The sequence below is a fragment of the Phalangium opilio genome, unplaced genomic scaffold (genome assembly GCF_054372755.1).
Source record: "Phalangium opilio isolate 3A_F unplaced genomic scaffold, DU_Popi_V2 ptg000063l_1, whole genome shotgun sequence".
Taxonomy (NCBI): Eukaryota; Metazoa; Arthropoda; class Arachnida; order Opiliones; family Phalangiidae; genus Phalangium; species Phalangium opilio.
Genome location: NW_028324180.1, coordinates 5,269,411 through 5,339,702, shown reverse-complemented (window position 1 = coordinate 5,339,702; position 70,292 = coordinate 5,269,411). Strand labels below are relative to the sequence as shown.

General features: G+C 37.2%; 7 protein-coding genes and 2 non-coding genes across 12 annotated transcripts; 7 read left to right on the top strand and 2 right to left on the bottom strand.

The window, feature by feature from the left end:
- Nucleotides 1-4,065: 4,065 nt before the first annotated feature.
- Nucleotides 4,066-4,138, top strand: TRNAT-CGU (transfer RNA threonine (anticodon CGU)). Its single transcript has one exon. It is a non-coding gene; the product is annotated as a tRNA-Thr (tRNA).
- Nucleotides 4,139-4,304: 166 nt separating this feature from the next.
- TRNAT-CGU (transfer RNA threonine (anticodon CGU)) lies at nt 4,305-4,377 on the top strand. The gene has a single exon. It is a non-coding gene; the product is annotated as a tRNA-Thr (tRNA).
- A 9,737-nt stretch (nt 4,378-14,114) lies between these two features.
- Nucleotides 14,115-15,884, top strand: LOC149662811 (uncharacterized). Its single transcript, XM_089842328.1, has 4 exons — nt 14,115-14,135; nt 14,291-14,737; nt 14,815-15,153; nt 15,216-15,884. The coding sequence occupies exons 1-4, from the start codon at nt 14,115-14,117 to the stop codon at nt 15,882-15,884; spliced, it is 1,476 nt and encodes a 491-aa protein (XP_089698454.1).
- A 4,169-nt stretch (nt 15,885-20,053) lies between these two features.
- LOC149662810 (uncharacterized) lies at nt 20,054-25,585 on the bottom strand. Its single transcript, XM_089842327.1, has one exon. It carries the CDS (start codon nt 25,583-25,585, stop codon nt 20,054-20,056), a length of 5,532 nt encoding a protein of 1,843 aa, XP_089698453.1.
- A 16,287-nt stretch (nt 25,586-41,872) lies between these two features.
- LOC149662809 (uncharacterized) lies at nt 41,873-43,478 on the top strand. Its single transcript, XM_089842366.1, has 4 exons — nt 41,873-42,255; nt 42,319-42,507; nt 42,630-42,921; nt 42,977-43,478. Exons 1-4 carry the CDS (start codon nt 42,055-42,057, stop codon nt 43,276-43,278), a joined length of 984 nt encoding a protein of 327 aa, XP_089698492.1. The 5' UTR covers nt 41,873-42,054; the 3' UTR covers nt 43,279-43,478.
- An 8,796-nt stretch (nt 43,479-52,274) lies between these two features.
- LOC149662808 (uncharacterized) lies at nt 52,275-54,257 on the top strand. 3 transcript variants are annotated; one of them, XM_089842364.1, is made up of 5 exons: nt 52,275-52,510; nt 52,647-52,876; nt 52,942-53,225; nt 53,290-53,517; nt 53,584-54,257. In XM_089842364.1, the coding sequence occupies exons 1-5, from the start codon at nt 52,428-52,430 to the stop codon at nt 54,043-54,045; spliced, it is 1,287 nt and encodes a 428-aa protein (XP_089698490.1). In that variant the 5' UTR covers nt 52,275-52,427; the 3' UTR covers nt 54,046-54,257. The 3 variants fall into 3 exon arrangements, with proteins under 3 accessions (XP_089698490.1, XP_089698491.1, XP_089698489.1); XM_089842365.1 differs by having other exon boundaries at nt 53,290-53,361; nt 53,420-53,605; XM_089842363.1 differs by having other exon boundaries at nt 53,290-54,257.
- A 153-nt stretch (nt 54,258-54,410) lies between these two features.
- On the bottom strand, nt 54,411-57,935 carry LOC149662807 (uncharacterized). Of its 2 annotated transcripts, none has more exons than XM_089842251.1 (6): nt 57,843-57,935; nt 57,411-57,750; nt 57,202-57,345; nt 54,995-57,136; nt 54,798-54,933; nt 54,411-54,727 (listed from the first exon to the last, which is right to left on the bottom strand). In XM_089842251.1, the coding sequence occupies exons 2-6, from the start codon at nt 57,705-57,707 to the stop codon at nt 54,486-54,488; spliced, it is 2,961 nt and encodes a 986-aa protein (XP_089698377.1). In that variant the 5' UTR covers nt 57,708-57,750; nt 57,843-57,935; the 3' UTR covers nt 54,411-54,485. The 2 variants fall into 2 exon arrangements, with proteins under 2 accessions (XP_089698377.1, XP_089698378.1); XM_089842252.1 differs by having other exon boundaries at nt 54,995-55,575; nt 55,645-57,136; nt 57,411-57,909.
- Nucleotides 57,936-59,974: 2,039 nt separating this feature from the next.
- Nucleotides 59,975-61,294, top strand: LOC149662806 (uncharacterized). Its single transcript, XM_089842326.1, has one exon. The coding sequence runs from the start codon at nt 59,975-59,977 to the stop codon at nt 61,292-61,294; it is 1,320 nt and encodes a 439-aa protein (XP_089698452.1).
- A 2,249-nt stretch (nt 61,295-63,543) lies between these two features.
- Nucleotides 63,544-64,733, top strand: LOC149662805 (uncharacterized). The gene is made up of 4 exons (XM_089842325.1): nt 63,544-63,687; nt 63,775-63,955; nt 64,019-64,095; nt 64,178-64,733. Exons 1-4 carry the CDS (start codon nt 63,544-63,546, stop codon nt 64,451-64,453), a joined length of 678 nt encoding a protein of 225 aa, XP_089698451.1. The 3' UTR covers nt 64,454-64,733.
- The last annotated feature ends 5,559 nt before the right edge of the window (nt 64,734-70,292 follow it).

Below are 70,292 nucleotides of genomic sequence, written 5' to 3'. Positions count from 1 at the left end.
GAGATGCACGATCGGATTCGCCTGGTTTCTCTGCTAAATACGGCACTTACGTTTTTTATGAAAGTCAATTAAAGAAAGTCATACATCTGGTTCTTGTTCAAGTATGACTTATGGTTAATTATGACTAGCAATTACGAGAACTAATATAATTCTTTTCTAATTGTAGAGCACGGAAGTCAAAAATAGTGTGGCGATGGAACTAGAGGGTTTGACAAGGGGACTGAAGTATATAGCTGAATTTGGTCTCAAAATAGCTTCCATCGTTACAGATAGACACGTGCAAGTGCGCTCATTTCTAAAAACGTTCTATCCAAAAATTAAACATTTGTTTGACTGTTGGCATATGGTTAAATGTAAGGACATTAGCAAAGCATAATTAAAGTCTAGATAAACACTCATTTTTCCTCATAGCTTTGAAGAAAAAAATCCATGCTGCTGCGACCAAAGAATACGCAGTATTAAATGAATGGAACAAGAGTATCCAGAACCATCTTTATTGGAGTGCTACATCGAGTATGGGGAACGCAAAACTAATAAAAGGCAAATTTCTGTCAGTTCTTCGCCATGTTGCAAACATCCATAAAGGCCTTGGAAAACCTTTTTCAAGTGTACTCATGGTGATCTGACCTTAGACCAAAAGAAAAGGGAATGGCCAACCCCAGGTATTATTCGCAAGGGAGGACCTCATATCTAGTTTTAGATTGTTATACAATTGACATTCATTTATAGGAACTCCGCCTTTCGAGAAATTAAAAAAAGATAATGTGGTTTTGAGAAAGATATAATCCAAATATCTCCAGAAACTCAAACGTCTAGTGTAGAAACTAACAATTCTGTGCTGATTCATTTTGCCCCTAAAAATACTCTTTACTCTTACCATGGAATGGAAGCTAGGTGCGCTAGCTCTTAAAATAGAAAATAAATATTAATTACATATATATCAATATGAATTCCTCTTTAGGATGCTTATTGCAGCTCTACATTTTAATGAAAACTCAAATAAGATTGAAGCAAAAAACTAAACATGGTAAGCCAAGGTGGAATGTCTACTTTCCCAAAGCCAAGAAAGGAGAATATTCAGTCAAACCAAATGTGGATGAGAGGAAAAGTATGACAATGACCATAGAGCCTGTGTTAAAAAACGCGGACATCAAAGTTTCGCCAATCACTATTTAGTTTACTAGTGACTGATGGACTTGCAAACTCGCGAATGAAAGTAGTTCAGACATTTATGCTCCTTGGTTTAACCATAGCCCACTTGATCACGCGCATCACGACGCAAGCTCTTCGCACTATAGCTAAATTACTGAGATTTGTTTTAAACGTATCTAGTTTTATGGGCTCTTCTATTGCTTCGATAACATTACTTAAATCCATATTATACCTTCAAATACCTTTTAAAACATTACCAGCTACTCTGTTCTGGCTACAAACACAAATCCAGGAAGTTCTAGCATACACAATAGCAGACGACGGTAACATCGTAACCGCGAATTAACACAAGATCTATTTTAAGGGAGTGAACAGGCCCAGTATAGCTACGCCAATAAAACGGTCAACCACTGCGATACTCTGATGACTCGCGACTTTTGGCCATTTTCATACTTTTCCTCTCATCCACTTTTGGTCAAACCCATCATGCAAGCTACAACATTCGGTACATTACACCACGAATCTGTATAACCATGAATCTGCGAAAGGAGACATCAGTCAGGTGTTAGGAGCGGGAGAAGGGAGGGGGTGTCAGGGGTATGAATTCGAAACGTCACTTCCTTTTGTCTTGTGATTGGCTACTAGAGCAACGCAAAACGCGTCAAAGGCTGGGAGGGTAACGCCCAAAGCAAATCGACATGATAGAGCTTTATATTCATAGTTATTTAGATTCATGTTTACACTCATTTAAGAAAATTCATATATTCTTAAATAAATTTTTTTTGGATTATGCAAATTTGCTAAGAGAAAAACTACTTGCAAAATGCGAAAAATGTTACGACGAAGGCTCTCTTGACAGTGAAAGTTCTAGAACTCCTACACCCAGACCTCTATCATCACTCTTTGAGCATCCTGATAAGGAAGACGCAGGGGCAAAATATAAAACGAAGAGATTTACTCATTAAAACGATCAACATATTGCTACTTTTAAAAAAAGTATTGCATATTCTTCATTAAAATACTTTTGACAATATATTGTTGGTTTTCTTATTTACTGCATTATTATATATCCTATCAGACTCTGATTTAACGGAGGAGGAGTTTACATTCTGAAAAATATTTTATTACTAATAAATTTTGTGAAGAATTAAGTTTTGGTTTTGAATTTGAAGAGGAATTAGATCATCATGTAGGTTTCTTCATGACTTTAAAGGGTTTGTAGTTCCGTACGGAACCTGGATAAGTCTGGGATTGAAAACCGTGGAAATAAGTCAGGGTTTTTTTTCGGCCTGTCAAGTGGCGCCCTTGTGTCGAAATATCAATATCTGTCTGTTGGAGCGATCCCGTGAAGCAATAAAAATTGTAAAACCCAAAATCCTCAAAAACAGTCTTTGCCAATGCTAAAAAACAATACCTCCCCTTCTTATTGCTCCATGGGAGCGCTCTAGGAGAATAAATGGTACGTATTGTGCTTAAAATATGTAAAAATGGTCAGCGGCAACCTGGAAAAGTTAGGGATTTTCAATCCGAAAATTTTGTAAGAACCCTGCTTTTGATTATCTCATTACAATTTATCGCGTGCCTGGCTCCATGTATCCTGTATAGTCATTCGACGGATACTCTCTCCTTACCCGATTTACAACACAACTAGGAATTGGCCGCCTGTATCTTCTTCCCAATACTCTATGAATCCACCGAGTATACAGTCTACAGATTAGATACCTGTACACGCTATGTCATCCCATTATTAAAAGCATAAACCACTAATTACAAAAGAAGGTCAAACATATGGATTAATTTCATCCTCTTGAGGAACAAAATTATTTTCTCTGAACTCTTTAAATAAAATATCTAAAATATAGCGTCGTATGATATCATTGAAAGTTTCTGTTTCAATGACGCAATTCAAAGGACCAAGTTTTTCAATTAGGTTCTGATTTAGCCTATCAGTATCACCAGGGGTAAATAACGAAAGGAGTTAGAGACGCTAGCTTCCGTAGTGTAGAATACAGTGGGACTTTCAAACGTAGACACAGAAAAGAGAAAATGCCTCGGTCGCGCCGCCTATAATTCAAAATAAATATGATATTTTCCAACCAATAGCGTGGCAGCAAAGATTCGAAAGGCATGCTGGGATATCGATTTTCTCCTGTCTGCTAGTATTCGTCTGCTAGTGTTCGTCTGCTTACGACTGAGTGACAATTAGGCTTAGAGTAAAGTTTATTCATTAAGGTGCGCTTGAATTAGAAACATGGAACTTTAAAGTTGGTAAATTCCTTATTCGATAACGAAATGGAATTAAATGTCGTTTTTGCATCCTTCAATACAGTTTTAGTTGTTTTAATACAGTTTTAGTTGTTTTAATTTCTTTAGTCACAGATACAATCGATGATCCTGATCCCACAGTTCCCACTAAGCCTTGGCTCACTGGGCCGACTCTGTAACCGCGCACTTACGGCAAAACAAGTTTGATCACATTTTGAGGATTTCCCCGGCTTCAAATTGCAAATTGTTGACTTATCTTTCTTCTTTAAATCGCTATTTACTCGCGATTGAATATAATAATTATATTGGGTTGATTTATGAGACGACTTCACAACATCGACACCCGCCATTTTACTTTACCCAGAATACCTTGCGGCGCAAGATTTTAAGGCAAATTTTTTAAGGTTCTGGTCTTATTTACAATACAGTTCCAAAGATGGCACTACGTTAGTTGCAAATTCTATGACGTTTCAAGGTCCCACTGTATTCTACACTACGGAAGCTAGCGTCTCTAACTCCTTTCGTTATTTACCCCTGGTATCACGACAACAGAAACTTTCTTCGGCAATATGCATAATAAAGTAATAATATCTAAAATATTGCGTAAAATTACTGAAATATTCAGCATTAATCTCGCTTCGGAACAAGGGCTCCGTGGCTTAGTGGTTTAAGCGCCTGTCTCGTAAACAGGAGATCATGAGTTCGATTCTCGTCGGACCCTCGTTGTTATGATACTTGAACTAGTTTTCGTAACTATTAAATTTTGAAAAACAAAATATAATAGTTGCTTGAGATATGCATTAATGCAAACAATAGGGTAAAACTGCGAAGGAGTTAATTTACTAAAATTACTGAAATATTCAGCATTAATCTCGCTTCGGAACCAGGGCTCCGTGGCTTAGTGGTTAAAGCGCCTGTCTCGTAAACAGGAGATCATGAGTTCGGTTCTCGTCGGAGCCAAGCTGTTATGTTACTAGAACTAGTTTTCGTAGCTATTAAATTTTGAGAAACTAAAAATAATAGTTGCTTGAGATATGCATATATGCGAACAATAGGGTAAAACTGCGAAGGAGTTAATTTAGTAAAACTACTGAAATATTCAGCATTAATCTCGCTTCGTAACCAGGGCTCCGTTTCTTAGTTGTTAAAGCGCCTGTCTCGTAAACAGGAGATCATAAGTTCGATTCTCGTCGGAGCCTCGTTGTTATGATACTTGAAGTAGTTTTCGTAGCTATTAAATTTTGAAAAACTAAAAATAATAGTTGCTTGAGATACGCATATATTTAAACAATATACTCTAAAAATTCACCAGTCGAAATTGAATGTTTCAGCGTTCAATGTCGTGCAACTCCTGTGGTACGCTTTAGCATTGAAATATGAACGCTAATTGAGGCGTTTAAAAATGAACGCTACTATTAGCGTTCAAATATGAATCTACCCATGCAATTCCGCATGCTCTATAGTTCAAAAATGATTAGCTGTATGATCGCTTTACCATGCGTTATTGCTCGCCATCATTCAATATTAAACGTTTTACCGTTCAAATCTACGTGGTTATGCGATTATATTTACGTGGCTGGGAGTTCAAATTGGACTCCGAAGGCGTTCAAATGTGGCTGTAAAGGTGTTCAATTTAGTCAGGGTAGGCGATCAAATTGGACCGTAAAGGCGATCAAAATGGGCTGTAAAAACAATCAAATTGGACTGTAAAGGCGTTGAAGTATGGCTGTGGTGATGTTCAAATTTAGCTGCCAAGGAGTTCAAATTGGAATGTAAAGGCGATCATATTGGACCGCAAACGAATTGAAATTGGACTTAAAGGCGTTTAATTTGGACTCCAGAGGCGTTCAAATTGGACTGTAAAGGCGTTCAAATTGGACCGCAAACTAATTTAAATTGTACTCCAAAGGCGTTCAAAAGTGGTTGTATAGACGTGCAAATGAATTGAAATTGGACTGCAAAGGCGGATAAATTGGACTCCAAAGGCGTTCAAATAAGGCGTTCAAATGTGGCTGTAAAGGCGTTCCAATTGGGCTGTTAAGGCGTTCCAATTGGGCTGTTAAGGCGTTCCAATTGGGCTGTTAAGGCGTTCAAATTGGACTGTAAAGGCGTTCAAATTGGACTGTAAAGGCGTTCAAATTGGACTGTAAAGGCGTTCAAATTGGACTGTAAAGGCGTTCAAATTGGACTGTAAAGGCGTTCAAATTGGACTGTAAAGGCGTTCAAATTGGACTGTAAAGGCGTTCAAATTGGACTGCAAAGGCGTTCTAATTGGACTGCAAAGGCGTTCTAATTGGACTGCAAAGGCGTTCTAATTGGACGGCAAAGGCGTTCTAATTGGACTGCAAAGGCGTTGTAATTGGACTGCAAAGGCGTTGTAATTGGACTGCAAAGGCGTTGTAATAGGAATTCGCTGGCTTTTACAATTATCGCCTTTAGACGTGAAAATAATCGATTGAAGTATTTAATAAAAAAATTCTTTGCTAAAAACAGATACGATGGGAAATTTTGATTTAACAAATCTGTTTAAAAATTTATTCTTAAGAAAGTTTGTTAATGGCCGTTACAATGGGGGCAGAATACTTCGTAACGTCAATTTTAAAAATTATCTTTTGAAAATACTCCAAAGTCTTTGATATTTCCTTAGGGTATACCATTTGAAATGCATAATATCCCGCAAATAGGGACGCTATGGCCATTACTATGGAATCCACCTCAAATTTTACACTTTCAATGTGGAGTTGAAATGTTGAAGAAAATAGGTCTTCATTATCAAAAACCACAGTTGGCGTACTTGTCTCTGCTTCCTAAACCAAAACGGATTAAAATGGGTTCACCAATAAAAATTCGAAGATTAGTTTTTCATTCTATTACGAAATATAATACACATATAGGTACTTACTCCAACGGCAAACCAGTATTTGAAATCATCGTTAAATATTGAGGGCATGAGAAGAAGACTTGCCATAATTTCTCTCTCTGAAAGAAGTGAATAGTCAGCTTTTACATCTACATAATAAAAAGCCAGTCGTCGTCGTCGTCGTCGTCTCATCGCGCCTTTCAGAACGCGTTTTCACACCTTCTTTTCACAGCGTTAGGATCGCGTGACAGTTTCGAAAATTATTCTCCGGAAAGAATGCCTTTCCGTCTCAATCGCGCATTTCGATTTACACCCGTACCTCAATTAACCTTTTAATTAACATTAAATGAAAACCCTTTACAGACGCGTTTTTTCACGTTTTTCCTTTCTGAACGCGTTTTAACACCTTCTTTTCACAGCGTTACGATCGAGGGACGGTTTCGAACATTTTCGTCCGGAAAGAACACCTTTCCCTGTGAATCGCTGATTTCGATTTACACCCGTAACTCCATTAACTTTTTAATTAACTTTAAATGAAAACCCTTTACAGACGCGTTTTTCTCCCTCGCGATTTTATTCGTTTTCTCTCTGACTCTCCACGTTGAGGCTTTTGGGGGCAAGATATTGGGGGTCGTTTTCTCTCTTCCTCTCCGCGCGCCCTCCACGTTGAGCCTTCGGGGGCAAGATATTGGGGGTCGTTTTCTCTCTTCCTCTCCGCGCGCCCTCCACGTTGAGTTTACACCCACCCAAAACTTCTAAAATTTTCCTACAGAAAGGAAACCTTTGTCCTCTCATCGCGCTTTCTGAACGCGTTTTCACACCTTTCTTTCATATTAAACTTCAACACGGTTATCAGTGTGGTGAGAGAGGGCAAGTTTAAGCATTATGAAAGAAACAAGAGGGGCCATAATCATGCTTTTGAGAAATTTGAACACTAAGAAAGGTCTATGCAACGGAACCAGGCTAATTGTTACCGATATGAAAACGCATATAATTGTCGCTGAAATTATAACGGGTCCTTCCAAAGGAGAAGTAATTTTTATTCCAAGAATAGATCTAGCACCATCCGATTCGAACATGCCCTTTATTTTAAAGAGGAGGCAGTTCCCGGTTCGAGTTGCGTATGCAATAACTATTAACAAAGCCCAAGGCCAAACACTAGACCACGTTGGTGTATATCTACCAGAACCTGTTTTTTCCCATGGACAACTATATGTAGCGTTTTCTCGCGTTACTTCTAATAAAAACATTAAGGTTAAAGTTCAAAATTCGGATTACCAAGGTGCTCTTCTTAAAAGCAAATGTAATATTTTTACCAAGAACGTGGTTTATAAAGAAATATTGTGATTGCTTTACAACTGTTAACTATTGTTTGAAAATATCAAATACTCGCCAAGTCGAGTATTTTCTTTATACATGTTTTCCGATAAAAGCATTCATTGTTAATTAGTTTCACTTTTTAGTAGCAACTAGCTGAGGCAGCCCGCCCGTAGGGCGGGCAACTCAGCTAGTTAAATTCATATAAGCTTTAAAAACCTGGCTATATTTTATATTATCATAAATAAACAAAACATTTCCCTTTATGATTACCTTCAAGGGCGATGCTGCTTAAAACGTCTTCACTATTTTTTAGTAAAGCATGAACTTTTTGATTGCATGCGTTTTTAGATTTTCTGGCTAATGTGATAACGCGTTTTGAAATCTTCTTGAAATGATGCAATAGAATCTTCTCAGCAGATGGCCTTAAATTTTTTAAACGGATTAACTCCTTTATGAGCTGCAATAGAAAAAAGTTTGAAGTGGACAGCATTTAACTCTGACAACTAAACTTTATCAAGTCGTCTGCTTCATTCTTCCTTTAAAGGGAATTTTTTACCTGATTGTTTTCAATCAAGATGGGAAACTTTTCAATCAAAGTATTAACTTTAAAGGCAAAGGAAAGGTTTGGACGATATACTGCAGTTCGAAACATCTTTTCCTCTACTACACTTTCGTCTCTGCATGCCATAGTTTTTTGCAATTCCTTATTGAGAGCCTTAATATGGCATTGTATCGACTCTTCGTCTTCTGCCACTTCCGAAATCATCTTTAAAAGCAAAATAAATTATATAAGGAACTTATGCATAAAAATCGTTTAAAAATATGACCTACCAGACAGGTTGGCCTTTTTGCTTTAACCTTCTTAGCTGGGTTATTGGCAGACTCTGGAATATTTTCTGGAGCCTCGGGTAAAGGCCTCTTTCGGGCAAAACATCCCTTCATTGCTTTTATTTCTGGTACATTTGGATTATTTAGACGCTCATGTCGAAACTTATTCTGTGGAGCTGTAATCCAACTACCCTTTTAAAATAATGGTAATTAATTTGAGATCTTTAACACTTTAAAAAATATATCAATATCCACCCATAAATATTCAATTGCTAATTTGGTATGGCGCTTGGGTGGTGGGGTATAAATTAGGGATGCACCGATATATCGGTTACTAATATATCGGCCGATTTATCGGCCTATCTTTTTCATATCGGTATCGGCCAATATCGGCTTCGTGTAAACCGATATTTCCAGGAAAAATTTGACAAGAAATAAAGTACTCAATGAATACTAATTGAAACACATCAAACAAATTTATGCCCACAATTTAACATTTGCCTTTAAAAATGCAAGGTTTTCCACAATCTCAGTTTTATGCCGTTGTTAACGACTATGAGAAAGTAATTTCCCTAGTTTCCCAAACCTCCCGCAGACAATCGAAGTCGACAATGACGCTCTCTAATGTGTTTGGTGTCACTAATTTACATTTTGAACTTTTAACTTGTGGTCCATAAGTCTGCTTATAACGCTACTTCATGTTGAACATACAAGGAAAGAAGCTGCATTTTTACTAAAAACCAAGCAAGGATTTAACTTAGACCACACCATTTTAAGGACGGGGGTTAAGGCTAAAATATGTATCGGTACCACATTAAACGAAAAAGATGTCACACGTGTCTCTAATAAAACAAAGTAAAAACGTAAATGGTCCTAAATAATGCTGATTCTAATCTTGGAAACGATATTCATGGGGACATATTATTTTTTTATGGGCCGATATATCGGCTACGAATTTCCGATATATCGGCCGGCCGATATATCGGCTGTACCCATATCGGTGCATCCCTAGTATAAATCAAGCTCATACGCTTATTCATCTCTATCTGTCCAACAATACACCCTCCCTGTTGCCATGCCGGCTCAAATTTATTGGTGGATATTGATAGACTCGTGATTTTATGTACATAGCCGCTAGTGCCAGTCAGCCTGTCTCTCAAAAATGGATATTTCTCAATCAAAGCTTCTCCTATGTTCTGGTAATCACGCCCAGTAGGGTACCTAGAATATATAAAAATTTATAGGGTATTTGTACTTAAGAATGAGTTCAAAATAGCGAGTAAACTGAACGTATAATATTGTGACGGCCAATTTCGCTAGGCATTGGTGAAACTAGTCATTAAGATATATTTTCAATTTAATAAAAATCTTACCAAGTATATTTGTTAACATCCTCGAACAAGGTTTTTACCACTTGAGTTGAAAATTTTCGCTGGAATATTTTCGAATCCTTGTTTTTAATGAGGTCCATCACAACTCTGCTTAAACTTGGAACAACATATATCCTTGGCAGTTTTGATAACATCGGGCAGTGTCTAGTATCATCGGATGGCAGTCCAGCTCCTCCGTTCCCACTTTCGATTCCTCCGTTCCCACTTTCGATTCCTCCATTCCCACTTTCGATTCCTCCGTTCCCACTTTCGACTCCTTCGTTAACACTTCCGACTCCCGATGGTCCGGCTTCAGAGAGCCTATGATTCAAACGTACATTAGTATACCTTAAATTAAACTAAATTGATACTTTCTAACAATATCTTTTAAACTGATGATTTGTTTGGGAAATTGAAACTTTGTTTTGTCTGCAGAGGACTAAAATACAACACATTACGATTTCTAAAATCATTTTCAAATAAAACATAAAAGAAACTTACTCATTATGCAAAACAGCCGTTTCTTTTTTCTTCTCCAATGTTAAGTTTAGTCTGGAGGAGGTTGGGGGGAGACCTTCAACTTCCAGATCGTGGTCCACCCACTCTTTGAAAATATCATTTTCAAATACTTGGACGATTTTAATCGAATCTAAATTAAATAAATCTTGCAGCTTCTTTTGAAATTCTTCTTTTGTGGACAGTTCGTTGCATTGAAATTTTTTTTTACTTTCTTCACATGTCACATGGTACAGAAGTAGAGTCATTCTATAACAATTCAGTCTTGGTTAATTAGTTTATGGTTTAGACACACAACATTTTTTTGACCCAGCCTATATATTTGCAAAGGCCAGCTGTCAATTTCGTCACCAGGATTCATATTGTGCCATTTTTTTCTTCGTTTACAGTGTATGCATTATAGTGTTCTAAATATTTTCTACAGTGAACAATTCTACCACACATATGCCATAATTCGTTAATTTTAACCATGTAATATATCCTTAGGAAAACGCACTCGTCTTTACAATTTAAAGGGTATAAATAGCATACTTTGTAACATACGGAATTGTAACATACTTCCAAGGAAATCAGTTCAACATTGGATTCAAAGTTTATAAATTTCTTAAGTATAATTTTTAGTCTCTGTGGTAGTTGATCAAATTTCAAGTTGGAAGGTTACATAATCGCCAGTTTCTAAACCGTTTGCACTACTTTGCTCCCAGCATTGGAGAAACTGGTGGCGTTTACCAAGTGTGGAACTAATGTTTCTAAAATTTCTAGACATGCTTGCGATATATTTAAAGTATTGGTGTTTAGCCTCAAATCGCATAAACCATAGACGGATTAGAGGTCCATACATTCTAATTAATCTCGGGTAGTGAATAAGATAATGCATTTTGGGTGTAAAGGTTGCATCAGGAATTTCTTTATACATCTGCATAAATTCAATTATTCGATCATACAAGTACGGTAGCCAGTTCAAATTTACTACAGGAGCTGTTATTATTTCTGAAATTGTTGATAGGGTTAAAAGCATGGGCCAAAATATATCATCATACGGAACTGAAGAACCAAAAATTAAAGGAATAAAATGAATGAGGGTTTTTTTTTAGCTGCGGTACCAATTAAAGATCCTTTTCCTTTGAGAACGTGTTGGGATATGGGTACACTTTTGTAGAGATGGGCCGATACCAGTTTAAACCGATACCGATATGATCCGATACTTGGGAAACCGATACGTACCGATACCGATATTTTACCCGATCCTTCGATTAAACCGATATCAAACCGATACCGATATGGTATCGTATCGGCCCATCTCTATAGATGATTCTCGATCCAATTTCGGTACTTGAGACTATAAAACTGGCTTATCATACGAAAAACCCATTTTAGACACTAGTTACGTTATCCAAAAATAGATGAAAAACTGTGCTGTCTCAGAGTTTAGGTCTTAAGTATTTATTTTCTTCAAAAAATATCGGTTCATTTTTAACCGATACCGATATATCGGTTAAAGCCAAATATCGGTACCGATACCGATATGGTATCGGTATCGGCCCATCTCTACACTTTTGTTTTTAAAATGCAAACTATCATAGGGAAAATTTTGTATTTTCTCATTAACTCCATCTAAGTCTAAAAAACCTGATTTGATAATGTGGCATATAAGAACTTTCATTACTTTTGGCGCTACTCCTTCGAAAAAGTCATGCATGAGGTCAGGAGGAAGTGATTCCGTAACTTTAAAATGTGGAAGAATAGCAAATGGAGAGGGACCTTTAACTCCGTAGATAGAACAGTTGTCAGGGTTATCTAGAATTGCATCTTAGTGATAGACGTGTACAACTTCATTTCTTACAATCATGTTTTTCTCTTCGAAACAATGAGAAATGTTTTCTTTTTTCGTCATACAGTATCTACAAATACGGCCGGTAGAGAAAGATTGCATAAAACCTCCGATACTGTGACTTGAAAGGTTATCATCCGAAATAGAAGCTAATCCACCTTTAATCATCATTCCCTTAAAATCAAAGCCACATGTCTGTAAAATTTCTAAGAGTGGCTTTAAAATCTTACTACAACCGTATTTTTTATTAACGGGTACCTAACAACCAAAGCCAATTTAATGCAGCTCAGTTTACTGCAATACAAAGGATTCAAGTTTTCAAACATAAAATAAATAAAGGTAACCTTATGTTTCCCTCGTTTAGCTCCCAATGGATTGTTTTACTCAACTTCATCCAAATAGAAATGAAGCCTCAAGTAGCGGGGATTGTTAGAAAATAGGCTGTGGCTTTCACAAATTTCACCATCATCAAAATCAGTGATTAAATGCGAATTATTCTCCTTTTTCTCTATTGTGATTTCCCTCCAAACATCATAATGAGAAAATAAATGTCTAAGGACTGATGTTATAGGTACATAGCTAAATCCATTTTTATATGTCTTTCCACCAATTCTATCGGTTCCCAGAATAAACTCCACGGGCTCAACTAAATTTAAATTTTGTCTACAATATTTTTCAAGAAGAAAGTTGCTTTTAACAACCCCTAAAACAGTTCGCGATATTTTAGAGGCATATATTTCACTAATAGTTTCATTATCCTTATTTGACGCTGTAAATTTCATACAGGCCTCAATGCAATTTTCCAGTAATCCAGCAAAACTATTGGAAATACTAGTAGATACATTGAGAGGCAATTTGTGATGTTCGCGGAGCTCAAGTATCATTAAAGCAGCCTCTTTCTGTAAATTGTTTAGAGCGTTCTCATATTCAACCTTTTTGGTTTGAAAATTTGCTTCGTTGTCTATAACCTCATTATTATCATTGATACAGTCATAGGGCTCGGACTCCGTTATACATTATCTGAAATTATAGATATTGAGATGTATATATTATTTATAAATATAGCGGAACGAATAATGCTAATGAATACGTTATCTACAATCAATAACATATGTATATATAAGACCTTAGTGGATAATCAATTGACATTGTTAGTATACAACATTAGCGCTAGATATTTATATTCCCGTATAATATTGGCAACTGATAAAGATAACATATTTGTTCATATTGACTCTTTTCCATAACCATTCATACAAGCTTTATTTCTGAAAGTAGTCTCTCACAGACAATATATAGCAACGTTACCGTTACTAACGTATATCTATGAGAGGCTTAATTTAATTCCGTGCCTATATAGGGACCTGGCTTTGTTTAATATTTACAAATATGCTTCAAGATGACATCAGTCGTTACAGCTGTTAGCGACGAAACTCGTGTTTCACTACGAAAGGGTTGTCATTTTACGACTTTCATTACTCTTAGCTTGATTCCCTGGTGTTTTAATGATAAATTAAACCAAGACGTTAATGAAATAACGTGTGTTTTTGGTATCAAAAATGATTTGAACGAGATAGCCTCTCAATAACATTTTAAACCTTCAGTCTTAGAATTGGATTAACACAAGAGATTCAAAGAGTGTCAATGGATGTCTGTGCGCAGGACGAACGTTACAAACGCGGTGGGTAACTCTACTTTCAGAAACTGACAAGTATTTAAACACACTTAGGTTTACTTATAAATATCGGTGCCACAACAATAATAATAGAGCTTAAGTTACGTGGATATTCTTATCAGCTATGCATAAGAGTTCTTTTAGTTAAATCATAAGTTTATAACTTATCGTAGATAAGTATGACAATTAGGAAATTTTCTTAATGAGAGCTTGTCTTAGAGCAGATGATAGTGTGACGTCAGTAATTTCTGAATAATGCCCCCTAGAGGAATATCCGTTAACTAAAAAGGTGTGGCTATGGCGGAGGGATACAACAATGTAATTTATTTTGAGCAGACGAAGTGTCGCGAATATTGGGAAACGTCTGTTTTTAAGCAGTGACGGATGCGGTAGTAAGTTAATTCCCATTACTAGAATTACATTTCAATGAAGAAGACGTAATTTGTTATTATAATTAACTCGTATTTTAACAGAAAATGAGCATTAAAGTGGAAGACGTTCTTCAAAACTTAGAGTTAGCTGTAAACCAAAATTTCCAGTCCAAAGCTATCAAAAATATTTTTGAAGATCTGAAAAAAACTGATAAATTGAAACCTCTTATAGAATATTTAATAACATTGTTTTTGATAACATTAGATAACCATAAACCTAAGGGAAGTACAAAGTCAAAAGTTAAAAAATGTTCCTCACAACAAAACGGCTTGCAGGCGCGTTTAGCTTGGACGTTAGTGGTTCGGAACAACTTCAATGATCTCAAAGAGAAACTGGGATTGGAAAGTCATTCCGCAAACGTTCAAAACGATTATTTACTCCTTCTCTCTTGCTGTTCTGAGGAAGTATTTTTCACGTGGTGTAAAAACCGAAGGAAAGATTTGGAAGCCCAAAACAATTCCAAAAACACATCAAGTTCATCAACCACAGTAAGTACTGTCAAAGAGATAAATGTGATGTGGTAAGGTATCTCAAATTAAATGAATAAAATTGTGATATTTTTAAGACGAGCCAAATGTATGAAAGATCTCTGATGACCATTGGAGGAGGATGTATTGGTGAAATATGGAAAGTGGCCAAAAAAAGAACCTTGTTTGGGAAGAAAATGGAATTAAGCAGCGAACAGCGAAAAACCTCCCAAATTTTATGGGATTGCAGTTTAAAAATAAGACAGACTTCACAAGAGAAAGCAGCAATAGAATTTTCAGGGATAGGGATGAGAGACACTGGAGGTTATTTTATCCCGAAAGACGTCCTAAACCCTTATCTCAATAAGCTGAATGAGTTATGCCGAGATATTTTATGTCCCGAAGGTGTGAAAGCCCATGGGCATAAAATTTTAAAGGTAAACAGACTTGTGTATCTTTAATACTCAAATTATTAATTAGGTTTTACTCCTCATTTTAGGTTGTTTTTGACAGAGTCAGAACTCACAAAGTCGAACTTGAATCATGTTTTTTAAACTGTACCAACGGAATATTGCCTGAAGAAAAGGCAAAGATCTTTCTAGTTGAATGGCAAAGGAAATTTACCCACGCTCTCTCGAACGAATTCGTAACTGCCAGAGATGCATTGAGATCAGAGAAGAAGAACGAAGCATCAAAAGGATGCGGCAGTTTAAGAGACGATTTGTACTGTCTATCAAATAAAGGGAAAAGCAATGATAGAAAGAATGAAAGGACCCCCAAAAGAAAAACAGTAGTAAATATTTCTGGGAAAGGAAACAGCTCCTCAGCAGTTTCTTCGTTGAATGAAACCCCCCAAAAAAGAAGAACCATCAAGCGCCCCAAACGAGAAAGGAATTTGTTTAATGAAGAACAGAAAGTGGAATCTACGGCAGACATAAACAGTTCAAGAAAACCAATTCTTGAAATTCAAAATATTGACGTTCCTGATAATGAACAAACCGTTAATGATAATCAGGAAACCCAATTTCCTAAATCAGATGCAAAAAGGAAACGTAAGCAATTTAGAGAAGTTCCTAAAAATGAAATTCCGCAAGAGTCAACGCTTTCAGCAAAAGAATATATTCGAGTCAAGCGGCAAAAAAAGGTTCCTAGTCGTTACTTAGATTAAAGTATGTAATAAGTTCAAAATGTAATTATTTAATATTTTGTTACCTATTGTTACGATTACATGTGATAAGATATTAGGTCCAAACATTATTAAGACATCGTTTGATTTAAGTATACCCTAGTCAATAATTAAATTTCCCGTAATGTTAAAAATAATAAAACCAATTTTTATTACGTAGTGAACTGTTGTTTAATCACGTACTTTTATTATTTCTAAATTAATAAAAATACGTGATTAAACAACAGTTAACTACGTAATAAAAAGGGGTTTTATCATTTCTAACATATTTCAAGTATGCTACGCAATTAAATGTTTCTTGTTTCAAAGAATATTGTGATAAGACGATACGTCAAAACTCGGCAATTAATACTCAGAAGTGTATAATGACATGTGATAATGTTACATCCACAGTTAAATAAAATTATTGCGACTAAATTATGTTTGTCGAACCAACTGACACTCTAATTTAATTATGCTTAAACTTTTAATAAGAAAAAACGATATAGTTCATAAAGATAAAAACTGAAGTTTATTTTAAAAATACTCGAAACAAATTTTCCAACTACTCGATACTCGATTCGAGTACTCGAGACTCGGCTCGATACTCGATAAGTGAAAATATCAATACTCGAGACTCGACTCGAAACCAAAAATTTAAGGCTCGCACAGCCCTATTACTCAGTGGCAAAACCCCTTCTATTTATTTTAGAATTTTAGCATCTTCCATAGAAAATAGATTCTATTTATTTACCAACCATTTCCAACTAAAATGTGTATGAATTTAACCACTGTCATTCCACAATGGTTTTTTCCGTCCATTCCCGATCCGAATATGTGATATTACTAGAAAAGCCTTCCATTCCCACGGTTTTCGATGGCTACCGCGGTAAATGGAAATTTACCGTTTCCATGCAGCTGTCTAGTTTCTTGGGTTGAAAAGTTTCCAGGTTGTCAAATACAGCCAAATATAAGCCTCAGTAGGTGCCTTTGTCAAACCGTACTTGGTTTAGTGGCTTTGGTTGAGAAGTGTTTCATGTTTATCAGAATACAATCAGATTCAAATGTACTCCGTTTAGTGTAGCGCTTGGAGCCTTTTCGCACTTTAAATTCTTTAAGTTTACAGTTCCTAAGAACTTGAAGTAGTTAGGCCTAATGTGACTATTTTGAAATGAAAATGGAAAAGCACCAAACTTGAAAGACCTTAAGTTACGTTTTCATTCACTTTGTCAGTCACTACTTAGTTCTGTACCGGAAAATAAATACCTCGTTAATGAAATTGTGGTTAGTTCTTCATGTATTGTAATAGATGTACATAGTACTTCTCTTCGAGAGAAGTGTACCACAAAGCGGGGTAATTGTAACATGATTGTTCTCAACATCAGAATATTTGGAGCAAGGTTATCAAACCTAATCACTTACGCGATATAAAGTTTACTCGTCATTACTCTATTAGGGCTTAACTATTTGAAAAGCCGCGCTTGTGGATTTTTGTCGCGCGTCAAGACGAGGTTTCTGAGGTGATTGCTGAGGACTTAGTGTACGCTTATGGAATGCACTAGATCCATTATTAATTAGTCAAACCTAATTTAAAACATTTAAAATTATTTTAAAACATATTTACAAAAAGGAGCATAAACTTTAGTAACATAACTCAGCTGACTTGTACATCGCGTACTGCATGAAGCTAATTAACTTTAACCAAATTGGCCTGAGAAGTACTTAACACTAGTGAATTTAACCATAAGTTTATAACTTATCGTAGATAAGTATGACAATTCGGCGGTTTTACATGCATTTTGGTTAATGAGAGTTTGTCTGAGAACGATCATACAATATTTGGACCACTGACGTCTCCCTAAATGTAGCACACTCTATATATTCTTTGTATTGAATTTTGATTCGCCCTAATCAAGTGACACATGGTCTTCACGTGGGCCCTACGTTTCCTATTTCAACCAATAACGAGGTAGCCGATCTACTTTTCTTAGGTGTGGGGAGTGGGGAAGGTGGAAGTGCGCGCAACGACGCTGCTGCTTATCCGAGTTAAGAGTACGGCACGGAATAATTTTCGGGTTATTTTAGTTAGTAATTATACAAATGAGTCAAAACAAGGGTACTCAGCATAATTATTATGCATCAATTTCGAAGAAAAATGCAGGATCGCAAACTAAGAAAGTTTCAACTTATAAAGCGTTCGACGATTATGATTGTGTGCAAAGGCTTAACGAGTCAGTAACTTTAGCTTCCCAGGTTGTCGTGAAGAAAAATATTAAGTCCTCCGAGTCACAGGTATGTTTTTAAAAAGAAAACATTTAGTAATTATACGATTTTTATATCAAAAGTTTATGAGAACCTATTTAAAATAGACAGATTGTATTTTGAGTTGCCAATTAGAAGAATTCAACGCTAGTTTTGCCAATCAATTTAAGACCTTGGTCTCTTCATTTACCTCGTTAACTTGGGCCGAAAGAAAATCTTTGGATCCTAAGCTGGTAAAGTTATTTCCTTAGATTATCATACTAGGATTGCTTTTATTAAAATGAGCTTGTTTTGTTTTTATATTGACAGCGTTTTATCGAAGTTTTTAGAAAGGATGATTATGAGCCTGATTTGTTTTGCGAGGCTGCGAAATATGTGCTTTCTTGGGATGGGTATTTGAAATTTCACGTGGTTTTCAAAGGGCTAGTTCGTGAGGTTTGTGTTCTGAGAGGTGAAGAACTGGATTCAGATGTGGTGTCGCAACTACTGTTTGAGTTTTCTTCGAAAGATTACGTACTTTGTCAGGGGCTTGGAAAAGAATCTATCGAAACTATACCGAAACTAGTTAAACCCCCTAAGAAGCTTGTGAAGCATTTATACCCAAAGGAGCATTTAATTTCGTTGGATTGTCCAGTTTGGTTTAAAAAACCAGGAAACGCTAATGGGCCACATCAAAACGTCTGCACTGCTTGCAAAAATCTTATGACCTACGTGAGACTGTGTCTAAAGAGAAGGATAGAATCCAACAAATCACCCAGCCGAAAAAGAAAAATGAATCCTTCATCCACAATCCCTGAGAAATTCCTATCACCTCAAAGTTTGAATAGGAAGAAGCGTAGACAATGTTTTCGATTTCAAAACCTAAAGGCAAAAACGTCCAAAATTGAAGCTAAACTTCAAGCGTTTCAAATATCTTTAAAATCAAAGCAACACAAAGAGATGAAACAGATAACATCTGCCATAAATAACCAGTTCTCTACTGCGCTTGATGATGCTTTGGGCGCTGAGACCTTAGAGAATAAAGAGAGACGAAAGCAGCTTAGGGAAATCTGGGAGAAAGACTGTGCAATGCATTTGGAAAAAGAAAAAGTAGAATATGAAGCTGACCAAACTAGAAATGGTATGGTTTTATTTCATAACCATTAGAGTTTAAGCCACCAATAAAAATCGTACATTGGACGCTAACGTCTGAGACGATCTCCAGTGTTTCTCTCAAAAATTTGTTAAGTAAATGAACGGTCCAAAGGGATTGATGGGAACAGGGTTGGACAATTCCGTATCGTCTTCCTCAGATTCAGAGGAAGAACTGGAATCGTCAGGGTGAGATAGAGGAGAGGTTGGAGGGAGAGACTTCTCCCTCGAGCTCCTATCAGGAGAGGAAGGTGGATAAAGGTCTGGCTAAAATAACTATCTCTAATTCTCTGGAGTTATTTTACTTAACTCTGGTTCGACCTTATGATAATAAGTAACTCTTTAAGATGTAACATGAATTTATTAAAGTACGTAAGAAAACGTCGCCGAACTTCTCTCTCTAAACTCTAAGGTAGCTCTGACTCTTTTTTTACTCTTTTTTATTTGTCCCTTCTTTTGGGTTATCACCCCCGGTCCTCCCCGTCTTCGTGGCGCCCTAAGTACACTCTCTCTCTCTCTTAGTGGAAAGTTCTTCTCTTTCACTGTGCACTGGCCACCACCCACGAAGACCTCTAGGTAAAAGGGGGGAAGATAACCCTTTAGGGCTATTCTATTCTAGTACGCTCCATCTTAACAATTTTCTAGCGGACAAGTTCGGCAACACACAAATTGAATACAGTTGAAATACAATTTTACAAAAAAACATTTTTCGAAACAAACAAAATCAAAATTAATTCCCACAAATTCCCCCCCATGAACGATAGTTCATCTTGTAGTGTCTATGGTTGTTGGGAATTGTCTAGTTCCAATGGGTGGAGCAAATTTATTGCTCGTCTAATCAGTTTCTTGTTTGGTAATTTTAAAGAACACGCGCGTATTTTTAAATCGCGTCCCTCAAAAACCTCTACCACACGCGCCATTTGCCACTGTTGTCTAGGTAGATTTAAGTCGTTAACTAGCACAACATCTCCAGGTTTCACGGAACCTTTCTTCGAAAATTCTACATTATGTGCTGAATTTAGAAGTAACAAATAGTCCCGCCTCCATTGATTCCAAAATTTGTTTAGGAGAGTTTCTTTATATCTCCATCTCTTCACTGCTTGTTTACTTGAAATCGCGTTTGTTGCGTTAAATTGAGAATCTGGTGGTAATGACGTTAGGCGGCGTCCTACTAAGAAATGAGCAGGAGTCAAACAGATTGGTTCGCTGGATTCGCTGTACTGGTAAGTCAGTGGCCTAAAATTGACCACGGCTTCTATTTCTGCAATAACAGTTTGCATCTCATCGAAATTTAACAGCGCTTTTCCCAGTGTCTTCTTAAGAGCCGTTTTCACGGTTTTCACTTGCCTTTCGTAAAAACCTCCCCACCAAGGGGACCTTTCTGCAATAAATTTCCAGGCTATTCCTGTCTTTCCGAAATATTCGTAGACTTCTGGTTTCTTTATATTTTTCCAGATCGATATTAAGTCCCGATCGGCCTTCTTAAAACTCAAAGCGTTGTCGGAGTACATGACATTAACTAGTCCTCTTCTTGAAACAAACCTTCTTAAGGCTAGAAGGAAGGTAGTGGTTGACATTTCAGTCACCAACTCCAAATGTACCGCTCTCGTTACTGCACACGTAAAGAGGCAGATGTAAGCCTTGTAAGGGGTTTCTCCCTTTAAATACAGAGGGCCGGCGAAATCTACCCCCGTGACTTCAAAGCTATGAGCTTTTGTTATTCGATCCATAGGTAGGGGGGCAGTTTCCTCCTCTAGGGACTTAGCTCTCCATAACTTGCATGTTAAGCAATGTGAAATTCTTTTCTTTATCGCTTGCCTCCCTTTGATGATCCAATACTTTTCTCTTACTTGCGCCAAAGTATTTGCTAACCCTTGATGGTACACCCTCAAGTGCGCCTCGTCTATTATCAATTCGGCCAATCTGCACTTCTTAGAGAGGATAACAGGATGTTTTTCCTCATATGATAGTTTCGCCTTTTGGAGGCGTCCTCCTATTCTCAAGATTCCAGACTTGTCCAGAAACGGATTTAATTGTTTAATCGGGGAGTCTTTTTGTAATTCCATTTCGTTTCTTAAATTAGAAATCTCTAACGGAAAGTCTTCTTCTTGAGCTTCTTTGATGAAATATTCTCTGGAGGCTTGAATTTCTTCAGTTGTCAAAGGTGTCTTTATTTTGTTGGTTTTTTGTTCCCCCCCGTTGAGGATGAATCTTCTCATCCACGCGTAGATTCTTACAGGGAACTGCAGCTTACTATAGTTTGCCAAGTTCAGTAGTTTTTCCTTTGGTTTTTCTGACGTAACACTCAGAACTAATTGGGAGCAATCTATGTAATTTTTTCTCATTTGGGCCTTGAACTCTATTTCCTCTCCCGGTTTCAGATTTTCAAACCCTTGATCAGGCCATTCTTTTTTATTTTTCTCTAGCCACATTGGACCCTTCCACCATACTTTATTTTTTGCTAAATCTCTGACTTTTTCACCCCGAGTGAGGAGATCAGCTGGATTGTCTTTCCCCTTGCAATACTTCCATGAATCCGGCTCGGTGAGACTTTGGATGTCCTCCACTCTGTGAGCGACCATGGGCTTCCACCTTCTAGACATTCCATGTATCCATTTAATTACGGTTTGAGAATCCGACCAGTACTGAATATTTTCTTTAGTCGTTTTGAAAACTTGATTTACTCTTTGGGTTAACCTAGCACCAACTAGGGCTGCCATTAACTCTAGTACTGGAACTGACAGCTTTTTGATAGGCGCGACTCTAGTTTTTGACGTGACTAAGAGGGTCGTGATTTCTCCCTTCTTTGACGTAATTCGGGCGTAGATGGCGGCTCCGTACGCAGCTTCACTTGCGTCACAGAAGCAATGCAACTCCTTTGTCTCTATTTCTTTTTCTCCTAGATTCGAATGACAGTGTCTTGGCGTGGATATTAGGGCTAGATCAGGTAACTCTGCCAACCAGCTTCTCCACGCTCTTGCTACCTCTTCCGGTAAAGGTTGGTCCCACCCCTTCCTTTGCAGCCATAGCTCTTGAAACATAATTTTTACTCTTACGGAAAATGGTGATAATAAACCGAGAGGGTCGAAAATCCTCGCAGCTGATCTTAATAAGCTCCGTTTCGTATCTTCGAACTCTGGAATGCTCTCGATTAAGGAATCTACTTGAAATCCAAAGGTGTCCGTCTGGTCGTTCCAGACTACTCCTAAAACCATCTGGCTTTTGCTACCGCCCTTTAAAATTAGCTTCTCTGAATTGGGCTCTGGTTCCCAATTTTGTTCCTTAATTCTTGTTCGGACTTCGGTTGAGCTGGTTCTCCATTTCCTTAGTTTCATTGCTGCCTTCTCTAATATGGTCTTCGATTCTAGGGCTCTTTGAAATGCTGAATCATCGTTATCTGCTCCACTCGTCAAGTCATCTACAAACATGTCGTTGCTGAGAATTTGACAAGTCTCCGGATATTCCCCTTCATAACTCTTTGCGTGATGCTTTATAGTCGCCCCTAAATGGAACGGGCTTGAAGTGACCCCGAACATGACTCTGGTCATGCGATAAGTGATTGTTTCTTCGTTTGCTGGTGACTCAAATGGATTTGGTTTCCAAAGAAATCGAGTAGCATCTCTGTCCTCTGGTGCTACGGTAATTTGCAGGAAGGCCTGCTCTATGTCCGCAGTTAGTGCTACTTTTCTCATTCGGAATTTCATTAAAATCCCTAAAAGATCCGGAATCAAGTTTGGGCCAGGCAGAAGAACTTCATTCAAGGAAAGGGCATTTCCTTCGTGGGAGGAAGCGTCGAATACGACGCGTAATTTGGTCGTTTCTCTCTCAAGCTTTATCACGGGTTGGTGTGGAATGTAGTATACCGGACCGTCTATCTTCTGCTCGCCTTCCAATACTCTTTCAATGATACCCTTTTCCTCGTAGCCTTCAATTACCGTTTTATACTTCTCGAAAAGGTTGAAATCTTTGCGAAATCTCTTGGAAAGGCCCTCTAGTCTCTTCTTGGCCATATTTAGGTTACTACCCAGCTTGGGTTTATCCTCTGTCCAAGGTAGGCTCACTTGATAACGTCCCTCTTCAAATTTGACGGTATTTTCAAACTTATTCACGGCTTCTTCTTCTCTTTCATCCATTGTTTTTCTTCCAGCTTCTATAATTCCGAGTGACTCGATCTCCCAAAACGCTTTCAAACTCTTCCCAATTTCGTCGTCTGTTGAATTTTCCAAGATTAAGTTGATTGAGCTGTCTGTCTCCTCTATCTCTGATGTTATGAGTAAGCAAGAGGCTGAACTTGGACCCTGTACTACCCATCCGAAAAGGCTTTCCATAGCGACCAAGGATTCGTTTAATCTCTTTGACTTGGTGCTAAATATTTTCCAATAGTAATCGGACCCTATTAGAAGTCCAATTTCACTTTGCGTCGGAAATTTGCTTTCAGTATCTTCCGCTAGGCTCATGTTGTTTTCTTTAAATTCTTTGACTATCTCTTTACCAGGAACTAGAATTCTTGCGGCGCTGATTTCAGGCGTTTCTACAGCTTCTATCTCTATTGACTTTTCGTCATGAATGCTCTTTACGGTTAGCTTAACTCTTCTTGTAAGGATTGCGGTGGGTTTTTTCGCCCCGAAAGGGAAGTAATTCAGTCGAATCTCTCCAACTACGGGCAACGCTAGTTTCTCGGAAAGATCTTTTCTTACAAAGCTTCTTTGACTCCCCCCGTCAATCAAACATCTCGCCACACCTTGACTCTCTTCGCTTTTCAATAATACTGTAGCGGTTTGAAGTAAAATTCCACAAGGCGCGTTAGGTATTTCGTTTTGCATGACGGTATTATTCGCCGTGTCCTCGGACTCCTCGATTCTAGTTTCTTTCTTCTCCTTTTCTTCCTTATGTCTAGTTTCGCACATCGCCGTATGATGGCGTCTCTGACAGTGTTGGCACTGTATCTTAGAAGTGCATCTTCTAGACATGTGGTCACCCTTCATGCAGCGGAAACATTTTCTCTTTTTCTTAAGAATTTCCAGTTTTTCTTCAACACTCTTAGATTTGCAATTTTCGGCGCTGTGTGGCGCTTCGCAAAATATACAAGAAATCTCAACCGCGTTGCTCAATATGGCGCTTGACGAAAATGGTTTTCTTCTTGGGTTATTTGGCTCTCTGTGATTTGCTTTCTCTGACCCTCTAGAGTATTGATACTCCCTTTGCTCGAATTTTTCGTTCATCCTTGTAAAGGCTTGTGCCCTTTCTCTACTCTCTACTTCCTTGCGAATAAATTCTAACAAATCTTTAACTTTATGTTGACTCGTTCTATTTTGCTGTCTACTATATTCTAAGGCCAACTCGTATGGTATCAATTTGACCATTATGTGATGAAGAAAATCACCGTCCGCACTTCTTCCTAACGATTCTAGACTTCTTACTTCAACAATACAGTTATCATAAAATGCACGCAGTCCTATTAAATCTCCCTTGCGGTGAACAGGGGTCATACTTGTAATGTTATTCATATGAGTGTTTACTATATCTTCTTCGCACCCGAATCTTTCCTCCAATAATTTTATCGCCGCGTCGTAATTAGCCTCTGTTAACGCTAATCCCGTTACTGAAGTTAACGCGAATCCCCCTAAATATGACTTTAAGTAAGTGTATTTATCTACCTTTGTTAAAGAATTGTTTTGATGGATCGCGACGTTGTATTGATTCCAAAAGTTCAACCATTTACTTGGATCACCCGTATATTTCTCTATATTAATACGAGGTAATTTTACACAGTTTTGCGATACGTTCCCTTGTTGATTAACTTGAGCTGTCGGGCTTGGTGGTACTTGTTGTTGTAAACCTTGCGTAATCACTGTTGTTGAACTTTGGCTCTGGGATGAAGTCGACGAAGCTCCACTAAGGCCGGTACTGGCTGGAGGCACGTTGCCTGCTGGAGGCACGTTGCCGGCTGGAGGCACGTTGCCGGCTGCCGCAGTGGTGGTTTGGGGATTCTGAGCGGCGATGGCGGCTTCTAGGGCTCTATCGGCGTCATCTCTGCAGTCGGTTATGCTATTCTCGTACTTTTGGACGCCATTTAATTCGTCGTCTAACTCTGATATGGGCGTCAAATTGGCAATTTGTTCGTCCAACGCTTGTAACTCTCTTTCTCTGTTAGCTAGATGCTGTAGGTTCCTCTGGACGTCTCCAGTAACTATGATCGTTCTTGTTAGATCATCTCTTATCTTATTAATGTATCTGGTCACATTAGTCCTCTTTGACGTTCTAGTTTTTCTCAACCGTTCTAAGGTCTCTAATTCGTCCGCGGTCGACATTTTCTTTCACTTCTCTACTAATTATTACTTTACTTAAATACCTAAAGGTCCCGGGTTTCGGCACCATAAAATAACTATCTCTAATTCTCTGGAGTTATTTTACTTAACTCTGGTTCGACCTTATGATAATAAGTAACTCTTTAAGATGTAACATGAATTTATTAAAGTACGTAAGAAAACGTCGCCGAACTTCTCTCTCTAAACTCTAAGGTAGCTCTGACTCTTTTTTTACTCTTTTTTATTTGTCCCTTCTTTTGGGTTATCACCCCCGGTCCTCCCCGTCTTCGTGGCGCCCTAAGTACACTCTCTCTCTCTCTTAGTGGAAAGTTCTTCTCTTTCACTGTGCACTGGCCACCACCCACGAAGACCTCTAGGTAAAAGGGGGGAAGATAACCCTTTAGGGCTATTCTATTCTAGTACGCTCCATCTTAACAATTTTCTAGCGGACAAGTTCGGCAACACACAAATTGAATACAGTTGAAATACAATTTTACAAAAAAACATTTTTCGAAACAAACAAAATCAAAATTAATTCCCACACTGGCGGCATCCGATTCACTCGGAAGACCGCGGGAGAATCTGAGAATAAGTTGAATGCGTCTGGCTCAGATTCCTCAGGTAGATCAGAGACTTCTGGGAAGGACTCTGGAACTTCTTCCGACGGGGAAGAAGAGGATCCATTGGAGGATGAAGATGAGGGTTGATTGTTCCTCGTTTCTTCTCCAGACGATTCGGTTTGCGTTTCTTGGTCTTTCAACAGTCGTTGTCTTCGTTCTCGTCGAGTCTCACGGCGTTCGTCACCGGTACTGACTCCAGCGTCCTGAAGTACAGGTATGGACTGTGACGAGGTAGAACTTGAAAAGGAACTGCTTGAAGTTGAGGATGACTGGCTTCCGTCCGGTTGGTAGACATCTTTATTTGACCAATACAGCTTTAAATGAGCGATATTCTCGATTCCTTTCTTTTCTCCGGTTTCTGGGTCTTCTAATTGATATCGCAGTCTGTCGATCTTCTTAGCGATTTTGTAGGGACCATCCCATTAGGGACATAACTTAGCGGCGACATCACGTGCCGCTTGAGACAAGGGATGCGTCTCCTTCCAGACAAGCGCACCAACGGGAAATTCAATTCCTTCCCGCCTTTGATCGTAGTAGCGTTTCTGGTGTGCTTGCGCTTTCTTGGCAAGTTCTTTAGACAAAGCAAGTTGCTTCGCTAAAGCTGAGAGCGATGCGGACCTTTCAACAAAGTCCGCTACTGGCATACCCACGTCTAAGTCCCAGGGAAATCTCGGTTCCCTACCCATGTTAAGGTAGAAAGGAGTTCTTCCTGTTGTGGTATGTGTAGTCGAGTTGATGGCGAACTGGATAAATGGTAAGTTCTCGTCCCATCTTCGGTGATCTCGACCAACGAACATCGAAATAATTTCTCCCAGAACTCTGTTTGTGCGCTCCACGATGTTACTCTGTGGATGATACGGAGTGATGTATCGTGGTTTGACTTTGAACATCTTGAGAATGTCCTTCCAAAGTTGAGAAACGAATTGTGTCCCGTTGTCGCTTACGATGGCTTTTGGACATCCGTAGCGAACTATCACGGAGACGAGTTTCTTCGCGCACGTTCTGGCGGTAATGTTCTTCATCGGGTACAGTTCGACAAATTTGGTAGCATAGTCCTTGAACACCAGGAGGTATTTGTGATGGTGACAGCTTCTTGGTAGAGGTCCCATTATGTCCACTCCCAGCAAATCAAATGGCTCAGTAATGGCCGTAGGTTGCATGAGACCTGGACGTTTTCTATTGCTGGCCTTGTGCATTTGGCACAAAGGACATCCGCGGACGTACTGGGTAACGTCCTGCCTTAACGATGGCCACCAATATCTGGCTCGAACCTTATCGAAGGTAAGATCTCGACCTCGATGTCCAGGTAGAGGGTGGTCGTGAAATAAGCGGATGGCGTCTCGCCGGAACCGCTGTGGCAAATAGATTTTCGTTGGTTGTCTACCATAGGCCTTTCGATATAGGACATCGTTCTTCATCTCGTAGTATCGATGTCCTTGAGGATTGTCTCCGGATAACTGGACTATGATGTCATTAATGGATTGTTCCTCTTGTTGGGCTTTTCGCACTTCTTCCAGCGTGAAAGAGTGGTACAAAGCGTGATTGGCGGGAGGAGCTAATCCGCTACTGCTTGATGACGAAGTCGACCTCATTGAAGAGGATTCCGCTGGACTGGAATCTTCTGACGATGACGGTGAAGTCATGTCCTCCAAAGACATGGCTAATAGAGAGACAGGCGCTCTTGATAATGCGTCCGCAACCTTGTTCTCAACTCCCTTCTTGTGTATGATCTTGAAGTCATACGTCTGCAAGTACATTGCCCAACGAACAAGTCGAGAATTTGGTTCTTTCAAAGTGAACAACCACTGTAGTGCCTTGTGATCGGTGATCACAGTGAACGGGATATTTTCCTAATATGGCCGGAACTTTCCAACTCCCCAATAGATGGCATGACATTCCTTTTCCGTGGTGGTATATCATCTCTGGACGTCGGTCAGTTGTTTACTGGCATAGGCGATAGGTACCTCGACGTCATCTTGGATTTGTGACAGGAAAGCTCCAAGTCCAGCGTCGCTAGCATCCGTTGTCAGGATACACGGCAACTTAGGGTTGTAAGCCGCTAAAGGAGGCGCTATGCGGATCGCATCCTTGATGGCCTGGAACGCTTCCTGCTGTTCTTTCTTCCACTGGAACGGAACGTTTTTCTTCTTGAGATGGTTTAACGGGGCAACGATTTTGGAATACTGCGGGATGAATCGTTAGTACCATCCCGCCATGCCCAGAAATCTTTGGATTTCTTTCACGTTCTTTGGGACGGGAAAGTCTACTATAGCCCTAGTCTTGGAAGGATCAATGTGAATCCCTCGTTCATTTACTATATGCCCTAACACGGTCGCTTCGCTTTGCGCAAAGCGACATTTCTTAGTCTGAAGCGTAAGTCCCGCTTCAGATAGTCGGTGAAAGACATATTCCAAGGCTTGTAAATGGCCTGCCCAAGTACTGGATGGAATGACGATGTCATCCAGATAGACGCAGATGGAAAAGTGATGTCCATCCCTGAAGACTTCGTCGATGAGTCGTTGAAACGACGACGGCGCATTGCATAGACCGAACGGAAGTACTTCGAACTCGTACTTCCCCGCATGCGTGATAAAAGCAGTCTTTGCTTTCGCCTGCGGATGGAGATCTATCTGCCAATAGCCGCTCTTTAAGTCCAGTGCTGTGATGAACTTTGGGGCACCCATTTTCCCTAAGAGTTCTTCTATTCGCGGAAGCGGATACGGATCTTTCACGGTCACTTTATTTAAAGCGCGATAGTCGACGCAGAAACGTATCTTTCCGCATTACTGGTGGACAAGTGCCACAGGCGACGCGTAAGGACTAACGGATGGCTTCACGATACCGTCGCGGATCATTTCGTGAAGATGATCTTCAATTATCCGTTTTTTCTCGTCGCTAACACGATACGCGCGTTGACTAACGGGAACATCGGTGGTAGTGTGTATCTCGTGATAGACTAAGTTCGTACGTCCCGCTTTTTCCGAATATAGTTTTGAAAATCGTAATAATAAAGTTTTTAAGTCTTCCTTCTGTTTAGGACTCAGTGTAGGCGACGCGACAGCTTGTTCAATATCCTCTATAATCTGAGGGGTCGGTGTCTTTAACCCAGGGAGATTTAACACGAATGGAAACGTCGTTCCGTCAATCTCACAAGTTTTTGTACCAAAGTCCAAAATGGCCCGATGTTTATACAGGGAATTTTTCCCCATAATAAAATCGTTTGGCAGTGAGGGAACTACGTGAAATTCCTGCTTTAGTTTTAACTGTCCTAAGCGGAAGTCTATTCGCGCGCGTCCCTTTGTAAAGGTATAACGTCCATCGCCTAACACTATACATTGAGTCTCTTCTTCTTCCGGAAGTACTAAGTCTGGTTTTAAAGTTCTGACTAAATGACGCCACTGATATAAGCTCATAAAACAAGCATCAGCGCCTGAATCTAGTCTAGTCGCGAAAGTCCCATGCGAACACACGGCGTCTATGACCACAGGAGGATGAACCTCACAGCGACGCACATCCATTTCCATAAGGGGTTTTACTTTCTTCGCGCGGCGGGAAGACGATCCCCTTTTTGTCTTCCCGCTTTCGCGTTTTCCGAAGCCTGTCTTTGCGCGACTTCTTGTTTGTCCGGACAGGTTGTGGCATAATGCCCTAAGAGTCCGCACTTGTAGCATTTTACGCGACTTAAATCGTTTTGCTCTGGCTTAACTAGTGTAGGAATCTTTGGTCTATTGGTATTTCTTGCATTTGATGTCGCAACCTTTGATTTCGTACTTCCCCCCGGCGGTTTAGTAAAAACCGCGGCTGTGGGAGAATTTCTTCTCCCACTGGATTCACGCGGGGTAGACTTTGCCCTTTCAGTAGGATACAATGAGCTAGAAGGGGTCGCTCGTAAAATTTCTTCTGTTACGCGGCCCTTTTCTATGAAACTGCGCATTGTCCTTATGTTGTCGTTAAAGACATGGATGCGTATCTCGGGGAGGATGTTTTTCTTGCAAATACCAACTAGTTCAGAGTCAGTGTACGGAACGCGCAGGTTTTGATTCATCGCGGTAATACTGGCGATATACGCGTCAAAAGACACACTGTCGGATTGTTTAAATTGCGCTATTTCTAGGCGGAGGGATTCCACCGCTCGTACCGAAAAGAAATAGTCTCTAAACGCGCCTTTTACTGTACGCCACGTTAGTACCTGATTTGACCTATTCATGTCTCTAAACCAGATTAATGCACGGCCCCTTAATATTTGGGGTAGAAGCGCGATAATGTCATTGCCTGTCATGCTGTGATATTCAGCGAATTCCGTCAAAGTCCGAAGGAATTCCGGCGCGCTTTCACCTTCAACACCACTAAATATTAAGTGAGGGGGTGGTTTTGGCCTATTTTTGGCGGCTGGTCTAGTGCCTACATTCGCTAACGTAGTCGCCAATGTTTGAATAGTTTGAATCAGAACATTGGATGCGGCACCTTGCAGTAGCGGCGGCGGAGGTGGGATTCCTCCTGCCGCTTGTCCTTGTCCATGCGTAGGACTAGTACCAAGGCTTGGAGGAGGAGTGTTCATCCTCGGGGGAGTATAGGGTCCCGGTAACTGCGCGTTGAGAGCCGCGAACAAAGCTTGCGGATCGGCGGGATTCATGACGCGACAGTTAGTTCAAGCAATGGCACAAGTAATGTACACAAGTACGCGTTTAAGCACAATTGGTAATGTTAGTCTTAACGAGTCCTGGCAAGCTCGCCACTTTATGTGACCGTAAAATTTAAATGTAGGAAAGGGGGCCTATTTTCACGGCTCACAAAGAATTTAAATTAAAACTAGCAAATTAAGAAGTTCCCAGGTTCCCGTTTAAAGGACTTATTGTCCATGACTAACAATATTTACCAAGTGGCAAGTAGTCCATTATTGAAAGAAGAACGCAGCAAGTGATAGAACAATAATTAGTTTATTTTGGAGACAAAAAACGCGTCTTTACTGGATCGCGATTACAAACTGACTGCCGATAGACTACTGAATTTTTTACAGATTGTAGGCGGAGGTTTTTATTCCCGCGGAAAACGTTTTTTAATCAGTTTGACTGCAGTGGCTTCGGGACAATTTAACATTATGCAATTTATATGTAAAAAATGAAAAATGAACAAGCAGTCGACGGGGTTTTTCCCCGGGAAGGAGGTGCTTGGTGTGGACGGTTACAATGTTAATGCTGCAAGCCTTAGAGCCAAATTCATATAAACTAAATTTTTGCGTCTGACACAATAGTGATAAAATTTAGTACCTGGCTAAATGGTATCATAACTGTAAACTAGTCAATGCTTTAAAAGACTAGGGGTATTCATACCAGTTGTATGAATCCTATTCTGTTAATTATTGTAACTATGTTAAACCAAAGAGAATATACCAATTATCTTTGGTATAACAGAACAATAAAATATTTTCATTAAAATATGTGTAGTAAACTAGTAAGCTAATGACCAGAGTTCAGAAACTAACTCAAATACTTTAATTATCCATTTCTGTAGTTTAGCAGACGACATGCCCTGGTAAATGGTCATGGACCAGTTTATTTATTCCAAGCCAGGGGGTCACTGGCCCAATGTCCAGTTAAAAAAAAATCCAATATTTCCCACCCTGGTGTTTATAGTGTCTTTTCTTTAGCTAATTTCCAGCTCTGTTTTGGAATTACAAAATACGTAGTCTGCTTCGATTCATGCTACAAATCCCAACCCCAGGTCCCCAGGACCTAGGTTTTACGCTGGTTAATACTGTATTCATCATGACTGTTTGTTGGCGCTTCTAGTTTTAAGTAAAAAATGGCATATCCAAATTATTATGGTTTAGAAATCAACGGTAGTTTTTTCACCCTGTGAAGAATTCAACTTCAAAATATTACAGGAAAGATGACAAAATGTTCAATGTGTTTGCCCTACGGCAGTTTAAAGAGTGGTGTTTACGTTAGCGCAGTTAATTCAACATTCTCAGAATCAGTCATACTGTGATGTTAGGTTATCATTTTATAAACTATTTGTTACCAACAGTGGGTTGTTTAATTTATAAGTAACAGTTGTGCTGGTTAATCCACCAGGGCAGTGTCGTTATATAATTTAATTAGTTAAATAATTTTCATGTTTACATCACAGATTCTCTCAATGTAACCACGTTAGAAACGGAGGGTTACGTTGTTTGCTATTTCCACAGTCCACATTGCCGTTTGTTTATTGGTTTAAATTCCTATGAATTGTATAGGTATTTGATTTAATTACTGGTATTCAACCTAAACTATAGAATAACATCATTCATTAACATATTGTATAGATAATCTTTATGTTACCACAAACCTAGCACAGGATTGTTTAAATATGTAGTAAGTTTCTTAGAAGACTGATGTTCAAGAAATTATGATCAATAACTTATTTTGCTCAAACTAATTTATAAACAAATGTCGTCTTCTTAAGACAAAGCAACAACGTTTATCCTGTGTGGTTTCTTTTAGTAGGTGGCACTCTGTAGCACACGAAAAATATATTATATTATTTTATTTTAATGAATGCGCTTTTGATGTAACTTCCCCCCCCCCTTCCTCCATATTCCCAATATATACAATTTTACAATCACCAGTGGTTCCAGTGTATGGGTCATCTTAGCCGTAGCGACACACTCAGCCAATATTATCATATAGTTCGAAACCTTTTCACATTAGTGAACGGTACATGACTCTCCGGACTTGCCCGCCAACCTTAATAACCTAACACTATATAACATTCGTTATATAGCGGTTGTGGCTTGACACTCGCTAGCGCCTGAAGGACCGATCACTCAGTGTAATCGGTGTACATTTGTAAGTGAGTGGACCATTTTGGAAATTACATACAGATAATTAATAATTAAAACACAGTTGTTGCTCCACCATTGAGGTCTTCTCTCTCTCTTGCCTAGAAGCACCGCTATAGGCAGTGAGAGTTAACTAGCGTCTTGCCTGTAGTGAACTTTGGCACAGTCTGGCAGTGACCCTGGGTGTCAGGGAGAATACCCCAATGGTTGGTGGCCTCGCCCCTGTGTGTTTTCCGAAATGGTCTTTATGCGTGCTAAAATGATTAGACGTAATACGTAACCGGTGTACAAGTAGCGCCATCAATGTAGAAAGGGGTGGTGACGTTTCAAATGAAGACTGAATTATGACCAAGAAATTCTAAAGCACGGAGGGGGAAATTGCAGTACAGTCTTTTCTTCATTGAGGCGACAATAGAAATGTAGCATTTTGATATACGAAATTAAATGCATAAGTTCGTGCAACACCCTTGTTTGGCATCCACTATTAAATATTTACATTTTCCTTTCGAATTATGTCAAAGTTCACCTGCTCTTTTAAGAAAGTCAGTAGAATATTTCAAATATTCAATATTGACCCCTCAACACATACTCCCTTCAAAATAATTAATTTCATGATAAAATGTTTTCGGAAAATGTAATTTTTCTTGAAAAAGCGTAGATATGTAATTTTTTCAATTAAATTAGAGGGAATGGATCGATTAACAGTAAAATCAGTTGATTGAATTTTATATTAAATGGATAAAAATAACTAAAACAATTGCAAAATCTGAACTTCAGTCAAATGATAAACCTCACACATATCGTTTGTTTTTTCGGTCTTGGTCTAAACCAAGACGTTTTTTTTATAATAAAGAATAAAGTTGCTAAGGGTGGTTTTTATTTCCATAAGATTAATCACACTTTTTCATGAAAAACAGGAATTTTTCCTAAAGAAATAACAAGGGAAACTAAATTTCGCACTTTACCTCCAATACGGCGCCAACCACTAGCTCACAGACTTACCCTTCACCAGCGAACCATCCTTCGGGAATTGAATTTCGATTATCACGGTCCGGGTACCTTAAGCTTCCCGAGGAGTTACAGAGCACCATGGATTGCGCTCATTGCTTTTCAGGTTCACGCAAGCTCCCGCCACCACGTCGGGAGTACATAAGGACAGTGGGAATCTCGTTAATCCATTCATGCGCGTCATTTATTAGATGACGAGGCATTTGGCCATTTGAAACCTTTATTTTGTCCGTTATATTGTCTCGGATAGACCATCAATTACATACGTTTTGAACACCAGAAACCGTTCAACAGGGTCTTCTTTCCCCGATGTTTTTGACAAGCCCGTTCCCTTGGCTGTGGTTTCACTATTAAAGATAATGAAAAGTGTATATGTTTTATATACCTCTGCACCGTACTAAAGTACACAACAGTTATATTGATAGAAACAGCTTTGACAATTATGCAATAAAGGTGTGAATAGGAAAGTTACTGAACATGAATGGGAGTTAAGTAATAAAATTACTGGCTAATTGATGGAGAAATAACCTAATATAACGAAAAGTAAAAAATAATAAGCCAAGGGAACGGACTGTTCGTAATATGGCTGAAAAATAAATTAATGAGAAAAATTATAGACATGTGATAAGGACTATGGTTATGTAACCGTAGCCGGTGTTTGTGAAATTGAATGCTCTCTTCGAGATTTTCTGATTGCAACCTCCCGCTGATAACAGGGAAAATTGAAATTGATGCTTGAATAGGATATTTTGTATTTAGCTTCCCTGACCGTGTTGGATTTTATGCAGTTTAAGCATGCCAAGTCGGTGGATTGCCTTTTTGTGTAATCGTGCAAATCTCCGCACATAGCGCAGCGCTGATCAACAGATGGGCAGGAAGTGTTTGTGTGGCCTAAAAGACCACACTTGAAACAGCGTGGAATACCGAAATATTCCTTGACGGTGAGTGTGGTCCAGCCTAGTCTGACCTTACGTGCTTTCTTAAAATAGGAAAATGCGGTGAGAGTGCATTCCACGACCCATTTGACTGAGCCAGCTGCGTCAACTGGGCGGAATCAAAAGGAAAAACATTTTGAGATGTGAGGTTTTCAAGGACTTTCTCGCTATGAATAGACTTGTCCATTTCCAATTGAACTTTCTAGGAGGTACTAACTTTACTTGTCAGATGAGGCAACAAAAGATTGGATTTTCCCAGCATGAGTGGACAAAGTGCAATTGAGGATAACGCCATTATTTTTACATGATCGAACTCCGTCAATCCCGACCACTAAACGAGCCGGATTGATGGAAGCTTGAAGTTTCAGACGCACATCGTCGGAGTATTCGTTCGATGCCCCACTTAGAAAGATGAGTAAAGTGCAATTTCGGTCTTGAGAAACTGGCTTATTCGACTTCTTCTTTTTATAAGGAGAGGGTCCAAACTGAATTATGGATATGTTCGCTGAGATCGAACTTGGCTTTGGTTTGGTGGTCGTTTTAGAACCACCAGCCAAGGTAGCCCAGGCAGATGGTAGAGGTGTAATGGAATCGGTGGCGTGCTCCGTAAAGAAGGCGCGCACTTTCTCTCCACCGGCAATTTAAGGGACAACTTCACCGTCGGAACCAGAAGGCTTTTCAAGATAAGTAATACTAATACTAATATAATTATTATTTTCAGGGACGAAGACTTCTTCCAAGGACGATGTGTCTTTGGATTGAGTTTCTCTCAGTCTCTCTACTAGTGCTCTATACGCTGGCTGTTTACGGCGTGATTTAATAGCTTCATACCCTTTTAGCTTTATATTAATTTCAGGTTCATCCGCATCAAATTGGACGTCGAGAGTAGCCAGAACGAGGTTTTCTTCCTCGCTTCCGTTCGGTGAGCAAACTGCTCGTGTTTCCTTGTTCCTGCAAAAGAACGGAAACTAGCGTCACAGCAACGGCAAGGAAAGTTATTGGTCGACGGTACGATTGAATCAGGTAAAGCATGCGAACTAGATGGTAGATTTGCTTTCCTTTTGCAATGTGTGAAATGTGTGGAAACGCTTCCTATGGAAGGTTTTATGCCATTGCATATTCCGCACTTAATAGGTTGAAGTGGAGCCACGTTTAACGATATGATTTGTCCAGGTAACGTGGTCCGCGAAGACCGTTCCTTTGCATTGAGGACAACGATTTCCTTCTTCTACGTCATATACAAAAAGTGCTTTCGCTGCAGCGCATTTGTTAGAACTTGCCATTTCCTCTGTGTCGCAGAATATGAAAGTTTTATCACAGGAATACCGACAAAAACACTTAATTACTAATATTAAGGTTGGATTTTTTGCCAGAGACCATAATTTTCACACCCTATGGTTTGGACTTTAACGAGTGGGTGAAGGGGAAAGGAAATAGCCTTGTACGTTGGCCTGCAGTTCAGTAACGCAGTTACCGACTCTCACATGCATAAATCGCGGACTCATGATCACTTTACAAGTCTGAAGTCTTTTCTACTTTTTTACAAAGATTCCTTGCTTTTTTGTAAGTGTCTGCAGTTAAAAATGTCCATCAGAGCAATCTTAATACGTGAATCGACTAATCATGTAGTGTTTCATATTAGATTATAATTTTTAAGTTCTGTGACGTTATTAGAAAAACCACACCGGCTGTCAGTTATTAAAGCGGAATATTTTTTAATTTCTATACGGCCAAAGTGGCATTATTAAGGTGCATTCGCAAAGGCGCTGAAAGCTGAAGCTGAAAGTCGAAACTGAAAGCTGAATGAAAAAATCAGTTTCAGCGGACGCAAAGAGGCAAAAACTGGCTTTTTAAAGCTGAAGCGCAAAGCAGACGCTGAAAGCAGGCTGATTTTAAAGATGGATTCGCAAAGGCGCTGAAAGCTGAAGCTGAAAGTCGAAACTGAAAGCTGAATGAAAAAATCAGTTTCAGCGGACTCTTTCGCAAAGAGGCAAAAAAACTGGTTTTTTAAAGCTGAAGCGCAAAGCAAACGCTGAAAGCAGGTGATTTTAAGTTTCAGCCAAGATCAAACCGAGGTTGATCTTTCAGCTTCAGCGCCGTACCACGTGATGCCAAGAGCCAATCAAAAAAGGGGGCGCTGGGATATTTTCAATCATGATTCAAACACTGTTGTTACTAAGAAAGAATTAAAGTTTATAACTTTTTTCGTAAATTTCATAAAAGTCAGAAATGTATTTTTAAAAAGTGAAGAATTTCAACCTTTGGGGTTCATGATAAGTAGTGATAATAATGAAGACATTCAATCTTTATTTTTTGAAACAATGAAAAGGAATTTTTAGAAAGGAACAGCACTCGCGCTGAATGACGAAATTAACAGTGAGAATTTTCTTACAGTTACTAAAGAATTTAGTGACACAGAACAAATCCCTTTAGGCATTTTAAAGTTTTTGAAAAACTTTTCGTTTGGAATGATAAATCAAGGACCGCTATATTTAAAGGAACCTGCGCCTAAATTCTTATCAAAACATCATCTTAAAGAACAGTTCTCATGTACAGTAGATCATCTACTTGAAGTTATTAAAGAAAATCCCGTAACTCCAAACACAACATTTGCTAGAAAAGAAATTGCATCAACGAATTCTGTACTCCCTGACTTGGTAAATGAAAGAAATCTTCTTTCTATTAATAGCAAGTCTTGTGTATTCCTCCTAAGAATGATAAAACACCCAATAAGAAAGAATGTAAATTCTCTCTGTTTTGGTTTGTTGTCCTTCCCTACCGTCTGTAACTTCGGCACAGGCAGTCTTTCCTCTTTTTTCATCTCTAGATGAGTTACCTCCTTTGCCTTTAGCTTTTGCCCCAATCTGGGTACCGCTTTCTTCCCGTTCTTCTCGCCCTGCCCCGGTTTCTCCTCGTCCTGCCCCGGTTTCTCCTCGTCCTGCCCCGGTTTCTCCTCGTCCTGCCCCGGTTTCTCCTCGTCCTGCCCCGGTTTCTTCTCGCATTGACCCAGTTTCTTCTCGCCCTGCCCCGGTTTCTTCACTTCCGGTCTATTCTGTTTCTATAAATAATCGCTTTGATTGCCTTTCTTTGGATATTATTGATGGAAGTTCTGGGAAGTGTTCTTTTGTTTCTCAGCTGAGTGCCAAGAAGAGCTCTGCAAAGAAGACCTCGAGGAAAAACGCCTTTGTTTCTTTTGAAGATGCAATTTTTCTAGGTGGAGGTGAGGATGAATCCAACTGCCACCCGAAGGAAGATTCTTCAAAAGTTAGCAACTCACCAATGAAACAAGCAAGGCTGCCAGAAGCTATCTCAGTAGGAGCAAAATTTTCTATTTTTAAGGATTTTGAAAAAAAAAATTGGCAAAGTGGAGTGAAAGTAATAACCACCCTTTGACTAAGCTCAGAAGTGAAAGAGTAACACCAGGAGATGAGTATAAATCTATCATATATGTCTGCAAAGCACCATGGGAAGTTAAAGTCCAGAGTAAAGGCTTAAGGCCAAATCAGTAACACAATGCACGAAACTGCTTATTTAGATTTAAAGTTGCAAGTAGGGGGTCTTCTTATCACATTAATTCTACAAATCTTGTTCACAACCATCCTGTAAAGCCTTCAATATATGATAAATATCCACAGAATAAAAATATTAGGTAAAGTTTGGGAAAATGATTCTAAATTTTTGTGTTTTTCACGTACCAACCTTAAAAATTATAGAATATGTTTCTGATTAGTATGGTAAGGTGGTCACTTCAAAAGATATTCAGAATTTAAGAGCGAAAGTCAAGTTAAGTAATGAGGGAGGCAGAACACAGGGCAGATTTTAATTGACCAGTTGAAAACACTTTTGCCTAAAGATTCTGTAACTGATATTTGTACTGTCGAAAACGATGAGTTGGAATATGTGAACATCATGTGAGGTTTTGCCAGACGACAAACTCAAAGGTAATATTTCTATTTGATTCCCTTGTGACGTGGTGAAACTAGACTAACAGTCCTTTCACAGAATTGGAGCTTAAGGCGTTCCTTTTAATTTTGTCTGCTCTCTTTGGATGAGTGAAACGGTGTAAACAAATTATTTTACAATTAACTTGTAAAGCTAATTTTTAAAATAATCAGTGTTTGAAAATAATCCAAGGATGATCTTTTCTGATGAAGTTGCCCATAAGTTCAAATTGAAGGTGTCCGCTTCGATGTGAGCTCAATTGAAACAGCTGTGAATAGTATGTTTGCTGGATACTGCGATTTTCAATTACAATATCCGCCTGGTCTAAAACAAACTCTTGAATACCTTCAAAAGATTGTTTTCAAAATAAATTCAGAAAAAATAAGTGGTTCAGTAAGGTCTAGAGTGAATCAAATAATGTAACGTCCCTTCTAAAAATAAATTTTGTGAATTTGAGGTTTCATAATTTTTTTGGTATTTTCATATAAGCCTATAGCTATTTACACGTAAGAACGAACTGTTTTCGAAAGAACAAATCTTCGTCGACAGTAGAACCAATTATCGTGCTACGTGGGACAGACACCCGTACGTCATAGAACTAACGTCAGTTCTTTAATGAAAGAAAGGCCATGAGCCATGGAACAAATGAGAGTTCTTTATTAAACGAAAGTCCGCACGAAACGGAACAGACACAGATCAGGCTTGAGCGAATAAAATAGGAAAGTTGTACTCGAATAGACCTTAAGGGACAGTCCCTTTTTAGAGGCACAAAAATTTCCCCTTCCTATTGCCAACAAATTCACTGATCCGGCTTGAGCGAATAAGATAGGAAAGTTTTACGCGAATAGACCTTAAGGGACAGTCTCTTTTTAGAGGCTCAAAATGTTTCCTCTTCTTCGTGTCAATCAGTTTACTGTACCAGTTTTTTTTTTGGATTAACTAGCGATTTTCCTCTTCTTCGACCAGTTTTTAGGATTAACTAGCGATTTTTTTTGGAAACTTAAAATTTGACTTTTTTCTCGGGAATGGCTAGGCAAAATAGCTGAATACTATAAATATTATTCCATTCCAGTTCATTAATTTGTTCTATAATAAATTTGTGTTTCTTTGCAAGTACTGTAAACGATGATGAAAAGGACGAAATTTTAAATAATTTGGAATATGATCCAAGGGACGATGAATCATTTCTCATGGAAACTGAATGTTTTGAGGTCTATGAGGAGAGGATAATAAACGAACACATTGAACTTGAAATAGAAAATCTAGAGGAAAAGGAAGATGAAGAAAATGAAATGCTAGAGCATGCAATGATATTGCTTGAAAGTGCACATGGACTGTTACAGTATCCATATCCAGTTCCATGCTGGAACGAAGGAGAAAATCAGTTAGAAAATGCTATTGAAGCTCAAGCCAACATTAACGAAGCTATTATGGGCGGTGGGGACAGCGAGGATGAAAGGGTTGGAGGTGATATGTTTTAAAAGAAAAAATAAATACTTAAGCTTTAACATTTAATAAATTCATTGTCAGTATTGCGCCTTCGATTCCACATAATAAAATTAATTTCACCTCATTATAGTTATTAAGTTTTTAATTTTATTATTTAGTTATTATTCCTTTCTTCAAATTAATCTATTTAGCGATAGATTTTATCTTTGAACTCCATTTTCAACATTGCGACTTCGATTCAATATTATCCAGCTGTATGCCAGGTTCGGTTGACGAATTGAATAGGCTTCGTATCATGGTTGTTTTTGTATTTCCACTTTTCCTCCTTTTCACCTCGTTTTATCACTTAAACTAATCTGGAATGGCACACGCACATCGTCAGAATTGATTGGGCTTCGTATCATGGGTGTTTTCGGATTTCCCTTTTCACCTACATTGGGAAGAGAATTCATTGTCATTTTAAGTTTTCCTCTTTTTCACCTCGGAAAAACGATCATAAGATGTTTATATTATCTGTAAAATTTCTAGAGAGAAGTTCGATTTTTCACTCGCTAAATAATTTTGTGTTTTCACTTTTAAATTACTAAAAACAAATTTTGAGTTCTCAAATTCCAAATAGTCGTAGCCCTCTGAGTATAATAGGCTGTTTTTAAGACTAAAGTCGAAGAGGAGGGTCAATTTCTTAAAATTGAGTGTTTTGGCTACGCAAATAATGTACCCAAAAATATTTTAATGGAAGCACTAGCGTTTACTAAGGGCTACAAAGCATAAGGAACTTATGCAGAAAGTGAAAAAGCGCTAAACCTCTTATACAAAAATTGGGAGGAAAGTAATCTTTGAAAAATATTTTACTCCTCCTTCAATGTACACAAAGGACATATCAATTTGCTTGGGACAAAGTGAGAAAACTATATTGATATTTTTATATTTTTAATGTTCATTTCCCTACTTGATTTTGCGAGTTGCATCTCTTGGTTTTTTTGATACTCAATTAAAAAATTAAACGGTGTTTTGAAAAACGAAAACAAACCACACTTTATTTTCTTGGCTCGTTTTTATTTTTGAGAGAAGCTAATTACTAGACCATTCCACATATTACTTAAGGACAGGGGGGCCGCCGTCTTAGGTTATTTCCCTGGCACCAAGAGGCAACGCCAGAAGAGCCTGAGTATTCACTACACCCGGAAAGGGTAGCGAATTCACAGTGCCTCAAGCGGCGTCACTTGGTGCGAGGGAAATAACCCAGTTAACTGGTGATTTTTAGATGGGAGAGTACTTCATACGCATCTAATAAAAAAAGAGGACCATCAACATTAACATGCCCCAGGGGGCCTATTCTGTAACTTTCTTAGATCTCGATCTCGATCTCGAATCGAATGCGATCTCGAAGATAGCCGTATCGATCGAGATCCTTCTCGAACGAGAATGGTATTCTGTAACGCATATCGTTCGAGTTCGATACCGGAGTTGTCGATCTTCGAGTACGAGATAGATGTCGAAAGAGAGACCTACTTCCGGTTTATAGGGAGGGTCTTCGTTAGTCACGTGATCAACTGAAACCAATCATAGAGGGGCGCGAAAAGTTGCAACTACTAATAGCAGACGAAACAAAATACCGTATTTTTGTTTGGATTGACACTTTGACAGAATTACTTTGGTTAATTTAGTCCGAGTGTTTGGAGTGTAGTGGAGCGAAAAATGTCTAGTTCGAAGAAGCGCGTGTCTTCATCTCAACAAAAAACAATTATAAGTTATTTAGAAGAAAATGAAAGGTTTAAAACCAGAAAATTATCTGCGGGATTTACAATTGAAAATTATGAGAAAATGTCTCATGTGTTAACAGAACTGTTAAATGCCGATGGTACAGGCCCAAGCAAAAGCACTGATAAATGGAAAAAGGTAAGAAAATTTTGATACATTTCATTGCTGAGGTAATTAAATTATTTACTTCTATCATGATAGGTATTGGCTGACTGGAAAAGTAATTGTAAAGCTAAAGCAGCTCGAATAAAGAAGTCATTAAATGCAACAGGTGGGGGTGAAAAGTCAACAGAGGTTCTTACACCTCTAGAAGAACAGTTATTGGCTGTTTACGGTAAAGAAATGGTGGAGGGAATAGCTTCAGCTCAAGAATATGGTCTACTTGATGATGTAAGTTTACGGTCGAGTGCAATGACGTTGGGTAAAAATAGGGAATTGTAATTTTACAACAGATATAACACACTAGCTCAGTTATAATGGTTGTAGTATTATAACGTATGTGATCTGAACAGAGTGAAACAACATCAACTGTTGAAATGACAAGTGATCATAGTGACGAACGTCAGGCCCGGGCGTTGAAGGAAAACTTCATTAATGTGGGTTATCAGAATAGAAGCACCTTGCCGACTGAAAACAATCCTCAAAAACCAACAAGCAGCCTTTCAAAGAAACCGCTTCCATCTACAAGTTCCTCGTCAGTTTATGCTGGTTTAGAAAACTACATTGTCGATGATTTTGATAGCGCTAGTGAAGAGCCTATTGCTGTTAATGAAAACAAGAGGCATATCGAAAAATCCGCTAAAAGTAAGTTAAAGTGACTAACAAGAGAGGAGCCCATTGAATCTTAACTTTATTTTAGTCAGCATAGAAAAAAGACAAAAATTGATGACGGAAGGGAAAAAAGCAAAACAAAGTGAATTTGAAAATACATCGTCTCTGTTGGAAAAGCTCCAAGACTCTCAGAATGATGTTTTGAAAGATATAGCAACTTCACTATCACGTCACGCCAAAGCCACCGAAGACCTGGTTTTGCAACAAAAACAACTAGTGGAAATAAAAAAAGAAAAAAATTTCATTGAGAAGTTGAAACTAGCAACTCATAAGCGTACAAATGATGTGATCCAGATGTTGGTTGATGCACTAGCTAAGAAAGATACTTAGTTTAACCAAAAGACTATTTATTCTACATTATTAGCCTAAAATATTACTTTACTGTATAAATACTAACTTAAATGTTCCTATAAATTATAATTAATTAATATATTCTGTATAAATAATTTAAATAATTTATTCTGTATAAATAACCAAAATAATTTATTCTGTTTAAAAACGTTAAACAACAGTTCATAAAAATAAAATAGCATTTATACACTTTTAAACTTTGTCAAGTAAATCTTCTTCTAATTATCTGATCACGGGTTTGTTGGCCAGCCAACTTCCATTTATCCGCTCGGTTTACTACTGGTGGCGCAACATCTTCCCATGGTTGATCATCCACCCATAGTCTATCATCTGGCCCATATTCAAAATCTTCCAATGGTTCTAATGTGTTAAAATCACTTGGTACCCCCCCCCGCAATATACAAATGTTATGCAAAACGACACATGCGTTGATAATTTTTGCTGCTTTTTGGGGGGAATAATGAAGAACGCGGTCCTTAAGTAAGCACCGAAAGCGTTGTTTTAAAACACCATTACAACGTTCGATAACGCATCTCGCAGATTGCTGACTTAGAGAAAAACGTTCTTGTGGAGATCCAACCAGTGGTTTAGAAATAGGAGTGATTAGCCATGGGAGAAGCGGGTAGCCATCATCTCCTAAATTATCATTTATGAATAACATTTTCTCACGTATATAGTCAAATTAGTACCCTACCAAGTAGCCAAGATCCTTTCAAAATACCTTCTTCAAATTTTCTTTCTAAATAACTAGAGATATTTGAGGTTTTATATATGAAAGTGTCATGGGAAGATCCAGGGAATTTTGCATTAACTTGCAAAATTACTAAATCATAATCACAAATCTGTTTGTAGAAATCAATGGTAATATATATCCAATCCAATCTTTTATAAAACGTTTGACCATTACTTACCAATTGAACGTTTATGGAATGATAACCTTTCCGATTAACATAAAGATACTCCCGATTTTCGTCATTAACTTTGGAAGGAGGTACAATAGCTATATGGGTGCAATCAATGGCGCCTATTACACCAGGAAAATTGGTTTTCTCCATAAACCTTGAAATATTAAACATGTCACGTTAATACATTATTTTTATAACTCAGTATGTGCATACATACATGTGAGACTGACCTAATCTGTGTAGCCACTCTTTCAACCTCGCTACATGGAAATTTAATCCATTTGGGGGCCAAAACTTCTAAAATTATGTTGGAAACTTCGGTTATAACACGGGATACTGTGGGCTGACTAACTTGAAGGAATAAGTCTTGGCCAACGCAAATCTGATAAGAACCAACCGCATAAAAACGTAGCGCAATTAAGATCTAAATTGAAAGTATCGATAGTAAAATCAGTGTTTAATAGTAATTAGGATAAAACCTAATTATTAATTATATCACTTTAACCAAGTTACTTACCTTGCAATCAACAGGCAAAGCCGTACGTCTACGTCTTTCGCTTGACAAAGGCCCACGGAGATCCTCACATAGCTCTAGCACTATACATTTTTCCAGGCGATATAAGCGCCGAAAATTTATATCCGACAGCTCAAAAGCTTTAGATTTATCCCTAATAACCCGTTGTCTTCGTAAATTTTGACGATCAATTTCTCTAGCTAAATTAATTAACTCTAGTCGAGCTAAATGAACAAAAGCAGCCATTTTTTTTCAGACGAAATTTCATGTGGGAAACCGCATTCTAGTGCCCTTCTCGAAGCAAAAAGACGATCTCGATAGCTATTACCCTGTCGACATCTAGTTCGAGAACGTTGTCGATAATCGAGTGCTTAACGTTCGACAACTTCTTACAGAATATCATTTTTGTGATTTTCGAGATCTCGGTTCGAGATCGAGAGAGAAATCGATCGACAACTCCCTTTCGAAGCTTACAGAATAGGCCCCCAGTAACTAATATTAATTCATTACAATAGGGATGTGTAGATCACATAGGGCTCGGACTCCGTTATACATTATCAGAAATTATAGATATTGAGATGTATATATTATTTATAAATATAGCGGAACGAATAATGCTAATGAATACGTTATTTACAAACAATAACATATGTATATAGAAGACCTTAGTGGATATTAAATTGACATTGTTAGTATACAACATTAGTGCTAGATATTTCTATTCCCGTATAATATTGGCAACTGATAAAGATAACATATTTCATCATATTGGCTCTTTTCCATAACCATTCATACAAGCTTTATTTCTGAAAGTAGTCTCTCACAGACAATGTATAGCAACGTTACCGTTACTAAGGTATATCCACGAGAGGCTTAAATTAAATTCCGTGCCTATATAGGATCTGGCTTTGTTTAATATTTAAAAATATGCTTCAAGATGACATCAGTCGTTACAGCTGTAAGCGACGAAACTCGTGTTTCACTACGAAAGGGTTGTCATTTTACGGCTTTCATTACTCTTCGCTTGATTCACTGGTGTTTAAACCAAGACGTTAATGAAATAACGGGTGTGTTTGGTATCAAAAATGATTTGAACGAGATAGCATAACATTTTAAACTTTCAGTGTAAAGATTGTCAACAGATGTGTATGCGTGGGACGAACGTTACAAACGCGGTGGGTAACTCTACTTTCAGAAACTGACAAGTATTTAAACACACTTAGGTTTACTTGTAAATATCGGAGCCACAACAATAATAATTAGTCAAAAATGTCTTGATTAGAATCAAGACTTAAAAAAGTATCGATAAGACTGAGGTTATCACTTGACTTAAGGTTCAGATATTAATTTTTCTTTTTAATTGAAACTTAAAGGCATGCTTAAGAAAAAACAACGTTCCATTACCGTTTTACGTTGTAATAACTTATTTTAAAGTAATCAATTTCAAAAATTTACTTATCTCGGGTTTTCGGGCACAATTCCATTCCCCCAAAACATTTTATCATTACATTAATTACTTTTGAGAGAGTACGTGTATGACTTTGAGTGCCCAACATGCTTCGCAGTGGAACAGTTGAAAACAATGGCGGAAAATTAAGTAGGGACAGTTAGATTTTTACTAGTGGTTATGCAAAATGATGTAATGTCTAGTGTACTTAAGTCAACAGTAATACTGTTCATTCTCATAGCTCAGGACATGATTAATGCTACTCACCTATTTCTCTCTCTAGTTTCAAACAATAGTTAGAGACTATTCAGTGCCGCTTGTCGCACATGATGATATTTCAACTACAGTTTACATCAATTCTCCGTGGTCGTACTATTAGCGGGTTAAGCACTAATTTGTTCTGGACATGTCTCGAAAGGGTGCTTGTTGTAACTTTTTAAAGCAGTGCTGCCAATGTGTGGGTGTTTTCTCACATCGTGGGAAATTAAGGTTTGATGTTAGCCTCTGTGGGGAAAAGGTAATATTTATCCGAAATCGATCAAATGTCGGAATTTTCTTGTTAAAGGGTTAATAGTGCAGACTGTGCAATTAAAATTAGTGTATTTTCGAAAATTTTGTCCGGTTTAATAATTTCAAGCGACATTTTGAAATAAATTCGGTGATTTTAAGTTTGGCACTGAAAAAGAAAGAAAGCTTATTTTGAGAATTTTTAAGCTTTATAGCAATTTGGAGCATTTGTACATATTGTCAAAGCCATGCGGAGTGATATTCCATATTAAGCTTAGTAGGATAAAATAGTCCAGATAAATATGACTGTAAAAAAGGGGGTGCGGGAAATGAGTGGGAAAATCCACTTTCTAACATTGGCAACACTGATTTGAAAGTTTTGGTCATGGCTAAACAGATCGCTCATTCAGTTTTCTATTGTTTTAAAGTTTATTTTGACACGTTATCTCTCAAAAGTAATTAATGTAATGATAAAATGTTTTGGGGGAATGGAATTGTGCCCGAAAACCCGAGATAAGTAAATTTTTGAAATTGATTACCTGTAAAATAAGTTATTACAACGTAAAACGGTAATGGAACGTTGTTTTTTCTTAAGCATGCCTTTAAGTTTCAATTAAAAAGAAAAATTAATATCTGAACCTTAAGTCAAGTGATAACCTCAGTCTTATCGATACTTTTTTAAGTCTTGATTCTAATCAAGACATTTTTGACTAATATCTGCAACTTCAGTCTTAATTGTTTATTAATTTATTTTAATGTTGAAACCGGGATTGATTTTAGCCATTATTTCATCGCGTATTCACTCACTCCAGAGAATCGGCATTATTAATTAATTCCCGATGGGGGATGACCAAAAATATACCAGATGTTCCCACGCAGATCATTCTTAAAGACTGTTTTAATGCCATTGTTCCAACAACATTTAAATACGGATATTGCTCTTAACTTTCACGTTCAACATAAATGACTTTAAAGTATGTCTTATTCTGGCAGTTGGTGAAATAGGCAAATTGTGGTAAACGTGACTATAAATAAACTAACTACCAATAATTTGGGAAAGGTAGCAATATTTTGGTAGAAAAACATCCAATTTAGTAATATCGTTCTAAATGGGGCAATTTGATAGTAATTTGAAAGCAATAACAGGCGCAAGTTTAGTGCAACATCGCTACTTTGGTACTGTTAGAGATTTTCTTTTTTGTGTATTTTTGAAAAGCTGGCATAAGCTACTTTAAGGTCCGCCCTCGTGTTGACTTCTAGTTGGTTTGTGACTTTGGTATTGAAAAATTGTAGAGTAGAATATTAGGCACCGTGTTAGGGCAGGCAATGGAACTGTTTAGCTTTAGCATTAAGCATTGGAAATAACTATTTATTTATACTTATGAAATGAATCTTGAAATTGCGTGTTGTCAGCTATTTAGGTCTTGAGTACAGTAATTTAATAACTATAAAAATTATGGTCAATAATTTTATTCAAGAAAAGAGTTCTTTAATAAATAATTATAACATTATCTGGAATTTTGAAGTTAACTTTTGTTTAATAATTCCTCGTGAATCATTAAAGAATTAAATAACATTATGAATATTTAGTTTTTTGAGTATTTTAAAAGCTTTAAACACGTATGATGATGTTCTGTTAATGCACAAAAGTTTTATTTTATGTAGACTTTTGGTTTGGTATAGCTACATTTATTTACAGCATTTAATTTGGGATTAAATTCCCATGGTTGATTTGTTATTATAAATTATATTATTAAATTTTTTTTCTAGTAATATTTTATGTTTTCCATGTTTAAGCTAACAGTTGCGTATTTTATAAGGTTTTATTCGTAGCTTTCGAAGGAAAATTTAATTTTTGTCTCCAGAATGGTTTTTAAAATAATTAGTGATTTGTTCTCGTAAAATTTTCAATTCAGTGGTAAATGTAATTTCACAATGGAATCATTGAAGAGATTAATGAAATTTTCACAGACAATCATACGTGAAGGATGCACTTAAAAGTCCAACATTAATGTTGAATGCCTATAATAATTTTGATAATCTCTCAAGTGAAAGATTCTATTTTAAAAAAGTGTTTATATACATTTAATCCTAGAACTCTCAAATTGGGAATTTATAATAGCCTAGTTGTCAGGAAAACAGTAATTTTTTTGTCTCCTATAATGGGGGGGGGGAGGGGTGTCTTTGTTAAATCACCTTTAACATTTTTAAAGATGCTTTTTAAAAGCGTACTGATATGTTGATGTAAAATATGAGTTGTTCAGATGCCCTTTAATTGTTAGTGATAAATCTAATTCATTTCAGAAACATTTTTCGTATTCATTATTATTGCATGATAGCGTTAGTGGTTAATGAGTGAGCGTCATTAATTGACATCTTTAATTACCGATTTCATCGAGGTTCTTTTGTTTGTCAAACCTTCATTGCGAAGTTTCAATGCAAATTGAATTGCGGAGATTTTAATTGCGAAGCTTCAATGCAAATTGAATTGCGATGGTTTTAATTATGAAGTTTCAATGCAAATTGAATTGCGATGGTTTTAATTATGAAGTTTCAATGCAAATTGAATTGCGATGGTTTGAATTACGAAGTTTCAATGCAAATTGAATTGATAGTCCACGGTGATGAAAGATTAACGAGTGAAGTAATTGAGGTTTAATCGGGTGGTGAAGGAGGGGGGATTTGGGGTGTTTCACCACCCTCGGACACGGGATAGTCAGTTCCTGTAGGATAGGCATTCTGACAAGTCCCTTATTCCCTCAAAACTTTGTCGCCCAGAAGCTAGGCTTACAGAAGTGAGCTAAACTTCCAACAGTACATATACAGCCGTTATTAGGCAACCTTTGTTTGAAGAAGTTATTTTGCGAATCCTTTTACGAGCTTCTATTTTGTTTGTGGACCAATTGCCAAGTCGTAAAGGAGTTATGTAGCGAAGTTGAGGCATTGAGATATATTTTTTGAATTGGTATAGTTGAAGCCAACACAAAGGTTGTTTCTTTGTATATCTTTGTTGTTCTTAATCCAAAGTCACTTTCACTCTTGGAACGTGTCAATCCAAAGCGTCTGAATATCAGTAGAGAAATTGAATATGGATATTTCTTGATATGTCGTCTCTGTCGTAGGTCTTGTTGGGTTTTTTTTTCCAAAATGATAGTTGGGGAAGTTCTATTGGTCATCGTATTTTTCAACTGTACATTTTAAGTATTTTATATTACTCGTGTTGGCTATGATGAAATATCTTTCTGTTGGCGCATGTTGATACGATAGGAAATTACTGATTTGTCGAAAGAATGTTGTACTTGGTTATATTAGTTGTGTAATTGGCGGGGGGGGCGGGTTGAAGTAAAACTTTACCATTTACTGGCTATAATATGTTCATTTAAATATAAAATTTTAGGCTATGTTTTTAAAATTTTGTCACGCAACTATTAGCTTAAACTTAAAGAACACTGCTGTTTTATAATCATTATTTTGTGCATGGGTTACCAAAAAGACAATGAAATGGTTATTAAACTTTAAATGTATTTTAAAAATTTTCCAGAAAATTTTTGCAAATTCTACCCCTGTTGATTTATAGGAAACGTCACCTGTCACGCAGATAGATAACCGTAGCTGTTTAGAAACACTAAGAGAATATGCAAAACTTCCTGGAATATTTTGATTGAAAAGAATAGTTTACTTATTTTTTATTTATGGGGGCAATGTCTATATTTTTTTGGTGACGACAATAGTGAAAAGTTCTATTACACTTTAAAATCAATTTCTACACAAAGTGTAGTGTTAGTTAATCAGACAATTAAATTAGTTCATATATTTCTTAGCTAAAATACTATTACTGGTATATTATACAAAAACTATACAAGGAAAAGGATATAATAAAATATATTATTTAAAGATAAAATTTAAGCTATTTGGGTGTTCTGGTTGTAATTAGTTAAAATTAGTTTAGATTTTTTAACTTTTTAAAATGAGTAATGTATAAATTTAAAGAGTGTCTTAACGTTAAAAAATGTAGAGCGTTGGTAATGAAGTTGTGAAACTGATATTTAGTGAATCCTTTGGAAAAATAAATTGGAATTGATATTGGTTTAAAATTTGGATACTAGTGTCTAAATTTGAGTTCAACAAGTCTGTTCAGTTTTAAGTAGCCTTTTTACGAGCTTATTAAGAAATTAAATTTCATTGCAACGCTTTACTAACAGGGGTTACGCTTTTAGTTTTTTTTTACCTCTTGGAAATTCTATAATTAAAGCAAGATTCGTGGTTTTTTTTTCTCTCGTAGCAATAGCTAGGCCCTACAACCCTCCCTCCGCTCCCTTTTAACAGCTATTGCCAAGACAACTCCGAAATGAACCTTGAACCAACGTAAAACCTTAAACTTTTTTGAGGGCCGATAATTTTACCTAGTCATGAATTACTCTAAGGTAATACGAAACTATTCGTACATCTCTGGCAGGATGTATCGTTAAGATATCCAATATAACGGTTCACACAGAACACTTTGGAATCACAAAGATATCCAATATAACGGTTCACACAAAACACTTTGGAATCACAAAGATATCCAATATAACGGTTCACACAGAACACTTTGGAATCACAAAGATATCCAATATAACGGTTCACACAAAACACTTTGGAATCACAAAGATATCCAATATAACGGTTCACACAGAACACTTTGGAATCACAAAGATATCCAATTAAGTGGTTCACACAGAACACTTTGGAATCACAAAGATATCCAATTAAGTGGTTCACACAGAACACTTTGGAATCACAAAGATATCCAATAGAGTGGTTCACAAAGAACACTTTGTACCTGCAAAAGATTCAAAATAAATGGGTACACGCTTCACACCCAGAACTGTGAATCCAAAGTACACTCAGATTTAGATGATGTACTACAAAACTTGAAAAAAAATTACGTTTTAATTTCGAGGCGAACGATAATCTTTCTTAAAAAAAGTAACATTTTTATCCTATATAGTTTTTTCTTCTGTATAACACGAGCTTATTTAGAAATTAAATTTCATTGCAACGCTTTACTAACAGGGGTTACACTGTAAAAAATAAAGGTATTTTGTTGGTACTCAAAAATACCTCATGGTATTTTTAAGTACCTTTTAAGGTATTGTAGGTCTTTTCTCTTATCGATGGTTTCAGAAAGTCTCCGAAAAGGTATTTTGACGCAAGTGGTATTCAAAGATACCATTTATGGTTTAATTCTTCTCGGATGGTACAAAATCTAACCTTTCCAAAATTTTGATAGTACTCATAAATACCTCAAGGTTTTTCGAAACACCTTTCAAAATATCAGTTCTTTCAGTTTCAACAGATTCGTAATGTAACTGCAAACCGACGGGTAGGCATCACCGCGTATTACCATTTAAATTAATTATTTGTTAAATGTTTTTACGTTTTTATCCAGTCTTTGTGCTTGGATACCAATTAATTTATATCACAATTAATATAATTACTATAATTGGAATTATATATAATTATTTTAAACCGTAAACGGTAAATCTCTTAGCGCCACCTACGGCGAAGTGTGATTACACAAAATGTGTAAGAAATCATGGAGCCTGTATCTTAAACGGAGAGGCTAACCCCTATATAATATGAACCCCTCACAGTCGCTTTGCGGCCAACTTCGCGCTAGTTGGCCGTATCGGAAATTGAGGGCCGTCAAGGTCGTTTATCGTAGGCGGCAGTTGAAAAAGTCGTCTGCTGCCAAATAGATTTGAAATTGAAAATGGCTCGTGTGAACATTAGTAACAATGAAACACTGGGAAATTTGTTCATCTTGTCGAAAAATGAACATTCGTACACGGGAAAGTAAGTATTTTTCAATTAGACCTAATAAAATGTATTATTAATTTGGATTGATGATTTTAAAATTATCCGAGAATATTGTAAACTTGTAAAGATAGTTTTATCATAGGCCTTGGCTAAATCAGCTGTCGTTTTGTAGGAAATCTCTTCAGAAAGAGAGAGAAAAGCATGATGTTAACTACTATGGAATAAGTGATACTGAGGAAACCGAAGTAATGCTTATAGTGGATGAATATATAGACAATGATGTATCGCATATCAATCTTAATGAACCTCATATTTGTGAAGTTCAAAATTCGAAAATATTAACCGCTGCTCCAAAGCCTCCAGTAAAAATAAGAAAAATAATCCCGTGCGTAGCTCTATGTAGTAAGTTGAATACAAATTTTAAAATTGGAGATGTTAATGTACTAATTTAAATTAACTTCTCTTAGATTTTACCCCGAACAAGTTCCGAGAGATAATTAACGAAGGTTTAGAAAAATTGCAGGATTTGGGAAAATCCACAGATACCTACACAAATCTTGTAATGGAAGAATTGATAGCAGTAGGAATTGCTAAAAGGGCGGCTGTGTGGGAGACTGGGCTCGAAAGATTTAATATGGAATTAGATCATTTAAAAATTTCAAAATCTTTTTGGGGCACTGGCTTAGCGATGCTTTCCAATGATGACTTTTTAACTGAAGCTCGTGAATATATTTCTAAGACAGCCCCACCAGTTAGTATCCTAATGGATTTGGTTCCTTTTTAATATAATGCTAATGAATGCCAATTTTTTACAGATATTTACATGTTTACCATTTTTTGGCCAGAAGGCCATTGCTGCAAGATTTTTAAAAAACATCCTAAGCCTTGTACACTGCTATATTGTGAAAAACGAGGTCAACCATGAAAATTTAAATCCTCCCACAGTTAATGAAGAACTTTCAAATTTGCCTGCCAGTACCTTAACAAATGATTTAAAGGCCAAGCAAATTCTCTACTACGTCGCTGGTGCAACGATTAAATCAGTATGCCAGTCTCTGCCATATCAATGGTGTTTAGTGTCCGCCTTCTCAATTAAGGGGACTTTTCAGGAAGTTAAAGAATATTTAAATAATAATTTAAGTGATATCAAAATATCTGCCTGGGTAACGCAAAATAACAGAGGGGGATTACTCTACGTTAATAAGACGACCTTCAATATGTTTGAGATCATAGATGCTGTGGCTTCAGAATTCTACAATGGAAAGAAATTAAAATGTATACTGCAAAACAATGAAGCAAGAAGGGAGAAGTCCCTTAAGAATATGGAGGATAATTGCCAGATTTTGGAAGCATTTCAAGCAGTGATAAAAACTTCAGAAGTTCCAAGCAAGGTTAACGCATCAAGGAAAATCCTTCCCAAAATATTTTCAACCTTCTTAAAATTAAGAGGAAAAGGTCTCCAACTATATTTGAGGGGTATATATTTTTCAAAAGAAAATAAAAAACAAAAATCATGCCCAGCTTTAAGAAAAGGTTTGAAAGAATTAAACAATATATCAACAAAGGTGTAAAAAATATAGTCAAGTGTGCCCTAAAATCCTATAGTTTTACAGTCTAAAGGTACTTAGTAATAGTTTTAAATGCCCAAATTGTGATCCTAGTCCCAAAAACACAACTTAAATAATGTTTTGGAATTTTAAGTTTGCCATGTTTTTCAGGTAAAACATTTAATAATAACGCCCCAAATGTGACCAATTTATTACCTCATTTTTATATTTGTAAAGAGTCAGATAAAACCACATTTCTGTGATAGGAAATAAGGAACAATACCTCATTTTTTATGTTTGTAAAAATTCGGATAAAAACACATTTCTGTGATAGGAAATAAGGAGCAATACCTCATTTTTATGTTTATAAAGAATCAGATAAAAACACATTGTGATTTTTCTTGTTGATACTTTATTGAAACAGCGCTGTGATTTTAAATGTATATAAAGGATCTTAATTGAAACTAATTATTTTCTGGAATTATTGAAGTATTTCCCTCAAAAGGGGCCAAAATTTCTTTCTCTAAACTAATAAATCTATCAACATTCTGCCCAAAATGTAGCACATCAGGGTTTGTATTTCCTCCGCAGGACGCTCTTTGCTTCCCAAATTCTTGCTCTAGGCAGTCTTGATTTAAGTGGAATGTTAAAACAAAGGAGGCGCCTTTCGATAATAAGAATCTAACAACTCCTGGAACAGATCGAGCTAAGAAAAGAAAGATATGACATGAAAAACAACGATTAGAGCCCATTGCTTTAAATATTTTTATACAAACCAGTCATAATTAACCCTTCCACAGTTTCTCGACTTAGAGTCATTCTTAGACGTTCTGCTGCCTTTAAATTAACTGCCTTCGTTGATACTTCATTTTGCCAATCCTCAAAGTACTTAATAAATGTTTGTTCCAACCACTGTAAAAGTCAATCAATTGCATTAGCCACAATGCCATAAATATTCTAAATATTTACTTACTTCTAATCTTGGATCACTTTGTATCTTAAATGGATTCAAATTAGGATTGCGCTTAAACTTTCCCTCGTCCAAGTTTTTTGTATTCATAAGGTCAAAGAATTGATTCATGATTCTAATGAACTGAACAGTTTCACGGACACCTTCCCCTAGCTCAAACTCCAGGGCATTAGCAACGGTTGCGCTTAGAATTTGAGCTGCCAATCTCACGCGCATTCTCGAGTAGGAATCCAAGAAAAGATGATCCCTCGTTAATTTTGGTACCAGTCTAAGGGGTCGTTGCGAATCCATTTCAAAGAGTTTTAAAACGTGTGTCCACAATATTTCTTGCCCATTTTTAAAAAGTCGTTTGGTTTTGGTGTGGAAATTGCTATTAGCGAACCCGTTCCTCGTAGTTTTTATCAAGTGAGGGGGATCACAAATAAAAAAAACGAATCTCTCTTCATCACTCGCAAAAATATTTTTCCACTTAAATCCATCCTTAACAAAATTTCTAAATGCTTTTCTGTTCGTACTAGCTCCATCAGCAATCACAGCTACCACTTTTATACCATAATATTCCAGACGACTTATCGCTTCTGATACTATGGTAGTAAGGTTATCACTGTCTACATTCTTACATGGAAAATATGCTAATGGGAATTTGAAATTACCAGTTACACTTCTTATCATTAATTGTAACACATGAGTTGCCACTTCCGGCATTTCATCATCACCAGCTTGCCTCAATCTTAGAATTTCATTTCCCACATCATCGAGGTTAGTGAAACCAACCAATTCCCCCGTATTTGCCTTGTAAATGATGTCTTCCTTAATTTTCATTTCGTCCAAAATTAAACTAACGTATCTCTGGTGTTCTTCGGGGCACGACTGATAGAGCTTGTCTTTGGCCTTTTGAAAGGAGAAATTGTTGAAAGCAGGTGTCAGCCCTATATGGCTAGAGTGGTTGTACAAGGTCCTCTTGGATGGTAGTTGCAAGACACCACAAGACGCAATAAGTTTGTAGGATGCTGGAGACTTGCGATAGAAATGGATGCACCATTGTAATATCTTGGGATGCCATCTACGCATGCGCTTGTTTTTGGCTTTGAGGACAGATAATTGTTGCTCAATGAATAAGCGTTGAAAAGAATTCTTTGGTAGCATTTTTTTCTGTTGGTCTAGTATATTTGTAAAAAATTGGGTGTCTTCAGGTTCCAATTTCTCTCCAAATTTTTTAAGGTGACTTTCCATTCTAGTTTTCATAATTTTCATCTTCCTCCCCATTTGTGAATTCGCAATTGCTTGTTGCTTCATCTTTTTTTCAAGTTGGGCTCTTGGCAAGTAGCTATTTCTATTTTCACCATTTTTTTTATTGCAGCGCTCCATGCACTTTTTTAATGACCTCCTGTATTTCAGACAGTTTTGACATAATTCACGCGTATCTAGACTCTTTCCATTATTTTGTAACACTTTTTGTAATACAATTTGGCAGTCATTCGCGTGAATTGCATTTGTAAAAACATTTTTTATCCCTTTCATCTTTACCTTGCTATCAAAAAGATCTACTATTTTGCTGTCGAAAATTCCGCTACACAAATCAAACGAATCTATTACTTCTATCAAGATACGTAATGAAACCACGCTCTGGATATCATGTAGCGAGTCCCTTATGAATGGAATATTAGAGACGTCTTTTCCGTGAATTTTGAGAGTTCCTCTTTTATCTTGGTTTTTTATTGTAAAAGTCTTAATAGCGTAGCGATTTCCTGGATCCAGTTTTACAAATACCACACTATCATCATTTGAACTGGATGAAGCTACCCATCCACTACATATTGGATTCCCTCCGAAAGTTTGTCTTAAATGCTCAGTGTACATGATACCATTATTAATGTTTACTTCGGCTTGATTAGTTTCATTTCCAAAGGGTGCAAGGTTCACCGACAATGATGGTGGTGTCACTGTTTTTGATAGAAGGCTATATAAAATAGTTTTACTGTTTTCATCTGACTGGTTTTCTTGAGAGAATTTTGAGTCTTCTTCCATAACATTCATCTGGGTATCATTCACATGACAAGGTTCAAAATGTGTGAGCTTTGCTTTTTGAGGCACCGGTATGAGATTTGTAGTCGAGTTTTCCAATAATTTTATTGGATTTTCACTCTTAATATTTAAATGATGAACATAATTTAATTAAAATTTACAAAAATAAGTAATAATTTACACACCGAAGACAATATTTTTTGGGTATCATTGGCATCAGGGATTTCTTCTAATATTGTGTACTGAGAATCCTCGGGTTTTTCTATTACGGGTACTTTATCTTGAGGATGTTGGGTGTTAAGACTTAAAGAGTTATTTTCATTTTGATGCTATAATAATTGGACACCATAATTAAAGAGCGACTTAATTTGTAAAACATAGTTTTTAAACATACCATTAACCGAAGTGTTTCTTGAGTTTCTTCAAACTGTATAGGATCAGGATTACTCTCTGTTGGTCCATGACCTCCCACAAAATGATCAGAGCATATATAATATGTTGATTTCTTAATTTTTTCAATTGTAATCCGATTATCAAAACGTCCGCAAGCAGAAATCCATTTTAAACATCTCTCAAAATCAGTTTTTGGTCTCGGGAATGGAAAATACCTTACATGAGCACTATTAGGCCTTGGTTTAAAATAATTTTCCCTATTCCAACACAAAGAATACTCGCATTGTTTTTTAACCATCGTGAAACTAAGAGAACAGGTTATATATTCTTAAATTGACATTCTAAATAAATCAGTTATGAACACTTATTTAGTTTTTTAAGTTCTTTGATATCAAACCGAGATTTCAGTTATAGATTTAGGCGCCATTTTTACCGGAAACAGAAATAGGATCACGTGCTCAGATTCGACCTTCACTGCCGAAATTCACCCTACTCTCCCTTTCCACCCCCACTTTGAGAAGGACTGTGGGTGAGAGAGGGAATTTTATACTATGGAAGCTACGGCTTAGCCTCTCCGTTTAAGATACAGGCTCCATGAAGAAATACGGCGGACGTCCGTGGTCCGAACCTCGTGATCTTTATGAACCTCGTGGCTTGGTTTTTTTCCATTAGCTCGTGTTTGGGAGGGGGTTTGCAATTTGGACACCTGAAACTTCCATCCCCCAACTAATGGTTAAGGGTAAAGACGCGTTGACTGAAAATGAAAAGAAAGAAATAAAGAATTGAATTCCGCCATTTCTTAAGTTTTTTTCCACAGCGTGTGCCTACAAAGCGTTTGCAATGAACATAGCAATCTTATATATTATACCATATTTAAGCGAGAATCTTTTTTATTAAATCAGTGTTTCTGGATTTCGGCCATACGGTAAAAAATTAAATTTTTTGCGGTAATCTTTCGTTTTAAATTTCGCCCATTCGGAAAAAATAATCATTTTTGTGGTCGGAAAATTCGGTATCGCGTCGTCGGCTCGTCGCCTTCGTCCGTCATTTTTGGTCCCACCATATTGATTGGGTGTCCCGTTGTAAATTTTGGAAACAAGCGGTTGACGATAGAAAAGGTATTTATGATTCTACTTAATTTTAATATCAGTACTAGATGTATCTATAGTGTTACATTTTATAGGATTATCAACGCTCATTAAAAGCGTGGAGAGCAGTTGTGGTAAATTGCGATCCATAAGGCTATTTTTTAATTATTGCAGTCTTTGAAGAATCTTAAAACGTTAGCAACTGCAGCTGGCTTTCTCAGCTTGAAGACCAAAAATTCAATGGTAATGTGCAATTTTTATAATAATACCAATATTTAAAAAAAAATTAAGACCCAAATTTCCACTAAATAAATATAAGACAAGTATTTGTCCCTGAACGCACTCACTCAGGCAGGCAGGTGGGCTGAAAAACCCCAGGGTGCATATTGACGACAGTCAGGTACAGCTTGAAATGTTAGTGAGTACAAAACTGGGCAACCTCTTATCTCTCTCAGAGCAATGGCTAGAGATAGGACGGCGCCTAGCTTTGTATGTACTGATATTTCATGATGAATTTGACAATGGAACGCTGCACTGCAACCCGTACCGTTCAGTTTGATTTCTTTAGTGGACGTTTCTAACAAAGCGATGTAGCAAAGTTCTACCATGGATAAAGAATGCGCGTGCGGAAATTTGTTTTCACGCTATAGGATAGGCAACTCCCTATCTCGAACGACAGCTTATTCTGTATATACTCTGTTACAACATCGGTTGTCAGCACGCGCAAAGCTATTTCTCTATGTAACTTAGCTTCGTGCGTGCTGTCAAGAGACATAAAACTTTAGGATCTTCAGGATTTAAAATATCCGCGAGTTTTTTTAGCTCGAGTGCACGGACCTCTAGGCCTTAGTTTCAAATAGGTGTACGCTGTAGGCAATTTCAAACGTATTTTAAACTAAGGCCTAGAGGTCCGTGCACTCGAGCTAAAAAACCTCGCGGATATTTTAAATCCTGAAGATCCTGAAGTTTTTTGTCTCTTGACAGCACGTAAAAAGCTACGTTACATAGAGACCTAGATTTGCGCGTGCTGACAACCGATGTTGTAACAGAGTATATACAGAATAAACTGTCGTTCGAGATAGGGAGTTGCCTATCCTGTAGAGTGAAAACAAATTTCCTCACGCGCGTTCTTTATCCATGGTTCTACCCCGTACAAGGAGGCTTAAAATCTCTTTATACTCGGTTTCTGTCGGAATTTAGGGACATACTCCCTTTCCTATGAGATTTTTCATTGACATTATGTAATAATTCGCCTTATTTGATTCTGACTGAAACTGAATATCTACATGAATTTACTATGGTTATTCTTGAATATACACATGTAATTGAAACCTAAATTGATTTTTCTTCAGTGGGCCTTGGGCCTGCTAACTCTACTGTATATTGAAACTGTATATTCATTGTTAACTTGAATAAATTCATGGCAATAGGAACATCATAACTATAGGAGTATCCATTGATGTTTATAGATATCAAAATGTATCGTTGCTCTATGTGTGGTGTCAACAGACCATCATTCAAGAAGCTTCTAACTCATTATAGAGATTTACATATTCATGACCCAAATTTTAAAATCACTTGCAATGTAGGAATTTGTTCAAAACCATACAATGTCTATAAATCTTTTACAAGCCATGTTAAGCGAAAACACAGCCTAGAGTACCTTGAAATTGAGGATGGGATTCTGCCTGACTCTTTAGTTATTGAAAACCAACACAATGAGCCCCATATTAACGAACAGACCAATAATGTGAACGCAAATGAAATCCAAAATCATGAAGATTCTTTAGTGAATCTACGCAAAAACATGGCTTTGATGATTCTGAAATTGAGGGAAAAACATTTGCTTCCGCGCTCAGTTGCTATGAGCATAGCTAATGATGTCAGCGTTATAGTTGAAAATGTTAAAGAGTTGTGTACAAACTCTGAACCTGGTGAGATTCCAGAAGTAGAAACTCTAACTGATGTTATAAGAAGTGACTACAAGCTAAATAGTTTCTGTAAGCAACAGCTTGAGCTTTTGTCCCCGATCGAGTACAATTTGGGGGAAAACTACCGTAATGGCAAAACTTTTAAGGATACCTTTCAGTATGTAAATATTTTAAAGCTACTTGAGAGAATGTTGTCTTTCGATGATGTATGGGAAGAAATCCAAAAATATGCATTGGAAGGAAAGCGGGAAGGAGAGCATAGTACAGTTAGTGATTATGATCAAGGCCAAATATTTATGAACCACGAAATATTTAAAAATGAAAAGTCGTTATTGAGAATCCATTTATATACTGATGAGCTAGAGTTAGTAAATCCGCTTGGGTCTAAACGAGGAAAGCATAAAATTAGCTTATTTTATTTTTTTCTCGGGAATTTGCCACCTAGATTTAGAAGTAAATTAAGCAACATTTTCCTAACAATAGTAGTGAGGTATAAGCACGTAGAGAAATATGGATACGAGCCTGTACTTGATCCACTTATTCAAGATCTAATTACTTTACAATGTGAAGGAATATTTATTAAAGAACGAGGTGTAGTAGTTAGGGGCGCTTTGGCAACTATTTCGGGTGATAATCTTTCTTCGCATCTGTTAGCTGGCTTTAAACAAGGTTTCAGTCGCGGAAGAATTTGTCGACACTGCATGGCTGTTAAAACAGAATTACCTGAAAAGTTTTTAGAATCTGATTACTCGATAAGAACAGAAAAAGCCTACTTGTACCAAGTTGAAGCAGTTTCTGAAAATATTGCTAACGAGGCTATTTACGGGGTAAAAAAAATCACCTTTCCTTTCAATTCCTGGATTTAAAGTAACGGATAGCTTCCCCCCCGACATTATGCATGATCTATACGAAGGAGTTATACCACTTGTTTTGAAAGTTGTTCTTTCTGGCCTCATAAGTGCTGAAGTTTTTTCTTTTGAAAAAATGAACGAAATTTTAACTCTTTTTGAGTATGGTAGTGAAGATTCTACAAATAAATCTGGCATCTTCTCAAAGGGGATGATTTTTAAAGACAACCATTTAATTGGTTCAGCCGCCCAGAAGAGCTGTTTGTTCTACATGTTTCCTTTTTTATTTGGTCCTTTTGTTCGTGAAGATAATATCCACTGGAAACTATATTTAAATCTGAGAGAAATAGTTGATATTGTATCTGCCCCTGTTATAAACATAAATTGGCTAGCTTTTGCTGCCGACATGATTGAACGTTTTTATCAGAACCTAAAGTTGTTGGCTCCAACTAAATTCACTCCAAAAATTCATTACATGGTTCACTACCCAAGACTTATCTTAGAATATGGGCCATTAAAGAGACTAGCGTGCTTTCGCTTTGAAGCGAAGCATCAAAAAATCAAACAAATAGCCAGTAGATGTAGAAACTTTACTAACATTGCAAAAACAATAGCTGAAAGAAATCAGTACGCCCAGTGCCATGACTGGAGTGGGAAAAACGGCCTTCAAAATGACGATTTACAAAAAAGGTTAAAATGCATATTGTTTTCAACCTTGCCCTACGATCTTAAACTTAAAATAAGAGAGTGCAAGTATCTAAATGTTGAATGGGAAAACCTATCAATTTTAAAAGCTAAAGAAATTAATATCAATTTAGTTTCATTTAAGCTATGTACATTTATAACGGTTGACCTTATTCATGGTGAAGATATACCATTATTTCTAAAAATATCTCATATTCTGAGAATTGGCGAATGTTGGCTTTTATGTGGGAAAGTTTTTTATGTTGAAAACTATAACTCACACCTTCATGCCTATGAGGTGAAGGATTCTAAACATTGGAAAGTTATTCGACCTGGGGCTGAAATAGATTACGCTTCAATGAATGAATACAGAATTCCTTCTGCAAAAAATCTCCCGTTAAAAACATTTATTACTATGAGATATAGACCCTGTCGTTAATTATCGCGTGAGACACGTAGACACTTCACGAACTTGTTTACAAATTAAATCGTTCTATAATGAGAGCAGGAGTCAAGAAGCTATTGCGTGTCGTTTGAAAAGCGAAGGAAGGAAATTAAGCTGAATGAACCATTCACAATGAAAAACCTATCGGAAAATATTAAGAGAACTTTCAGAAAAGATATATCTGGGATACAGATTTATTCTGAAAAGTGGAAGACATTCATTGACATTGATAGTGACGAAGAAGAAAGCCCACCTGATGGTGTAGAACTAAATATATTAGGATCTGAAAATATCGAAGTCGCAGCTTCAGTATCTTCAAGGTAGGCTATAATAAACCCATTTACAAAATACTTATATCAGACGTGAGTTTCGTAACATTATTTCTCCTTTCATCCTGTAGTAACCAAGAGATACCGAATCTTAGAGCCACAGTTGCGAATCCAGAGGAGGAACCAATTACTACTACGAGCGGAAGATTAACACTTCCTCTAGGATATAAGGTTCCAACCTTACCTAATCAAATTCAAGAATTAATTGATCAGAAAAACCCAATTGTTTTAACTGAAGAGAGATTTTCGAATAAAATAGTTGCTCTTCTTTATGAGGATTTAAGTCGCTACACTATGTAAGTCTGATATAAATAATTACAGCGTCATTTATAACTTTACCCATATATTTAATTTTACTAGATATCCAACCCATGATGAGTATAATAGAGTTTGTCAGGCTTTGGTATCTCAACACCGCTTTTTAGTTGATCGTCTTAAAATTGGAACCGAATATGTAAGTACGGTGGTATTTACAATATACATATAAATATATGATGTGTGTTTGTGAAAGTAATCTCCCATTTTTTAGGGCACTTGGTTAGAAAGTTTGAAGTCCAAATTTGAGCGGGAAAGGCGGCATTCCACTCACTTGCAGATTGTAAAAGATGCTCAAAAGAAACACGGGCATTCGAACAACAGACGGAAAATAAACGACCCAGATCAACCAGTGCCAATGAAGAAAATAAAAAGATTTCAAATATTGGTACATAGCAAACATTTCATGTAGGTTTTAGAACTTTTATGAAAATGTTTTAATTATTTTAGGAGGATTGCTTTGAAGTTGAAATTAGCATAGCTGCTCACATAAAATGTCTTCAGGAGGAATGGAAGAAAACCAAGTCATAGTGGATGAAAAAATGAAAAAAACTTTTCAAGTTACGCGAAAAGTTTGCGTTGAAAAGTCGGTGCCGGAAATCATAGAAAATTATCCAAATTTGACTGACGAACAAGAAGTAATATTGATTATAATTATTAAGCTAGGATATTTAATACATTAGAATTTCCCATTAAATAATAAGTTGATGTCCCTATATAATTAGATATTGAAGGAGTTCCAGAGGACCATTAATTTTGACTTTAACCCTGAGAAAAAAATCGTCGATTACATTCGTCCTATTACGGGAAAGATTTTTGAATTGACTAAAAAGTCGGATCTTTTTGAGAAGTTGAATAATCAACTTTTATCAAAGAAAGATTTTGTTACGACTGAAATATATACAGGTAGAGATTTTTTATTTTCATTGAAATATAAATTTCATAACATAAATTAATTGTTATCATTAGAAATGGAAGTTGGCGCAAGTTTACTTTTATTGCCGTTGATTTTTAAGGAAAACCCGAAAATGCTTTTTACTTTAGATGTAAGTAAATTTTTCATCATCTATTGGTTGTTCATATACACATGAATATTGATCATAGATATTTAATTAAATGCTATTCTAGGTTCCAAACCACGAGCATGCTGTGGTATATATTCAAGACGCAGACTATTTCAGAAAACCCGTGAAAGTAGTTTTGGAGACTGTAGAAATTTCATCGAGCAGTGTTATTAAAGGGTTTGTAACGCTCTTTATGACCTATTATGCGTTTGGTATTGATTACTCTCCAAAGTTGATGAAGACATTACAGTTTATACAGAAAGTAGTTCTCGAAATTGAACCAGGACTAAAAAAATTACCAGTAGCAATTAAAAATGCGGTTAACAAATTATATGCATAAAATTCTAAACCTCTTAAATTGAAAAATTTTCATTGAAATTTGTTGTACTTGTGAACCTTACCTTGTAAATTGATGGTTATAAATGACATTTGAGTTAGCTATAATACTGACTTTGTTTTTTTATTATTATGTGTTGTTTTCATACCACAACTGCTTCATTTTTGAGCGCAATTCGGGTTTGAAAACAACCTTAAAATGGTTTTACATAACACCATTATAAGAACGTTTTGAATCCATCAAAGGTTTCTAATAACACCTTGTAGAAGAACGTTTTGAATCCATCAAAGGTTTCAAATAACACCTTGTAAAAGAACAATTTGAATCCATCAAAGGTTTCAAATAGCACCTTGTAGAAGAACGTTTTGAATCCATCAAAGGTTTCATATAATACATTGTAAAATATGGTTTCTTCAGAACCTTTATTGGTTTGGGTTAATACCATATTAAGTAGATATTAAAACTCTTAAAGGTCTCAAATAATACCTTGTTAATAAGAGAGGTTTTTCCAGAACCTGTATAGGTCTTTTTCATACCAAAATTGGTACATTTTGCTACCTACAAAGGGTTTGAATAACACCTTTCTTCAAAACAGGTTTTAAATAAAACCTTTTGAGTTTGCTTTAACACCATAATAAGTACGTTTTGAAACCCTTTCAGGTTTAAAATAATACCTTGCTTCCGAAACAGGTTTTTCTAGTACCCTTAATGTTACCATTTTAAAACCTTTAATGGTTTTTTTGAGTTAATTAAGGTCGCAAATACTACCTCTTCTTAAAGGTACTTTTCCGTACCTTCATATAAAGGTTTTTTTTAGTACTTAAAAAGGGTCGCCTGGGGACGCAAGCAAAAATACCTTATTTGGTACGGAATAGTCACTTTTTTTTTACAGTGTACGCTTTTAGTTTTTTTTACCTCTTGGAAATTCTATAATTAAAGCAAGATTCGTGGTTTTTTTCTCTCGTAGCAATAGCTAGGCCCTACAACCCTCCCTCCGCTCCCTTTTCACAGCTATTGCCAAGACAACTCCGAAATGAACCTTGAACCAACGTAAACCTTAAACTTTCTCTAGGGCCGATAATTTTACCTAGTCATGAATTAATCTTAAGGTAATATGAAACTATTCATATTACTCTATTCATATATCTCTGGCAGGACGTGAAACCATCTGATACGTAACATTAATTTTAGGGTTTACTACGGGTTCATTTTTTTAGGAATCCGGGCGCTTAACATCCCCTTTAAAATGTCTATACTCTTTCCAAAAGCAGAACAGTGACGTCAGTCAAGTTACTGACGAATCTCTCTCTTTTTCTAATCATAGTATCGCTGACCTCGTACCAGCCGTTGTCTTTTCTCACAAAGTTCACATAATGTCCCTCGGCTAACGATTCACCTTTATGAATAATCACCCCTTTAGTTTTAAAAAGCATCTTGTTCATTGTGACTTTTTGATTTTCGAAACTCGATATTTTGGTCGAAATCTTAATTGGTCGACCATCTTTGTAATCGCCACGTAGAAGACATCGAAATACGTACTTTCCGCTGGATATCAATACATCACGCTCTTGTATTGTAGGATTATCACAAAATACGCATCGCATTTCTGTTAATCTCATCCTTTTTTCTAAAGATTTCCAATCAATTTTATCTCGGTTTTCTAGTGGAAGATTGAAAATGTTGCTTTGAACAATGTTTTCCGAATTTTGTTCAACTTGACATTTGGGGCATTTGGTAACGTTTCGAGACTTTGACCAAAAAAGATCTTTTAGAGCCTTAGAGTAATTGGCTTCCATTTCTTGGCTTAGTGTCGTCAAGAGCACCATCAAAAATTCACTGGCGTCTTGTTGCTCATTTAGCGAAGTGATTACCAACAGCTATTCTCAGTTCCAGCCCTTTACGGCTAAAACTACCTTGAGAACTCTCGATGTCGTTTATTGCGTTACTGAGGCAGCGTAAAACTGGTTTTTCTACGAATGATCCGTTGTAAGATTTGACCAATTCTCTTAATTCGGGCACTAATAACAGTAGTTGCAAAACGCTATTTGAATATCATGTTACTGGATCATCATTATTTAAACCTTTCACGGGAAAACTATCCAAACTGTTGGTCTTTCCTTTTCTTCTTTGGCATTTCCTGCGCCGTCTCGTCACATCTCTCTTCCTCGCCTTCTAAAAGGCTTTTAGATAGAGTAGGTGCACTTCTTTTTCTACCTCGGCTTTGTTTTGACTCCGTTATTTTCAATAGAGGCAGATCTGGCCTATATTTTTTGCGAAGCCTGTTATATTCCATAATGGCTCGTCCATCCGCCTTAATTTTAGTCGGATCGAACTGTAATAGATGGAGTCCGGCTAAAGACGTCACTCTTGATAAAGCGACGTACGCCATGCCGGTTCCGAATAAATTCGGACCTAAATCCATAATGGCGCATTTTAAACTCATGCCTTGGCTTTTGTGTATCGTAATAGCGTACGCCAGGATGACGGGAAACTGGGAGCGCTTAATGTAAATTTTAGCCATGATCAAAAATTTAACGCTAATTTTCTCAACTAAAAAATCGGAGATATCGTCGTCGTTATTCGGTTCGCGATCTACTCTGAGAAAAATACCAGTAACGTTTCCTTGTTCGTCCTTCTTGAATCCAGTTACGAAACCCATCGTACCATTTACAACGCCTTTTTCAAAACTGATATTCCTTCTGACCATTATTCGGCAGCCAACGCAAAGAAGTAACTTGCTCTCCAAACCGCCCGTTTTGGATGGTTCGTTTTCTAGCCTTTGCAGCCTCCCGAGAATGTTTTTATTCATTTTTTTGTCACAGTCTGCCAGTCTATCCTGACAAGGAATGCTTTCAACTTTCTCGCCGCTTTTTCGCAGCATTTCAAAGTTGAATTTTTCGCACATGGCTAATTTAGGCATCAAACAAGTTGGTTGAAACCCTTCATTGGACAGCTTAATGAAAAGCTCCATAGCCACCTCGATGTTTTTTCCTCTAGCAACCAATCTAGTTCCTAAGGTTGCTACATCAGCTTCGGAAATATTTCCAATTCTAACTCTGCTTAGAATGTCGCCGTAACTTTGGTCGTTGGCTTGTCTAACATTTTGCGTTAGTTCATCATATTTAAAAAACTTCCAAAAATCACTTCCTCCGATGCAATTGAATCTAAGTCTGGCTTCTTCGGAAGTGATTTTGATAAACGCGGGATTTCCTTGAACCGGAGGCAATTGGAAAAAGTCTCCCAAAACAAGGATAAATACAACTCCACCAAATGGTTGGTTCATTTCCCAAAATTCGTTCAGCCTCAAGTGAACGTGAGTCAGTAAAACCGACGAGACCATGGAAATTTCTGTTAAATGTGGACAGACGAACGGGCTTACCCTATTAGCTATCCAGTATGATATGTCGAAGATGTTTCCCCGCGGCGATGAACTTTATAACTCTCTTTTTGTTTTTATTACTCTTTCTAAGTCCTTGTCAGTCGCTCTGTAACCGTTTTACTATAAACACATGTAAACCTTTAGCTTATTAAATTCGTTTCTATTAGATGTAAAATCTCGTTACTTTCGTTGATTAATTTAATTAGGATAAGCTTAGCGCTCTGCACACTACTATTAACAGGTTATGGGCCCAGCACGCTTCCACTGCGCGTAAAAGCACATTAGAAGCATCCTAAAAGAAGAAGTTCAAAGTTAATTTTCGGAACAAGGAAGTTGAACGAGACAGAAAGCTAAGATGGCTACGCAAGGAGACGAATTTAAAATCACTCGCTTGTCAGCAGAGAAAGCGAACTATCATTCATGGGCGATTCGTATGAAGGCGGCACTCATCAGTAAAGGATTATGGGAAGCCATTGATCCTGGCTACGGACCTGCTATGTCAGATGCCGAGAGGAAGACCAATGACAAAGCAATATCTATGTTATTTTTACTGGTTGAAGACAATTTCTTGGACGACATTGGAATTCATCAAAGAGCGTCAGCTGCATGGACCACATTAGCCGACATGCACACAAAGTATGGTCTTTTACACATTTTGCAACTCATGAGGGATTTGTTCAATGTTAATAAAAAGACAGAAGAAAGGGTGCAGACCTATTTGGCTAGAATTATGGATTTGCATAGAAAACTAGAAGCATGTGGATACGGGTTTACTGACAAAGAAGTTGCGTTAATTATGTTATTGGGCCTTCCTAAATCATATGAGCATCTCATTTTGAATTTGGAGCATGATGTGACATCTTTAACCACGCAAACAGTCAAAGCCAGACTCGCTGTTGAAGAGAAACGGCAAGATAGACTTGAAGAAGAAGAAAGCCAAAATGGCGTCGAAGGACTTAATGGCGGAAAAGCTTTAGTCACCCGTAAAAATACAATCCAGAAAAACACCAGAAAGATGAAGAAGCCAACAAATACGCGTTTTGTTAAATGTTTTTGTTGTAACGAATTTGGCCATATAGCGAGCGAATGCCCCGACTACGAAAGACAATATAAGGACAAAGTCCAAAAAGAAGACGTCGCATCAAAAACTCAAGAGCGAAAGAAAAACGCCGCTAAGAAGGTTCAATGTCAGACGACTGACACCAATGAAGAAACCGCATTAGTTTGCGATAAAGCACTTTATCTAAATGCAAAGAAAGGAGCCGAAGTTAACTCGAACGTTTGGTATCTGGATAGTGGAGCAACGGATCATATGTCTTCTCGCAGGGAGAATATGACTAACTTTTGCGAAACGTTTAAATCGTCAGTTGAAGTTGCCAATAGAGAAGTTATACGCGTCGAAGGGCGAGGAAAGATGGAATTCCGTACGAAAAGAAACAAGTCGTCGTTTAACATTCAGTTGGAAAACGTGTTATATGTACACTGCAAAATTAAAATTCACTTTGACATCATTTTTGAACATATGAAGATCATTTCTGGTGAACCAAAGGTGATCTTGAAACGTTCGTGAGTGCTCTATTAACGTTAAAATACAATCTATTATTTTTGGAAAGTGATCTTTATGTGAATGTTGGTGATCCTTAAGCGTCCTTTAGCAGTCACACAAAAAAGTATGCGTTTGAACACTGACAGATCACTTCCTACATTAATTTCTGTACACTTTATAACAGTTAGAGATCAGCAAATCCCGTGTCTTGAGATCACTGTTAGTGATCTTAAGACACATTATAATTAGTTCTCCCTGCAGTAAACCCATGCGCGATTATCTGAGAAAGAGGCAGCGTGTACATTTTATAATTGGCCGCAGAGTAGAATTTATGCTTTGAATTTTTATTTCCGTTATGTTATATACATTCGGTTTTTCTGCATTAATAGTAAAAATCAGAATTACATTTAATTCTGGTATAATCAGGAATTCGGTATATTTTATATTAATTTTAAGGGCGTTGCAAAATGTTCCTGGCAAGAATACAGCAGCATTATCTGTTTCTAAGTTCGGTCTGTTATTTCCTTTTCGTGATGTTCGATGTGAGAGTGACGTCATGTAAATACGACGGATTCGCGTTTCCTCGCTAATGCCTTTTTATTTATTTATTTCATTATTTTATTTATTTATTTATTGGCTAGGTACATTGGGTGCTATTTTTTTGCCACCATATGGAGTGGTATTTTTGGAAGTTAGGTTTTATTTTAAGGCTCGTCCAAGGCATTTTTAATTATCACTCCATTAAAATTACTCCACGCAAAATGCCAATGGAAAATGGCCTAATATAGAACCCCTTGCTTCTGCAAAATCCTCCCAACTCTTTTGCGACAAAAAACTGTTTTTTTTAAAGAATTTTAAAGGGGTCGGACATTGCCTATAGCGATATATGTACCGCAATTAAATATCAACTTATAAAG

What these genes read in the sequence shown, in the direction of transcription:
- LOC149662811 (XM_089842328.1), top strand. Translation starts at nt 14,115, where the DNA reads ATGGCGGAGGGATACAACAAT. An exon ending in TGGCGGAGGGATACAACAAT is followed by an intron (nt 14,136 to 14,290) that starts GTAATTTATTTT and finishes GTATTTTAACAG; the next exon opens with AAAATGAGCATTAAAGTGGA. An exon ending in ATGGGCATAAAATTTTAAAG is followed by an intron (nt 15,154 to 15,215) that starts GTAAACAGACTT and finishes TCCTCATTTTAG; the next exon opens with GTTGTTTTTGACAGAGTCAG.
- LOC149662810 (XM_089842327.1), bottom strand. Translation starts at nt 25,585, where the DNA reads ATGTCGACCGCGGACGAATTAGAGACCTTAGAACGGTTGAGAAAAACT.
- LOC149662809 (XM_089842366.1), top strand. Translation starts at nt 42,055, where the DNA reads ATGTCTAGTTCGAAGAAGCGCGTGTCTTCATCTCAACAAAAAACAATT. An exon ending in GCACTGATAAATGGAAAAAG is followed by an intron (nt 42,256 to 42,318) that starts GTAAGAAAATTT and finishes CTATCATGATAG; the next exon opens with GTATTGGCTGACTGGAAAAG. An exon ending in AATATGGTCTACTTGATGAT is followed by an intron (nt 42,508 to 42,629) that starts GTAAGTTTACGG and finishes TGATCTGAACAG; the next exon opens with AGTGAAACAACATCAACTGT.
- LOC149662808 (XM_089842363.1), top strand. Translation starts at nt 52,428, where the DNA reads ATGGCTCGTGTGAACATTAGTAACAATGAAACACTGGGAAATTTGTTC. An exon ending in CCCGTGCGTAGCTCTATGTA is followed by an intron (nt 52,877 to 52,941) that starts GTAAGTTGAATA and finishes AACTTCTCTTAG; the next exon opens with ATTTTACCCCGAACAAGTTC. An exon ending in TTTCTAAGACAGCCCCACCA is followed by an intron (nt 53,226 to 53,289) that starts GTTAGTATCCTA and finishes AATTTTTTACAG; the next exon opens with ATATTTACATGTTTACCATT.
- LOC149662807 (XM_089842251.1), bottom strand. Translation starts at nt 57,707, where the DNA reads ATGGTTAAAAAACAATGCGAGTATTCTTTGTGTTGGAATAGGGAAAAT. An exon ending in AAAGTGATCCAAGATTAGAA is followed by an intron (nt 54,934 to 54,994) that starts GTAAGTAAATAT and finishes TGACTTTTACAG; the next exon opens with TGGTTGGAACAAACATTTAT. An exon ending in GGAAGGGTTAATTATGACTG is followed by an intron (nt 54,728 to 54,797) that starts GTTTGTATAAAA and finishes TTCTTTTCTTAG; the next exon opens with CTCGATCTGTTCCAGGAGTT.
- LOC149662806 (XM_089842326.1), top strand. Translation starts at nt 59,975, where the DNA reads ATGTATCGTTGCTCTATGTGTGGTGTCAACAGACCATCATTCAAGAAG.
- LOC149662805 (XM_089842325.1), top strand. Translation starts at nt 63,544, where the DNA reads ATGTCTTCAGGAGGAATGGAAGAAAACCAAGTCATAGTGGATGAAAAA. An exon ending in ATTTGACTGACGAACAAGAA is followed by an intron (nt 63,688 to 63,774) that starts GTAATATTGATT and finishes CTATATAATTAG; the next exon opens with ATATTGAAGGAGTTCCAGAG. An exon ending in AAATGCTTTTTACTTTAGAT is followed by an intron (nt 64,096 to 64,177) that starts GTAAGTAAATTT and finishes ATGCTATTCTAG; the next exon opens with GTTCCAAACCACGAGCATGC.